General features: G+C 43.1%; 1 protein-coding gene across 1 annotated transcript; it reads right to left on the bottom strand.

The window, feature by feature from the left end:
* Positions 1-51191: 51191 nt before the first annotated feature.
* TMEM64 (transmembrane protein 64) lies at positions 51192-70755 on the bottom strand. Its single transcript, XM_081874559.1, has 3 exons — positions 69139-70755; positions 54460-54615; positions 51192-53693 (listed from the first exon to the last, which is right to left on the bottom strand). Exons 1-3 carry the CDS (start codon positions 69913-69915, stop codon positions 53502-53504), a joined length of 1125 nt encoding a protein of 374 aa, XP_081730685.1. The 5' UTR covers positions 69916-70755; the 3' UTR covers positions 51192-53501.
* Positions 70756-72089: the final 1334 nt, after the last annotated feature.

The raw sequence follows: 72089 nt of genomic DNA, 5'->3' as shown, positions 1-72089 counted from the left end.
CTACAGGTCGCAGGATTCTTTGATGGAAGCCATGATTGTTAAAAGTGGCATAATGCTGATGTAAATGTTTAGTGCAGATGGGGCCGTAGTGTTACAGTTGTGGGGAACCTCTTTCATCCTTCCAGATGTTGAGGGACTTCTATCAGCCCCAGTCAGCATGGCTAAAGGCCAGGGGTGGTAGGAGTATAACATCTGGAGGACCACACATTCCCCTCCACTGTTGTATTGTGGCTGATTACATTTGCCTTCAGAGGAGTCTGCTCGTAGTGTCTCTGCATGCATCCTTGATTCTCCAGTGGCAATGCAGAATGCAGGAAGTACTTTGAAACAGTGGTGCTGTCAAGGGAAGACTTAGGGGCAGACGTCCAGGGCCCCACTCAACAGAGTGACCAAGAAAGCTTATGAATACATCAGGTTTACCACTCATTTCTAAGAAAGTGAAGTAATAAACCTCATAATTCGTAGCACCTTAAAGTCCAGAAGGTGTTTTCTGGGATTTAAGAGTGACTACTCAATCAGACCATTGATCCATCAGTTTTCAGAAGTTTAGAAAATGCTGTAATTAACAGCAGAATAAAAGGGATATTTGATAGCTTTTCAGTGTTTAACATTTTTTGTTTACAGTCTTTTTTTCTAAAATCAAGCTAATGCTCGTTTTCTTCCGCAATTTGGAAAGGTTAATTGCATTGTTGAGCAATATTTTAATGCATTCTAATTTGTCTCATCTGGATTCAGTCTCTTAATACTTTTGCATAACTCTGCATTCATTAATGCCGTTAAGGTGAAACCTGTTCCCCCAAATACTAATTTGTGGACACTTTCGACATTTTAATGTTAGACCTCATTCTTATCCAAATGCCAACCTCTTGAGAAATCTTTGTATCAAAGGCCACATATTTGTGAAAACAAGCCGTTAAAAACCCCATTACAGCTTTGAAATGCATTCATAAAGCCCCGCTTCCCTTTCAAGGAAGCTTTCTTTGATGCTAGCTTGTTAAAATATGGAAGGCTTCACACAACCATTTAAAAAGAAACATGTTGTAACTCTGCGCAGTTCAAGCCCAGTTCCCAGAGCCATTTTCCGGGTTAGAGAGGTCACTAAACAGAATTTACTTAATTCTAGATGCTATCATGGAAACATTGATGTTCCAGGGATGTAGTCATCTCATCAACAGAAATATGGAGAGGACATTAATTATCTATATAAGTGCTATGTTTCTCCCCTAAAAATTGGGAGAGATGAATAAAGGAGACATGGAGGCACAGCAAACAAAGACCATATGATGTTCTGTTGTGTTGTTGCTGTTATTGTGTTTCTGTATATTATATTAGAAGCCACCCAGAGTGCCTGGGGCAACCCAGTCAGGTAGGCAGAGCACAGAAATTATTGTTGTTATCATCATCATCATCATCATCAGACTCACTGGCTAGTGTTGCTCTCCAGGAAGGCACTGTAGTCTATGATGGAGCACACATGATGTGCAAGCAGAAGGCACCAGGTTGAAATCATAACATCTCTTGTTGAAAGAATCTGGGAGCAGGTGATGGGAAAGATGTCTGGAGAGTTGTTACTAGTCAACAGGGACACTACTGGGACAAATGAGGAAGCTGTTCTGCTTGGTATAAGGTAGCTTCCTATGGGCCATCTCTTACCCAACACTGGACGTTGGGTTGGATCCAGAGTTATGCATGTGTAATGAGACTGAAAGAAACTTGCTTGTCCACCCCTTCCTCTCCATGGCACCACCCTCCCAAAATGCTTCACCAAGCATCCCAGGATCCTCTTAGTGGGATAGGCACTGGGGGCTAAAGGGATCCCCAAAATTAGGTGGGAGAACTTTCCACAAGTAGGAGTTCCACTGATCAAACATGCCTCTGCCGGTGTTGCAAATATCTCTCCCTTCTCCATTAGCATCCCTGTGCCACAGCTCATTCCATTCAGGGTCCCCCAACACTCGACAGAGCGTTCTGGGGGCCTTGGGATATGCCATTGAATGGGTGGGCTGAGACATCCACTTCTGTTAACCAGATAAATCATGGTTACTTCCTAATCGAAGCCAATGGTCTTCCACTCTCCAGTCACCTCCTCCAACCCCACCTGTTGTGGTGCATATCTAAGATTTCCCAGTGTCCTTCCCCATCCCCTTATCATTGAAGAGCCTCTGGAGAAGCAACTGAGAGCAAATCAGATGCTGAGCTAGCACCAACTCCATCTCCAAGGAGATAGAGACTCCAGTGCCATTACAAACAAACCTTGCAGTTCCAACCTACTCAAAGGAGTGCCTGTTTGCTTCCCTACTCCTGGGTCTCTGTTGCTTCCTATGGATGAGCTAGGCCCAACTTGCTCTCCAAAAGGAAGATGCAGGGGACATGTTGCTTGTTGTGTCAACGTCTTAGCTTCTGCTTAACCTCTTATGTACCTGACATGCCTTGTCACCTATGATTTGCCTGAGTACCGATCTGATTTACATGTTAAACCCTTCATCAGAAGCCAAGCCCAGAGTTTGAGTTCTTCACTCCGCAGTGAGATCCAGGACAATAAGCGGAGGAAACAATGGAATGAGATTATTGCTGGCCATTCTATTCCCCCTCCCCAACTTTCTCTTCTTCTTAATAGCAGCTAAGATTCCAGAAATCTCTTCAATTAATTTTAAAACCCATTTTCATTGGAATGCTAATGACATTTGAGAAATCCCACGGGACTCGCTGTTTTTTTGTGATTGACGTTATCACTTGGTTTCTTGTTCTCTTTGTAAGCAGAAAATCCCAAAGCTTTCATGCCAAATGCCTGCTGAAATCCCAGAGACTTACGATGCTATTCTCCCAGGGCATAAAAAAATAGATCGCTCTTCCATTGTTCTATAATCTGATTGACATACCCACAGTGAAAGGATTACTCTTCTTCTCCTTTTTTAACCAAAGCAGCAATTCCCTATTTCTTTTGTCAAATTCTAAAAATTTCCATTGAATGGCATCACACAAACCTGTAGCAAACATGAAATTATGGTGAAAAGCAGCAATGAAACTTGGAAGCTATTTAGAGCCATGGATGCGGCTGAAATGAATTCCTATGATTGCATTATATTTTCATAAACAGGTGTCTTAACAATTCTGAAACACCTTCATCTCTTTTAATGGACAGCTTGTGGGATAAATATTCAAACACCAGCGTTTTTATTTGTGTTAAGTAATACATGCATATTTCTAACAGCAGTCTGAAATGCCAATTAATGATTATTGTTTACTTTATAATGACATTTCCACTCCCCTATATGCCTTATGGTACAAGTGCAATATGGTTTATCTGAAACTAGTATTTCAGGGAAGGAAGGTAAGTGGAGCCATTGGTGCCAAGTATATTGTCTGCAATACTTTCCTGCCAAAAACTTGAAACATCCTTGAAATGACATCATAATATCCTGATAAGGCAGAGATACCTATCCCCCAATCAAATTTCTCTAGGCCTCCCAAACCCCACCAATTTTTCAACTACAGTAAAGAGGAGCAAAATAAAGTATACACAGCACTGGGGTGCCTGAACCTGAGCAGCCTGGAAAAAATGCAGATCATCCCTTCCCAGTCATCACATCAGTCATTTCATGGGGGGGGGATTATCAGCTAATCTGCATGGATCAGCTAAGGAGAGTTTGGGGGAATGGACGAAAAGGAATGGTGGGAGGAACCAGTTGGGGAATCCCCAAGGGATGAAGGCTCAGAGCCTGGGGTTGGTAATGGGATGAAGATGACTGGTCAGAGGGAGAAAACTGGGAGGAGGGAGTGTTCGACACTGAAGAGGTAACAGGTAATATGTAATATGCTGTTGTGCCCAGTGCTGTCACTGGGCCTGAAGACAGCCAATGTAAAACTAAGGAACCCATCAGTTGAATGGAAAACTGGTGAGGGGTGGTGGGGTATTGCTTTGTTTGTTATAATATTATTATTTTTCTGTTTTTACACTGTAAACCACCCTGAGATTCTCAGATGAAGGGCAGTATACAAATTTAACAAATAAATAAAATAAAAAGGATAAATTGTTGTTGTAGTTGTTGTTTAGTCGTTCAGTCGTGTCCGACTCTTTATAACCCCATGGACCAGAGCACGCCAGGCACTCCAGTCTTCCACTGCCTCCCGCAGTTTGGGCAAACTCATGCTGGTAGCTTCGAGGACACTGTCCAACCATCTTGTCCTCTGTCGTCCCCTTCTCCTTGTGCCCTCAATCTTTCCAAAACCAGGGTCTTTTCCAGGGAGTCTTCTCTTCTCATGAGGTGGCCAAAGTACTGGAGCCTCAGCTTCAGGATCTGGCCTTCCAGTGAGCACTCAGGGCTGATTTCCTTAAGAATGGATAGGTTTGATCTTCTTGCAGTCCATGGGACTCTCAAGAGTCTCCTCCAGCACCATAATTCAAAAGCATCAATTCTTCGGCCATCAGCCTTTTTTTATGGTCCAGCTCTCACTTCCATACATCACTACTAGGAAATAAAATAGCTTTAACTATACGGGCCTTTGTTGTTGTGATAGGAATTTTATGGTCTTAGATATATGGCAATGTTCATAACCGCACATACATAGATCAACACAGGAAGGCCAACCTGGAACCATGTTGATTCCTAAAATGTTTTCTCTGCAAGGTCAAACTGGAAAAGTCTCCCCATTGTCTCTTTCCTCACAAATCCTGTCTTAAGGACACATTTAAGATATGAATAAGCTGTGAGCCTGTGACCTGGCCCAGGAAATAAGTATTTTACCACTACAAAAGAATGGCCAGGCTCCCCAGGAAATCCAATCAAGTAACTTGCCAGACAGGAGATAAACTGGACAGGAGAAAAACAACATGCAAATGTTCTGTTTCAGACCGCCTTTTCTGGGATGTATCTGAGGGGTGGTCTTAGGTTACACCCCTTCTGTGATGAATGCATAATGTTTCTGGGGGTGGTCTTGATCTAGAGGATGGGAATTTCAAAAGTCTTTAAAAGCCCTTGCACAGCAATTTTGGGGGTCCTCTTCCTCTCCTGCGTGTGAGGGGAGCACCCTGTTGCAACAGATTAATAAAGATCAAGCTTACTAGCTGCTTTGCTTCTCAATATTCTCTGGTTGGCCTCTGTTTTTCTCCTACCAATAGGGAACCTATGTAAGGACTCTATATGGGCTCTTGGATACCCCATAAGGGAAAAGGGCATATTTGTTATTTACAACAGAGCCAAGGTGATAGAATAAATAATATTTGTGCAGGGATGATGGAAGAAAATAAGGAAAATTCAGTACACAGAAAAGTAGGGTGGGAGGCTAGGAGGGCATTGCCCCACAGGCACCATATCACACTATGGCTTTGTTTCTGACTATTATCTTGAGGCATTTGCTTTGTGAGACATATCTGTAGAATACATGTTTGTGATGTGGGATGAATTGATGAGCAGGGGGCATTGGGAAGAAAAAGGGCTTTTTTCTGCAAAGTGCTGCCCCAGGCTGTTGTCTACTCTTTTAAAATGTTACTTCATTCTTATCCACCCCATGCTGAGATTTGGGGTGGTAAGCAATGCATTTAAAACAGCCATCCAGTAATAAAAACCAATGGCATAAAATATGCATTAAAGATATCCCAATTGGAAAGACCAGCCAGACCTCCGGAAATGCACATGTAACTGAACTGAATGCATAATCTTCCCCTATTATCCTCCCTGCCATCTTTCTCCTCTGCCCTTTTCACACACACCCCCTCCCCTGTCTTCAATAGCAGATTGTAACCTCCATGGGGCATGGGCCTATCTCTTTGTTACTTAGCAAAGTGCTATATGCGTTGATGATGCTGCTATATAAGAATGAATGAAAATAAGAGCGTGGGGCTTGTTCATGCCTGGAATATGGAACGTTTATCTCGCTTTTCAGAACAAGGAAAAAAGAGAGAGAGAGAACCCACACAATTTGATTCTGAATCACAGCCTACACAGGATCTGCAAGCTTGCAGTGTCCTATTTAAACAATAAAGGTGCTTTTTAAAGGTAGTTGCCTTATCTCTGCTGGTACAGATGGCCATGGTAACCTCTTTGTCTGTTCTGTGCTTTAAGTCTTTATTTAGCAGCGATGAAGAGTTACAGATCTGAACTTTGAACCACCTGGAGAGAGTTGGTTTAATGGTTAACAGAATGAGAACATCCTGCTAACATCACATTGCACTGCTGCTTTTTATTTAGCTTTTCATCTCTATCCCCTACCCTTCTGCTACAGTGCCTGCTACAGAGGCAGGCACAGACAGGGAACAGTCACATTTTATCCTCACACCAGCCCTGTGGAGTAGGTTAGGCAAAAAGGCATTATTTCCCTCCCCCAAGGTTACCCAGTGAAGCAGTGGTAACCAGGATGGTGCCCTCCAGTTGGTATTAGATTGCTGCATTTCAGGGGGTTGGACTAGATGACCCTCAAGGTCCCTTCCAACTCCACGATTCTGTAATTCTAACCCTCATCATTGCCCCATTGCCCATGCCGGTTCGGGCTAATCGGAGCTGTAGCCCAAACTTCAATGGCACCTACACTTAAGCAAGTGCATATTGGACTGTAGGCGTGGTCAATTCATCAGGCAGGACGTTTAGCAATTAAAATATTTCCATCAAATGAAAAGGGTTCCAAATTAGTTAGGCAGCCGATTTTAAATATATTAATATTAGTACAAGTCTTTATAATAATAATAAAAAAAACCTGCAGGTAGCAAATGCCAGGGGTGGACAGCGTCGTGCTCTCCAGATGTTGAGGACTACAACTCCCATCATCCCTGAATAAGTATTAATTATTCTGGCTGGGGTTGATGGGAGTTGTAGTCCACAACACTTGGAGACCACTGAGATACTGCTGGCAAAGGCCATCTCAGAAAATGCATTCCCTCTGATGTGTTAGAGAAAAACAAGAAACACAAGAAAAAAATATTCTGAACGAAACAGAGGATGTATGATTTTTGTGGTTCATGCTGTGGCCACAGACAAGATATGTGATTTGACAGTGAGTTTGAGGTAGCCCAGTGCAAAAATCCTGAGAATCCATGTGGATCCATGCTTTGTAACCATGTTTTTGTGCCATTGCGGCCCCACAAAACAGTGGATGCGTGGTTTTTTTTGGTGCAGGCTGTAGCCATGGACATGCTATGTGATCTGATGGAGAACTTGGGGTGACCCAATGCAAAAATCCTGAGGATCCATGTGCTTTTACCTCCCCCCTCCCAGGCAGCCTCCATTATCACTAGAGTCCCTTATCTCCACACCCGATTGCTTGCTGATCAGCTGCTCAGCGGCTTTGTTTCAACACCCCCTTCCCTCTTTCTAAAAAAAAAAAATCACGATCTGCTTTTTGCCCCTGGGCAATTCGGCTCCAGGGACCATGCATTCCCTCCATAAGACGCACAGACATTTTCCCTTACTTTTTAGGAGGAAAAAAGTGTGTCTTATGGAGCGAAAAATATGGCAAATGTCTAGCATCACCCTAATGAGTTTGGATTGATTGTAAATAATCCAACCCTTCTTTCTCTTTGAAATCAGCAAACTGTCCTTTGCCAACGAGTTCAGGACACCTGCATTTGGGCTTCATCCTGTCCTAGAGGTCCCTTTGTGGCCCGTGAGGAATTGATTTGTCTGAAGGTCAAGAATCAACGTTTGAGAAAGTACAAGGAAAACCATTTCCATGCGCCTGCCAAAGCAAATCAATTGTTTCCTTTCTACTTAAACTAAGATAGATTTGTTTTTGTGGATCTGCCTAGACTTTACCGTGGCATTTATCTTGTGAAAGGATACCATTTGTAGCTAAAGTGATGTACTCCACTTTCAGCTACATCTGCAATTACTCTGCTGGTGCTGAAGCAGCTTCTGTGTCAGGAAAGGGTGACCCCCAAAACACAGCAACGTTTTTGTTGTTGCTTTTCCTTCCTTTGGCTGTAACGATTTCTGTCAGACACACCTTCAAGCCTGCCTCCTTTAATTACTAGAGACTGGCTGTTAGGTTCAGGGTAATTATGGCTGGGTAGAAAGCATCTCATGCAGTCATTTCAGTTCCTGGTCAGTAACCATAGCAATGCCAAGAAATAAAGCACAATTAAGTGATGGTCATGCCAAGACAGGAGAGAAAGTGCATCCTTTGCTGTTATTAACAGGAGGTTTGAGGTACTTGCTTAACTTAGTGTCTGGAGGCGGTTGGAGGATGGATGGCAGATAACAGATCAAAGTTGAATCCTGACAAGACAGAAGAATTGAAGGACCAGGTGCACAGCCTAGGAGTCATTTTGGACTCATAGCTGTCCATGGAGGCGCAGGTCAATTCTGTATCCAGGGCAGCTGACCACCAGCTCCAGCTGGTACGTAAGCTGAGACCCTACCTGCCCGCAGACTGTCTCGCCAGAATGGTTATCTCCCACTTGGACTACTGCAATGCGCTCTACATGGGGCTACCTTTGAAGGTGACCCAGAAACTACAATTAATCCAGAATGCAGCAGCTAGACTGATGACTGGCAGTGTCCGCCGAGACCATATCACACTGGTCCTGAATGACCTACATTTGCTCCCAGTACGTTTATGAGCACAATTCAAAGTGCTGGTGCTGACCTTTAAAGCCCTAAATGGCCTCGGCCCAGTATATCTGAAGGAGCATCTCCACCCCCATCGTTCAGCCCAGACACAGAAGTCCACTGCCATGGGCCTTCTGGAGATTCCCTCACTGAAAGAAGTGAGGTTACAGGGAACGGGGAGGCTGGTGCAGTGAGCACCAGAAGCATTTGTGACGTTAACATATGAGTGTGGTGGAGGTGAAATAGTTAAACAAGTTACCCAATCAGAACCCAGGGGGTGGAGTCAGAGGGGCTATAAAACCAGCTCTGGGAGGGGCGAAAGGAGAGTTCATTGGGAGTTGGGTGGTTGGTTGGAGTGGGAGTGGATTGCGATAGAGTCTGTGGGGAGGTTGAGTTAGTGTAGCGAAATAAGTTGAGTCAGGAACAGTTAGGATCTAGAAAGACAAGTAAATATCTGAGAGGTGGTTTAGTGAGCGAGAGCAGGTAGTGGAAGTTATAGGTCTGGATAGGCACCCTCTGGTTGTAATTGACCGATACCGTTTATGAAACCACACACTTGTTAAACTGCAATAAATAAACAGAAGTTTATGCTCCAATTTAAACCTGACTGGACTCAGTATTGTACCAGGTAGGGCCTGGGTGGTGGCAGCAAGAAATAAAGTGGTGGCACAGGGATCAATAGACGGTAAAACGTCCGGGGACCCTGTGTGATCGCCACAGCACCCACACCACAATGCCAGCCCTGCTGCATCACCCCTCTCCCTCTCAGTTACCAGCAGTGACCTCTGTGTTGGGAAGCAAGGCAAGCAATGCTCACCTGCCCCATTATGCAGCTGCTCCTGCTTTAGCTATCACACAGTGGGACTTACGGTACTTTTAGCCAAAGCTTATTTCTGGAAACTATCTTGGATGTCAAGGTTCAGCCGTGGAACAAATGATATAATAACAGTTGAACACCTAACTGGGATAGTTTGGTAGTAGAGTATGAGACTCTTAGTCTCAGAGCCGTGGGTCTGAGCCCCACATTGGGCAAAAGATTCCTGCATTGCAGTAGGTTGGACTAGATGACGCCCTTGGTCCCTTCCAACTCGATGGTTCTATGATTCTAAGCTTCCCCTGTACAAACCTCAAGAGCAAGGGACTTCACTGTCAGGGTGTGGCTTCCATGATTTGAGTCATGGTCCCTCACCATGTCCATCAAACCACAGCCCTGTATATTGTTCTGGTCATTGTTGTGAGAAGGAATTTATTCCTGGGTGTCTCAGAACTGGGAAGTTTGCAAAGTTTCTGGCTTCCTTCTTAAGCTTCCTACATTTGTCCTTTGGTTTCTTTTTACATTTTCGAATGACAATTCCTACTAGAGGAGCAAATGACTGGGGTTATTTCCTCAGCCCTTTCTCAGCTGGAGACTTGTTAAAATTAGAGACCTTTGTGTAAGCTGCTTCCTTTCATGTCTTCGTAGGGCAGCTCAGCTGATTCCTAATTGGTTGCCACCATCAGGGTAACTGCTGCCCATCTCTTTGAACTTGTATATGACCATGTCAGGCCTCGGGAGATGTTCGCTTTTCTATCACATTTCATACGAAAACATTCAGTAGACACTTTTCTACGCATCTCAGATAATGATGCTTGTATAGAAGATCTATAAGAACACATGAGCCAAAGGCCCATCTATCTAGTCTAGCATCCTGTTCAAATCATGGCTAACCAGATGTATATGGGAAGCCTACGAGCTGGATATGAGTGTGGAGAGAAATATTGGTGGGTCTCCCCCACCCCCATATTCACCCCCCACCTTCCCAGAATTTGCTAAAGTGCCAGCCCTCCTTCCTACCTAGTGAATGGTACAACAAGAGAGGGGCATTTTGACTCAGCTGTCACCAGAAATTACGGTTGGCATCCAAATATATTGCTGAATGAGAGCTTGAACAGAAGAGGATTAATGGAGCCAGAAGTGCCGCTCAATAGCCCTGACAAAATTGTGAAGTACATCTTTTGTTTGGAAAAACGACAGGTGATCTGTTTCCATGGGAGCTAATTGGTACACAATCTTCCTTGAGTCTTCTGAATGGGCAGCAACAGACCTTCCCTCCACCTCACCCCAAGTTAAAAATGATATAATCTAGGTGCCTGTGTCGAAGGAGACAATAAAATCTGCAGTTTTCAAGCAGGATGGAGACAGACCATGAAAAATTCAGAGAGCACTGAATTTTGGGGCTTTGGAAAGTAACAGTAGTTTGGGGACGTTGGCTTCTTTTGGAAAATCTTATGTCAGCAATGGCTGGGTGCTAGATCGTGCCTCCACTTATGTGCAACCTCTATATTAGTTAACGTAGAGTTACCAGGGACAGTCCCCAGATTTGCAAATCTGTCCCCGAGAAATGTGGCAGCGGCAGCCTCAGCAGCCCGGAGCCAGCCTGGTATCGCAGTTGGCTCTGGCTGGCTTCAGGAGCTGCTTGCTGCTTGCTGTCGCCGCCACTGCCAAAGGGGAACAAGGGACATCCAGCGGTACAGATCCCCTGCCCCCTTCTCCCTTTGTTTTGACAGATCGGGGGAGGCTCGGGAGTCGCAGGTGAGTGGCCGTTGCCCAGGAGGGGTGCAAGGCATGCAGTTTCTCTGCCAGGCAAGATGCAAAGCCCTTCTTTCGCACCCTGTGAAACATAAATGCGCAGAGTATGAAAAAAGGGCTTTGCACCTTTATACAATATGCATGTGTGCTTGAGCCCAGGGTCTTTTGCCTCACCATCTCCACTACTGACTCCCTGTTGTTACTCAGCTTCTAAAAAAAAAAAAATAGTGTCCCCGGATTCATTGAAAAATATCTGGTAACCATAAGTTAAGCTCACATACTACAAAATGCCATAAATCTTCAGTGGCATCCCCTAGTTTCAGAAGAAACCTAATCTAGGTAAAAACTGTGCCCCTGGAACTTCACTGCCTGGATAAATGGGATGTGCCACATGGAGACACTGAAGCAAACTAACTCTGCAAAACAAAATAAAAAAATTCATTCCAGTAGCACCTTAAAGACCAACTGAGTTATTTCTAGGTATGAGCTTTCGTGTGCATGCACACTTCTTCAGATACACAGTGTGCATGCACACGAAAGCTCATACCTAGAAATAACTCAGTTGGTCTTTAAGGTGCTACTGGAAGGAATTTTTTTATTTTGTTTTGACCATGGCAGACCAACACGGCTACCTATCTGTAACTGTAACTCTGCAAAAGACACTCATAATGGCTAGGATTCAGTCTCTTCCCCCATTTTGTTGACATCCTCTTTACTTCTTCAGTTTTGCTCCCACTTTCCTTGAATGGATTCTCCCTTCCTCTCCCATTAAATATGCAGAAGCTTTGCTATAGTGCCAGGCCAAGGGAAAGGTCTTAGCCACTTAGCAGTGGTCAGGTGACTCCCTGAAGACAGTTACGCCACAGAAACCACCCTGGAGTAAACCACTCCCCATCGCTCCCTCCAACTTCTATAGAGCACACCACAGGGTTCCTCGCACATTACTGATAGCAACCACAAAGAAGGCTTCCTGTAATTCACTGCTCTTTCAATGTCTCCTTCCAAAGATCTTCTGCTGAGTGTTTATTGGCATGGTGCATCATGGTAACATTCAGCCACTTCAAACAGAAAAACACAACAGTGAGAGGCAGGTGGACAAGGAGCTGATGAATGTCTACATGAAGCTCTTGCCCCAGGCTAGGCCCTCCAAAAGCCCTGAATGCATCTTAAAAAAAAAGCAAAGGTGACCAACAGATGTGGGTCCAAGGTGGTGGGGAATGTTGGTACATTCGAAATCCAGTAACTTCATGCAGAGGTGGCCCTTCCCATTTTGCCACCTGAGACAAAACAGGAAGTTGTCTGAGGCAGGCAGAGGGACAGACATTATAGGAGATACAATAGCCAGTGTCAGCACTGGGCAACCTTAGGGAGATGCCCACCAGAGGGGTCAACAGAAGAGGAGTCCCACCAGCAGGCACTGTGTCCAGGACCTTCTCAAATCTGGAACCAGCCCCAGTTGAATCTTCTTATGGTTCCTTGCTCTGGTCCTGTCTCTTTTCAATCAAAAGGCATTGTGATTAGTGAAAATACAGCCCGTCATAGTTTCTCAGCCTAACCTACCTCACAGGATTGTTGTGAGGATAAAACTGGATGGGGAACCATGCATGTGAACTTGAACTCCTTGTAATAAAGGGAGAATATACCTAAATCCTTTGGGGTCGTTCTTTTGCTTGTGTCATGAAATGCTTTTCTACCCTTCCTTGAGAAAAAAATAATCTCCACAGCTTGTTCTGATGACACAATAGGCTGCTGTGAATCCTGAACTTGGGGTGATCATCCTTTATACAAAACCAACATTTTGCTGTCCTCTTTTCAGAAACACGTTGCCATTTCTTTAAAGAAAATAAAAAAACAGAGGTGCTTTTTTTATTATTCATGCCCCAGAGAAATTGAAATTGAAATTAATTTATTACGGTCATAGACCAGAAGAAAAACAAAAAACAACGGTAGTTTACAAGGGGAGTAATAGTGTCAATTTAAAAAATTATACATAAAAGCAATGCACATATGCACACACACACACACACACACACACACACACACACACACACTACAATATATGTATAGACTTAAAAAAGAGTGGGCTTGTCCGGGGGTCAAGTCTTTTACTTTTTTACAGCTAATGCCCTCCGCTTGATCGCAGCCGCAGAAAATTTGGCCACTTTCAGTGTTACTTCTGGGTTTTTATCTCCTAGTAGGATTTTCAGCCGCTGAGATTCAGATCGACCTGGAAATTTCTGAACGATAGGGGTAATAAACAATGACCTGATATCCCCATAGAGGTCGCAGTGTAGCAACACATGTGAAGCCGTTTCCACCTCTTTCAGACCACATGGGCAGACTCGTTCAGCATAGGGTTTGCCCACGTATCTGCCCATTAGTAAGGCAGATGGCAGTACATCAAATCTGGTAAGGGTAAACGCCCGCCTGTATTTTGCGATTTGTAAATCCAGCAAATATGGTGTTAGATTGAACCCTTTTCCATAATCTTGGATAGCTGGATATTTATCTATCTTGCTCATATGGTCCTGAAGCTCTACATCTCCTATTCGCTGGCTCACCATCCTTTTAGCCTTTTCAAAACCTGAGGCTATAAGTTCTTGTGGGGAAAGCCCCAGGCCCTTCAATTTTTCATAGAGCAACAATCTCCATTTAGACTGGAACGGGTCTAATAGAGTCAAAGGAGCCACTCCCACTGGGAAAAATATGAGTTTTAGCCAGAAGTGAATCTTCAGGATCCATATCCTGGCATTGATAGGGAGTTGACCTACCTCCAGCCTAATGGCTGTGTTGGAAACACAGGTAGGTAACCCTAGTAGGGAGCGGTAAAATTTAGTTTGTACAGATTCCAGAGACTTGAGTTTTTGACAATTAAATATCTGGGTGCCATACATCAGTTGTGGAAGTATTTTTGCGACAAAGACCTGGGAGGCAGCAGGAACATATTGACCTCCTTTTCTATAAAAGAAACTTATGATAGCTCTGGAAGATCTTTGCGCATTTGCAATGGAATTCTTAATCTGATGGCACCAGGATCCCTTCTCATCAAAGATTATTCCAAGATATCTAAAGGATGTTACTTGCTCAATAGGTTGGTTATTAATTTTCCATTTATGTCGGAGTTTTCTCTTGGAGAACACCATAGTTTTTGATTTAGTGTAATTTATTATTAGGTGTTCAGCTTCGCAATATTCTGTAAGAGCTCGTAAAAGTTTTCTTAGTCCCACACAAGAGAAGGAAATAAGTGCCGCATCATCTGCGTACAAAAGGACTGGGATTGGTATATTATTTAGGTTTGGGGGATGAGTACTTGCATCCTCCATCTTTCTAACTAAGGAGTTTATGTAGAAATTAAATAGAATAGGGGCAAGAACACAGCCTTGCTTGACACCATGGAAACTTTGGATTTCCTTTGATAGGTTCCCATAACGGTCACATCTAACACGGATCCGAGTATTTTCATGTAGTCTACGGATGAGAAGCAAAAGACGTCTATCGATGTTTGTGCATGCCCCAGAGAAATTGTCACATCCTCCCAAATTAACATCAATTAAATAATATTTCTTTTGTGCTTCCTCTAACCTCCAAGTCATTTGGAATAATATAATAACAACTGAAGTAAATGATATGTATTTTAAATCTTCTAAGTGTGCTTGCTTTTTCCTTTCGTACAACCATTTCCTATCTGAAATTGCCGTGAGGGTGCCTGAAGTGTCACTGCTGAACACATCAAAAGCTTTGTGAGCTCTTTAGAAGGAGACCTTCTTCTTTTCTCATTGTGCATCAAGAATCACATAGCTTCACTTCAGTTGTATAAAAACCCGGAAGCCATTTTATATAGATCTAAGAAACCATGACCTACTTGTAGCTCTTTCATTGCTCAACACCCTTTTCCCGTTTCAGTGCTTCAACTCAACATTTTCCTCCATTACTTTTTAATTACTAACGTCCATTCCTAGGGAACAAGGTTCATTAACTCTATCTACTTGAAAGAAAGACAGCTAACAAGATGAGGTAAAAATAATAAATTTCGGCTTTATCAGCCTCAGCACTGTGTTTACTCTGAACTGAGGAGGCTTCTGTTTTTCCTGAAGTATATCCATACAAAATGGCAACTACACAGGGGTCCTGGTGGATACTTCCATGAAATAAACTGACACACTTTGCCTTGACCCATTGATCAGGGAGGTTTTGTATGGGAAGCGTTCTAGATGGTAAAGGTAAAGGTAAAGGGACCCCTGACCATTTGGTCCAGTCGTGGCCGACTCTGGGGTTGCGGCGCTTATCTCACTTTATTGGCCGAGGGAGCCGGCGTACAGCTTCTGGGTCATGTGGCACGGAAACTCTGTTTACCTTCCCACCGGAGCGGTACCTATTTATTTGCACTTTGAGGTGCTTTCGAACTGCTAGGTTGGCAGGAGCAGGGACCGAGCAACGGGAGCTCACCCCGTCGCAGGGATTTAAACCGCCGACCTTCTGATCGGCAAGTCCTAGGCTCTGTGGTTTAACCCACAGCGCCATCTCCTATCAGCCATCAGCCACAGTGAACATGGCCCACAGTGTTCCACAATCAGAGGCTACCACTGAGAAGGCCCTACTTCAAATCCCAGACATCTGGCTTCAATGAGCAGTGATATGGCTAAAAGGGTCTCTCCCTGGTGGATCTCAGGGAATGGGCAATGCAGGACAGGACAAAGGGACCTGCTTCTTCTTCAGATAATTGGGTCCCAGGCTGTTTAAGCCTTTATCATCCAGTACCAGAGATCTAGATTATATCGAGCATAGTTTGTGGAGGATTGAGGGGTGGTGAGAAGGGGATACTCCCTAACCCTTTCCCTGATCATTTTTTCCTATTCAGAACATTTCAGCCTAGTTCTACATCAATAAGCAATCACCTCACAATTAGCTACCCTGGAGATACATCACTTGAATATCTCGAGCTATTAGCACTCCTTTGTCAAGCCCAAGACTACACAAACCCACAATGATGGTCCTGTTCATAGAACTCTGATATGAAACCCGTAACAATTTCCTAAGCTACACATTTGATAAAGGCTCTGACCAATGTAAGAAATAGAAAAAGACACAGACAACATAAAGGAAACACATTACGACAAAGGGCTTTACCTTTCATTAATATGGAGGGCAGATTCATGTGCACAGTGGAAACAGATGTGGAGAAGATCAAGCAATGCATTAAAAATATTGCAAACATAACCACTGGAACATAACCACATAGTATGGATTTCATATACAATGTGTTTCTTGGCTGAAAGTTGGCCATACAGTGGTACCTCGGGTTAAGAACTTAATTCGTTCTGGAGGTCCATTCTTTTTTTTTTTTTTTTTAGATATTTATTACATTTTCAAATATTACACAAAAAAGAACAATAAAAACAAACAACAAACAAAAAACAAGTATAATTTCAGTCCCTTATTTTCATATACCTTACTTCCCCGACCTCCTCATACCTCCCCTTTCTGTATTCCAATTTCTGAATTATCAGTTCAACAAATCCTCTCCCTTATTCTCAAATTAATTTTCACCTTTCTTTTCTTTTTTCTTAATCAATACCGCTGAAAACCACTTAACTTCCGAACCCACGTCATTCTAGTATTCATTAATTTTGCAATGTTTCCTAAGATAGTCCTTAAATTTCTTCCATTGTTCTTCCGCCGTCTCTTTTCCCTGGTCCCGGATTCTGCCAGTCATCTCTGCTAGTCCCATGTAGTCTATCATCTTCATCTGCCATTCTTCCAAGGTGGGTAGATCTTGTGTCTTCCAATACTTTGCGATGAGTATTCTTGCTGCTGTTGTGGCATACATAAAAAATGTTCTATCCTTCTTTAACACCAATTGGCCGACTATACCCAGGAGAAAGGCTTCTGGTTTCTTCAGGAAGGTATACTTAAATACCTTTTTCAATTCATTATATATCATCTCCCAGAAAGCCTTAATCTTTGGGCACGTCCACCAAAGGTGAAAGAATGTACCTTCACATTCCTTACATTTCCAGCATTTATTATTGGGCAAGTGATAGGTTTTTGCCAGCTTGACTGGGGTCATGTACCACCTATATATCATTTTCATAATATTCTCTCTCAAGGCATTACATGCCGTAAATTTCATGCCAGTGGTCCACAACCTTTCCCAGTCAGCAAACATAATGTTATGACCAATATCTTGTGCCCACTTAATCATGGCTGACTTAACCGTTTCATCCTGTGTATTCCATTTCAACAGCAAGTTATACATTTTTGACAAATTCTTGGTATTGGATTCTAACAGTTCTGTTTCTAATTTTGATTTTTCCACCTGGAAGCCAATTTTCCTGTCCAACTTATAAGCCTCCATTATTTGGTAATAGTGAAGCCAATCTCGCACCCTGTCTTTTAGTTTCTCAAAACTCTGCAGTTTCAATTTATCCCCTTCTTGTTCCAGAATTTCCCAGTATTTCGGCCATTTGGACTCCATATTAAGCTTTTTCACAGCCTTTGCCTCCATTGGCGACAACCACCTTGGAGTTTTATTTTCCAAAAGATCTTTATATTTAGTCCAGACATTGTACAATGCTTTCCTAATAATATGATTTTTAAAGGCTTTATGAACTTTTACCTTGTCATACCACAAATATGCATGCCACCCAAAACAATTATTAAAACCCTCCAAATCCAAAATGTCTGTGTCTTCAAGAAGCAGCCAGTCTTTCAGCCAGCAGAAAGCTGCTGATTCATAATAGAGTTTAAAGTCTGGCAGGGCAAATCCCCCCCTTTCCTTTACATCAGTTAAAATCTTAAATTTTATTTGGGTTTCTTGCCCTGCCAGACAAATTTGGAAATTTCTTTCTGCCACCTCTTGAAACAATCCATCTTATCAACAATTTGCAATGTTTGAAACAAAAACAACATTCTCGGCAATACATTCATCTTTATAACTGCGATTCGACCCATCAAGGAAAGCTTCAAATTTGACCAAATTTCTAGATCTTTTTTCACTTCCAACCAACATTTTTCATAATTATCTTTAAATAGATTCAAATTTTTTGCTGTCATATTAATCCCCAGATATTTCACTTTCTTGACCACAGCCAAACCTGTTTCATTCTGGAACCTCTCTCTTTCAGTCAATGTCAAAAAAATTTCTAGGACCTTAGTTTTTGACTTATTCAATTTAAATCCTGCCACTTGACCAAACTCTTGTATTATTTCTAAAACCCTTTTAGTACTAGATTCCGGCTCTTGTAATGTAAGTACCAGATCATCTGCAAAAGCTCTCAATTTGTACTGTTTAGCTCCGACCTGTACCCCTTTAACCAGCTGGTCCCTTCTAATCATGTTCAGCAAAACCTCCAGGACCGATATAAAAAGTAATGGAGAGATTGGGCACCCCTGACGTGTCCCTTTTTCAATCTTAAATTCTTCTGTGACCACATTATTTACAATTAACTTTGCTTTTTGTTCAGAGTATATTGCACCTATACCGTTTTCCAACCCTTGGCCTACCCCCATCCCCCGGAGATTTTTCCTCATAAAGCTCCAAGAAATATTGTCAAAGGCTTTCTCCACATCCACAAATATCAGAACTGCTTTAGTGTTTATATTCACTTCTAACATTTCCAAAATGTTAATTATGTTCCTTACGTTGTCTGACATATGTCTTCTTGGGAGAAAGCCAGCTTGGTCCCTGTGAATCTCCTCCATCAAGACTTTTTTCAGTCTCTTAGCCAAAATGTCAGCAAAAATTTTGTAATCCACATTTAGCAAAGAAATAGGCCGATAGTTCTTAAGTTGAGTCTTTTTAGTCTCTGTCTTCGGTATAAGTGTAATAAAAACTTCTTTCCACGATTCTGGTGCCCTTTTCCCCTCCAAAATTTCATTGCAGACTTCCTTCAATGGTTGTACTAACCACTCCTTCAAAGATTTATAGTATCTGGAAGTCAGTCCATCCGGTCCCGGAGATTTGCCTAGTTGCATATTTTGAATGGCACCTTCTATTTCCTGTTCAGTTATTTTCTGATTCAATACTATTTTACTCTCATTAGAGATTTTTTGTAATCCATTTATCTCCAAAAATTTGTCCATGTCCGTTTCTTTCTGCGGCCCTTGTGAATATAATTGGAAGCAATTTCTGATCTCAGTTGGATTGTGAATGTTCTTTCCTTCCACTTCTAAGTTTGTCACCATATTCAATTTTTGTCTTTTCCTCAATTGCCAAGCCAAAAGTTTCCCACATTTATCTGCGGATTCAAAAGTCTTTTGTCTCATTTGTTTAATTTTCCATTCTATTTCTTGATTCATCAATTCCATATACTGTGTTTGATATAACTTAATTTCTTTCAAGATCTCATGAGACTTTGGTTTAGATCTTAATTTCTTTTCTCCTTCTTTTATCTTCTGTAAAATCTTATCTTTCTTCTCATTTTGGCTTCTCTTTTTTATTGAATTTTGTTGGATCAAGAACCCTCGCATAACGGCTTTACTTGCGTCCCAGATTACTCTTTTTTCAACATTAGTCTTCATATTTATTTCAAAATATTCTCTCAAGGTTTTCTGGGCCTTTTTGTACACTTCTTCATCTCTAAATAAGGTGTCATTCATCCTCCATCTGAAGGAACCAGTTGTTATTTGCTTCATCTCCATCCTTACAGCATTATGGTCGGAGCAGGTTTTTGGGCAGATTTCCACTTTTTTTATCTTAGGAGCCATTCTTCTAGTAACCCAAATTTGGTCAATTCTAGTCCAGGTCATTTTAGCTTCAGAGAAAAAGGTTCCCTCTCTTTCAAGAGGATTTTTTTGTTCTCCAAATGTCAACCAAGTCCATATTGTCAGTCATTTCAAAAAAGGTTTTGGGTAATCTTCCATCTTTTGTCACCACCTGTCTTTGTGACTTATCCATATTTGTAGGTGCCACTCCATTCATATCTCCCATCAAAATTAAATTATAATCCAGATAATCCAACAAAGTCTCATGCAACTTCTTAAAGAATTCAGATTTCCCCTCATTCGGTGCATAAATTCCTACAATCAAAAATTTCTCTCCTTGAACTTGTATTTCAATTGCCAAAAATCTTCCCTGTTCATCTTTAAACATTAATTTCGGTGACAATCTTTCCTTTGCATATATCACCACTCCTCTTTTTTTAACTCTATCAGAAGAGATAAATTCTTGTCCCAATCTTTTATTAATAAGTATTTTCCTGTGTAATCTCGTCACATGTGTCTCTTGTAAGCAAATCAAGTCCAATTGCTCTTTCTTTAGTATGTGAAAAACAGATTTTCTCTTTCGGGGTATATTTAAACCATTACAATTCCAATTTAGAAGTTGCAGCGCCATGGTGAGATTATTTACTTTTGCCTCCTACTGCTCCGAGTAGTTGTTCTTCTTCTGTCGGTGGTTGCAGTCCAAATGATAGATTTGCTATATCCAGTATTCCTTTTGGTGGTGAAGTTAGCTCTTCTCCAGATTCCGCCTCTTTCTGAAGGTCCTCCTTGTGATCTCTCAGGAATTTGTCTTTGTCACTTACTGTCCTTATTTTAATTTTCCTTCCTGTATATTTAAAGGAAAGGCCTTGTGGGAATTCCCTCCTAAAAGGTATGCTATTTCTTCTCAGTAAGCCCGCCAGATCTCTATAGTATGCTCTTACATCCAAAATGTATTTTGGTATATCTTTGAAGATCTCCACATAAGAATCTTCGATTTGCAGTGTTTTTTGGTAATGCAGATTCAAGATTTTGTCTCTTTCTTCTTTGGATCTTAAAGTTATCAAACAATCGCTTGCCTTGTTCCTTCTTTGCCTTGTACCAAGTCTAAATGCACTTACTATCCTAATTTCTTCCTTCTCAAGTCCCTGTTGCCAAAATTCTGAAAATTCTTTTGTGAGAAAGTCCACCAAGTTGCCTTTTTCACTTTCCGGTACTGCTCTAATTCTTAATTTTTTCTCTTTCCTTTGCAAATCTATCATAGACAATGTCAAGTCATGCTCTTCCAGTTTTTTAAAAACCCGTGGGATTTTTTTCCTGAGTGACAATCGCAATTTCCTTGGCCTCTTCTGCAATCTTCCGAGTTGTAGCCGATTCTTCCACTATTTTTTGAATAATCTCTGTATTAGAATTCACCTTCCTTCCAAGTTCATTTATGCTTGTAGTATTTAAATCAATTTTATTTGAGACCTCGGCTACCTTCTTGTTAGTTTCTACAATTTGTTTATTGGTTTCAAGAAGTTGTTTGGTTGTCTCTGCCCCTTGCTTGGTTAAATGTTCCAAAGATTCATTAATTTTTCCAAGAGCCTTTGCCAATGCATCTTCCGATGACATAATTCTTTGTTTTGTCTGTGGGGCAGCAGCTGCTCCTGGAGCTCCGGATGTAGAGGCCCTTCTTTGTGTTGGAAAGTCTATTTTGTATTGTCTACCAGATCTTAAGCTTTTTTGCAGTGACTCTGTCTTCTCTTTACCATCCATAACACTCTCAAAACACTCTCATGCCGAGCCAAGGTCACTCACACAAATGTTAGATTGTTTAGCATAGGAATTTTTCAGTGGCTCAGCAACTATTAGTTCAATTGTTATTGTTACAATGAAGTCTCCTCTAGAGGGCGAAGTCTCTGGTTTCCTTTACCAATTTTGAAACAAAATATTGTTTCCCAAAAGTCCAGAACATCAATTTTACTCAACGATATTTAGATGCAACACTGTCCATAAATAATCCAGGGGGACACTGTATCCCTTTCAGAAGGTTCAATTTAGCAGTCTATTCAAAGGTTACTTTTTAACTTAATGTGCAGACAGCCTGCAGCCAGTTCCCCTGTCAAGGCAGTCCATCCCAGGGTGTTAAAACAGCGGTAAAAAATTCCAACTCCTTAATTTGTGCAGGCAAATAAGATACACAATTTCCTCCCCTCCGTTCCTGTCCACGGGAGAAGGACTATTTTTTTGACTATGGATCTGTTATTGTCCAGAAATAAACTCTCTTACTGTTACAGCTTAAAAAGTCTCTTTGTTTTAAGCAATCTACAGATCGGAAAGGCAGACTTCCTCTTTGTACCTTTCCCGCTTCGGTGCCGAATTTCATCAAGTTGCTCCAAATTTACTTCAAATTTAGCCCTTTATATTCTTTCAATTTAATCCTTTAATCATTGATCCTACTCACGGGTAGTTGCTTTTGTTGGCTCCAAATTTCTTGGAAAAAGTCAGCGCTCTCCGCTAATGGCGACGCGGCTTCGCTCCACAGGCTCAGCACCGCGCCGCTCTCCCGCTGCTGTTCCGGAGCCTTTAAAGCGGCTCCTTCTCAGTTTTGGGGTGGCGCAAATGGTGCCCGCCGAGTCTCCTTGTTCTCAGGTTTCCGCACCTGAGATTTGTGAGGGTCCCCGTTTCGCCGTAACGGCAGGACCCGAACCTACAGAGCAGATTCCCTCTGGAGCTCAGAGGGGAATCCGCCATTAAGCGCTGGCGCTAACCCGGAAGGTCCATTCTTAACCTGAAACTGTTCTTATCCTGAAGCACTACTTTAGCTAATTGGGCCTCCTGCTGCCGCCACACCACTGCTGTGCTATTTCTGTTCTCATCCTGAAGCAAAGTTCTTAACTCGAGGTACTACTTCTGAGTTAGCAGAGTCTGTAACCTGAAGCGCCTATAACCTGAAGCGTTTGTAACCTGAGGTACCACTGTATAGCAGGATCTGTTGTTGAGGATCCTTTAGCCTTCTGTTTTAGCCATGACCAACAGAGTTTTTAAAATCTAGGCAAGAACTGTAATTGAGGACACCTTCACAAGAGTGTTCTCACAGCACATCGTTAAACTTTGCAATTCATACAGAACCATAGCTGTCAACATTTCCCTTTTTTTAAAGGAAATTCCCTTATTCTGAATAGGATTCCTCGCAAGAAAAGGGAAAAGTTGACAACTATGTACAGAATGAGGCTATTTGTGGCTTAGAGTCGTAATGTCTATGCTTTACCTCCACCGATGAACGCCAGTTGAAGAGAATTACAAGTGAGAAGAGTCCTGTTCTACTCGGGTCCTCCTTACGGGCTTCCCACAGGTGCCTGCTTGACCATTGTGAGAACAAGATGCTGGACTAGATGGGCCATTGGCCTGATCCAGGAAGCTCTTCTTATGTTCTTAGTGTCCCACAGCCAGGGTGTGCGTCCACTAAAAAGGGCCTGGCAGCCCTCATCCTCTGCCTTACTGTCAGGGGCTTGACTGAGGAGGAATGGTGGGGACCGTCCCCCACCTCTTCCTGCACCTTCCTGAGAAGAGGAAGACAGTATAAATTTAAAACAGTGGTTTGCAGAAGGTCATAGTTCAGAGGCTGCAGAGGGGAGAAGCTGGGAAATATTGGGAGTGCAGCAGGAAGAAGAAATACCAGTGGAAAGACAGCTAACAGTGTCTCTAGAAAGTATTCCTGACCCTGGACCAAGCGTACCTTGAGAGTAGTAGAACAGAAAGCTCAGAGGCAGAAAGCACAGACCAGCCAGCGCAGGGATGACGTAGAATAGGAGAGCAACGCCATTATCTAAGAGAGTCTGCATTCCTTCATCTCTCTTTGTGAATATTGAATAAACAACTTGGTAAGAACTCTTGTTTATCTGCTTCTTGGCACCCCACCAAGGATTCCCTGAAGTCTGACACTTACCAGGGAAGGTGGAGTGTCATGCAGAGACAGTGGCGTAGCGTGGGTTGTCAGCACCCGGGGCAAGGCAAGTAATTTGCGCCCCCTAACCCGTGGATTTGCGCCCCCTAACCTGTGGATTTGCCCTAACCCCAGATGTTGCGCCCGGTGCGGCCGGCCCCCCCTGCACCCCCCACGCTACGCCACTGTGCAGAGAAACGTCCAGGAAAGATCTTAGACCAGGGATGGAAAACCTCAGGTCTGGCTGAAATGTGTCCTGGAACTCTGATAATGCTTCTGATAATGTCTAAATGGAAGATAGAGAGGGGTTTGTTTGTTTGTTTGTTTGTTTGTTTGTTTGTTTGTTTGTGTATATACATGTAGAAACTAGCCAACTAGCCACTCTGTCCACTTTTGCCCCACCCTGGCAGGTGACCTTTGGAAGGTGACTCAGAAGGTAATGTGGCTCTCTGGCTGAGAAGAAACTCTTCACTGTTCAGGTGTTCAGCAGCCTAACCATACCTTCTTCTTCTTTGTCCAAGTAGCAGGTAAATGCTTAGCCACCCTTTTCTCCTTAGCAACTGCCTCTTTCATACTCCCCAGAGCAAAAGCTGCTTTGTTCCCTTTCCATGGCAGGATAGAGTTGTCACCTTTCTTTATCACCAACTTTGCCTGTAACGACAGGATAAAGAGGACGTCCACAAGGAAATGCCACATCTGTGAGGAACAGCTTGTGTGCATTTAGACAGAAGGTGAAGGATTAGCCACAGCGAAGGTCGGAGATTAAGGATTTGCCGGCAGGAAGACAATTAAATAATATTCATTTTGCCTGGAATGCTAGAAAATCCAAGGAGGATTTGCAGCAGTGCCAAAATGACGAATGCTTCCGTTTATCCCATACGAAGGGAAATGCTTCTGATCTGCTGCCTACCAAGAAGCGCATTTCCAGGCAATGTATCAAAACTTTGAATTAATGTGACATTCCTGACGTATTTATAGTTGTTAGCTCCTATCACTCTCACGAAAGGCCCAGTGTTTTGGCGGGGATTACACGGTTATTGTCAATGACACGCTGGATTATTTTGTTCCTAAAATAATGGAGCTGAACTTCATTCTTTACCCCTCCCTTATTCTTACATATTCCCCTCTTCCTTGGAGATTCTGCAAAGCTGGCGTTTCAGTGTAGCTAAAGATTCTCTTTCACATAAACCTAGTCAAGGGTTGAGGTAGTCAAGGAGAATGTTGTTTGTGAGGCGTGTGCATTCTCCCAGTCCCTAAAAACAGATCAGCCCTTTCCTGGAGGAATTAGCTTTTTCTTGTCAAGAATCCCCTTCCCTGGCAGTTACTCTGGTGCTGTAAGAAGCCAAAAGGAAACAGCCTACAACAGCCTTTGATAACCTAGATTACTTTCATTCACACACACACACACACAGAGAGAGAGAGAGAGAGAGAGAGAGGGAGGAATTCTTTTTTTAACATCTTTATTGGAAATTCAAAAAGTACATAATTATAAACATAATTATATAAACATGGTGAGACGTAAATAAAAGAGAGAAAAAGAAGAGAAACAAAACCCATGTAGAAGGGAGGGACTCAAAACTATATTTTACAAAGTTGTTATTGTATTTCACCAGATCTTAACCAATTACAGTGTTTGTAAGAATGGATTTCAAATATCATTGAATTTGTCCATGGCAAGTCTGTGTTTAGATGCAAGTTGTTCGTAAGTTGTGAGTTTGCATAAGTCTTCAATCAAATCGTAGAAGGGAGCCGCATTTCTATTTTTCCAATTCATCAGTATCAGTCTTTTTGCTGTGGTAAGGGCATGGAGAGTCCACTCATATTGTCCTTTTGTAAGATTCCATGTGCTGGGTATATAATCCAAGAGGATATTTTGCTCTGTGAGGTTGTTCTGTACAGTTCTGTTAATAGTTTCAGTTACCTTCTGCCAAAAATCTTTCAATACAGTGGTACCTTGGGTTAAGAACTTAGTTCGTTCTGGAGGTCTGTTCTTAACCTGAAGCACCACTTTAGCTAATGGGGCCTCCTGCTGCCACCACACCACCGCCATGCGATTTCTGTTCTCATCCTGAAGCAAAGTTCTTAACCCAAGGTACTATTTCTGTAACCTGAAGTGTCTATAACCAGAGGTACCACTGTATAGGACAATGAAAAAACATATGTTTTAGAGAAGTATTATCCATCTTACATCTCCAACAGTTAGATACCTTAGATAGCTCTTTTATAAACAACTGTAATGGGGTCCAGTATATTCTAATTTTGTTGTTGTTGTTGTTGTTGTTGTTGTTGTTGTTGTTGTGTTGTTGGTGTTGTTGTATGAGCCTCAATTTAAGGTCCCTTGTTATATACCCTTGTTATATCAGTTAAAACAGTTTCCCACTGGATTACTTTCATTTATTAGTTTGACAATGACAAGTGGTGAAGAAAGTACTAAACTTCTAGGCCCCTCAGTTCTGCTCTATCCTGCCCCCACCCCGGCCACTCTGAAGTAAAACCCAATAGTACTCAAGAGCAAGGTCAGTACAAAGTGGTTTTAAATGATATTATAATGCAGATAGATTTGTTACATTCTGTTCTCCCTTCCTCCCACCACAGAACTCAGGGGAGACTCCCATCCAGGCACTGACCAGATTCAAGCCTGCACCATATACCCATAGACCATGTGCTTCAGGGGAGCACCTATAGCCTGAGAAGCTCAGTAGTGGAGCCCATGTTCTGCATGCATAAGGTCCCAGCTTCAGTCCATGCAGGGCATCTCCAGGGAAGGCTGGAGAAGACCCCAGTCTGAAGTCCTGGAGAACCCATGCCAGTCAGTGTTGACAATGCTGAGCTAGATGGAACAATGGTCTGACTCAATATAAGATGGCTTCCTACGTCCCGATGGAAAACCAATGGGCAAATATGACTGGAAACCCTTAAGAAGAAGAGGGTCAACAGAAAGGAGCAGAGTTACTGTTTAGGTATGTTGTGCTTATTGGTCAGGTGTGAGCAGAGCCCTTACATGGGGTACGTCCTCTAAAGGTTTCATGAGAAGCCCATCTATGAGTAGGAGCCACCTCTCACATGCACACTGGAGACAAATATTCACACTCAGAGTCACCATAGATTGCTAAAGCTATTACGTATAAATCACACAGCCAGGTTTCGGCAGCCATTGCCACCTCCCTTTCACACACATTCCATCCTTTCAGACAGTTGTCAAAGAGCATCCTCAGCCCCTTGGTACTCTTGTCATCCAGGATGCCCAATTTGCCAGCAGTGTTTTGCTGTTGGCTACTCTGCTGCTGCTGCTCAGGAACTTAAAGCTCCAGTCCCCTTCTGTGCTTTTTAGCTGCTGCGCGGCTACATTTCCCCTCCTCTAATTTGAATTCACTGTTCATATGACAATGAAGCCTGGCCGCTGTCGTCCATTCACTCAGAACTTCCAAACTGGATTACTGAAATGTGCTCTTTGAGGAGCTGCTCTTCAGACTGACCCAGAATGTGGCAGCACAACTGCTCTCTGGGGCAGAATATCTCATATTCTTACCTTACCTTACCTTACCTTACCTTACCTTACCTTACCTTACCTTACCTTACCTTCAGTCCTATTTTCTAGATCTTCACTGGCTCCCAGTACATTTCCAAGCACAATTGAAAGTGTTGGTGCTGACCTTTAAAGCCCTAAATGGCCCCGGCCCTGTATACCTGAAGGAGCATCTCCACCCCCATAGTTCAGTCTGGACACTGAGGTCCTCCTCTGAGGGTCTTCTGCTGGTTCCCTCACTACGAGAAGCGAAGTTATAGGGAACCAGGTAGAGGGTCTTCTTGGTAGTGGTGCCCTACCTGTGGAACGCCCTCCCATCAGATGTCAAGGAGATATAGAACTATATCTTTAGAAGAAGGCAGCCCTGTATCGGGAAGTTTTTAATGTTTGATGTTTTACTAGGTTTCAGTATATGTTGTGAGCTGCCCGGAGTGGCTGGGGAAACCCAGCCAGATGACTGGGTGCAATTATTATTATTATTATTATTATTATTATTATTATTATTATTAAAAAGAGGTGGTGGAACTCACCACAAACACCTCCCTCATTCTCTTAAATGGCAATGGCACCCGCCTGGGACGTACCAGAACTGAGTTCCTGTGAGTTCCTGCTGGAAAAAGCCCTGATTATATTACATTATGGAACATGGGAGGCTGCCTTCTACTGAGAGACCATTGGTCCATCTACCTCAGTATTGCCTACACTGACTGGCAGCAGCTCTCCAGGGTTTCATGCAGGGGACGTTTCCAGACCCATGTGGAGATGCAAGGGAATGGGACCTTCTGCATGCATGCTTTACCACTGAGCTATGCCTCTTCCCATATTGCTATGGAAAGACTTGCACTAACTTCCAGTTTCATAGAATCATAGAGTTGGAAGGTTGGAACTCCAGTCCAACCTGTATATGAGGCTGTCCCATCTGGGGATCGAACTTGCAACCTTGGTGTTATCAGCGCCAAACTCTAACCAACTGAGCTATCTTATTTTCATTCAAGGGGTACTATACAGCTTGGGACCAGGATGCCTAAAAGATCTCATCCTTTATATACCCAGTCGGCCATTGCTCTCTGCAAGAGCGGGCATGCTGCAGATAGCATCTTATCAGGATATCCAGATTCTGAAGTAGACCTACCTGATCCACATCTTGCAGACTTAACGTACGGATCACAACATAGGCATTATATGAGGCTGCAGTCATCGAGCGCTGAGAAGCTGAGAAGGCTAAAAAATCTAGCACTGCTGCTAACAATGAGACCATCAGTATGTTGTCGTGCTTATCAGCTTCACAGCTCATTGCAGATGAGTTCCCCTTGTGATGATGGGTGACCCTGACACAACTTTAGAGCAGCACCTTTTTCCTGGCTTTCTCTGTTCCATTGGGCCTCTGGTTCCCCACAGACACCCTCATCGCTTAATATTTGAAATGTGAAGGGAACGCTTTATTATGCTGTCTTATCTAGGGAGCAACAGACATTAAGAATGTGAATAGATGGCTTGCATTCAATTAGCAGAAGGCACTATTTACAAAGGAAGGGCATCTTCTGGTATACCCACCGCAGAGAAAAAACTTATTCGTGCCTGTTTGAGATAAAGACCTGGTATTCCAGCAACTTATCAGAATACATGACAACGAGTTATGCATATGTATGACTGAATAAAGGAGGGAGCGCCGAAGTCACATTGGGAGTAGGGTTCTTTCCTTTGCTGGTGGCACAATCCTATGCATGGTCTACTCAAAGGAGGCCCAGTGGAATAAAGGGAAACTTGCTCCCAGGTAATTGTATATAGCAGGGATTTGTAATGGGGCTGTAGGACTCCAACTCCCATCAGCCCCAACAGTGAGCCGAGTGATCTGGGATTATGGGAGCCGTGTTATTGGGTTCATCATTCTCAGCCAGCATGCCCAATAGTTGTAGTCCAGCAACATGTGGAGGGCACCATGTTGACTATCTCTGGTGTGCAGAATCACATCCTTAAGCTGCAGTCTCATCTACAGTTCCTTTTTGAGCAAGCAACACAGCAGACTTTACTTTCAAGTAAGCATGCCTCAGTCTGGTACTTCCCATCTACCAAGGCTCTGCTGTATGGTGGTGGAGACCACATTCTTTTGACTAGACAGAGAAAGGAGGGACAGACCTGGGCTGCATCTACACAGCTATTTAAAAAAAAACAACGCTCTGGAAAAAAAACCATTCTGAAGCTCACAATGGAAAAATTCATAGAGTTCCGATTTCAGCTCTATAGTGCCATCTGGTGTCATGGTGTTATAACACATTTATAACATTTTAGTTTTAATATTGTAGCTGAGTCCCAAAGCTTTTCTGAACTCTGGCAGAAAGTAAGGGACACACACACACCCCACAACACACACAGTTCTTTGTGCCCTCATGTTATGTACTAAGCTTGGATTCTAGAACAATAGGCAAGTGGGATCCTAGAATGCAACAACTGATTGGCTTGCAGGAAAAGACCAATCAGGCTCCAGGAGGAAGTTAATCAGCCTATTAGGCTGGTAGGATCGTAGAATGCAACAACTGATTGGCCTGCAGGAAAAAACCAATCAGGTTCTAGGAGGGAAGCAGAATCAGCCAATCAGACAGGACTCATTGTGTAAATAATGTATATAAAAGCCTGAGGTTTGGGGGGGGGGCAATTCAATCACTGTTTTACAAGCTGCAATAAAGAGCATGAAATCACTACAGGACTCCGATGACATGGGTGAAGGAAATGGTCATCCACTTAATCCACACCAAACAACTGGCACTGAATGAATGACCCCCCAGTGCTCTATGGTATGCAGAGAACTTGAAAAGTTGCCAGGCATCAAGTGCAAAATGAGAGATTGCCCCTCCATCTGCTTCTGTCTGAGCCACACCCACACCCTGGTTTTCCTGCTACAATGGTTTTGGGGTGAGCATCTCTCACTTCATGCCACGAGCTGTGCAGGGGATATGAAGAGCTCTATCACAGATGCAAATATTAAGAAGCCTAGTTTGGCATTAAACAATCATTAGTAATAAAGATTATAAGGATGTTGCATTTCAGTGCTCTCAGTTCCTACAGCAAGAAGGCATTGTGCCTGCAAGTTGTAGAGGTTAAAGTGGCAGAAGAGGACTTCAGGGACCAGGTTCAAATACCTCCTCCTCAGCCATGAAGCTCATTGTTGTTGTTGTTTAGTCGTTTAGTCATGTCCGACTCTTCGTGACCCCATGGACCAGAGCACGCCAGGCACTCCAGTCTTCCACTGTCTCCCGCAGTTTGGTCAGACTCATGCTGGTAGCTTCGAGAACACTGTCCAACCATCTTGTCCTCTGTCGTCCCCTTCTCCTTGTGCCCGCCATCTTTCCCAACATCAGGGTCTTTTCCAGGGAGTCTTCTCTTCTCATGAGGTGGCCAAAATATTGGAGCCTCAGCTTCACGATCTGTCCTTCCAGTGAGCACTCAGGGCTGATTTCCTTAAGAAGCTCATTAGGTTACCTTGGGCCAGTCAACATCTCTCAGCCTTAATAATAATAATAATAATAATAATAATAATAATAATACCCTGCCCATCTGACTGGGTTGCCCCAGCCACTCTATGCAGCTTCCAACAGATGTAAAAACTGTTATGAGGATCAAATTGGGGAGAGAATTGTGTACATTGATGTGAGCTCCTTGGAAGAAAGGCGATATTTTAAAAAGTAGTACAGTGGTACCTCGAGTTACAGGCGCTTCAGGTTACATATGCTTCAGGTTACAGACTCTGCTAACCCATAAATAGTACCTCAGTTAAGAACTTTGCTTCAGGATGAGAACAGAAATCGTACTCCGGCGGTAGCAGGAGGCCCCATTAGCTAAAGTGGTGTTAAGAACAGTTTCAGGTTAAGAATGGACCTCTGGAACAAATTAAGTTCTTAACCCGAGGTACCACTGTAATAAAATAAATGATTCCTATACCCCGTAATATTCACAGTGCCAGGAGTATGTATGGCTATTCTAACCACGCAAGTGCCTCTTTTCCTTCCTGATCCATCTCACAATGTAATTTTTCCAGTTGTCTTTCTTTGAATCATTTCTCCATTGCACCAAGATATATTGTCCCTGCTCCTGCATTGCAGGGGGTTGGGCTAAATGATCCTTGTGGTCCCTCCCAACTCTACAATTCTGTTATTTTATTTTTACTATTATTCCTTTCCATTGGCCTACAGTAGCTGATCTGAATAAAAGAAAATGTAACTTCTTCTAATGTGTTTTCTGCATTCAGCTGAGCTTTGAAACCTTCACTGAAGGTCAATACAGGAGATATAGATAGACGTTTTTAAGGCAGTAAGTAAATTATTGTTCCTGAGCACATTGTTCTGAACATTGATGTGATTGACAAAGAGAGAGGGATATTCTGCAGCAAATACTTTACCTTTAATAGCTTATAACTTCGCAGGCACTATAAATACTGAAACCGAAGAGGAAATGTTTTTATTAAAAATGTCACAAGCCTGCCATCCTCTGGTACCCAGTGATAGTGCAAGTTAAGTGCAGAGGTGGTAGCCAACTTTATAAAAGGTGCTGTTGGCAGGAACTGAAATTACACAGTTTGAAAGGATAATTACATTTAATACTTGCAGAGCATGACGGTAAGTGTGAGAAAAAGCTCCTCAGGTAAAATAAACTAACAACAGTATACTTTACAGAGACTTCTGCTCTGTTTCCTGGTCAATGCTCCATCATAAAATGATTCTGAGTTTTGGACTTATCTATTACTCCCCAATTTTAATCAGTGTTTTGACTTACACTGAGTTCCATGCTTGCTTGAAGGTTCGTTCACACTTCACTTTCTAACATGATAATAATTAGGGCTGTGCAACCACTTTGGACTAATCCCATATTCCAAAATAAATCTGGCCGCTTCAGACAGATTTGGGCCTGGTTCAAAGCAGGTCAAGGGACCTCTGTATCATTCCAAAGCAAATGGACTCAGACTGATCTGGAGCTTTCTGAGAAAGACAGACAGCCTGTCTCCAAAGTGTTGCAAAACAAGTAAATACCAAATAGGAAAATGCCATGGGAGGTAGAGGGAGAGAACTTAGCATTACAATGAGGCATCTAGAATTGCCAGAATTAAGCATTCAACAGACTGTATAGTCCTCTAAAAAAAATTAAAGCAAGCTTTAAAAGTGACTATCAAAAAAACAATGTCGCCAAGGTGACTAGCTACCATGTGCGCGAATTTCATGCACCTATGTAGAAAATAAAATAAAAGTTACATCTGTTTTAGTTTCTCACTGCAAGTCAATGGGAGGATTTCTGAATTTGGATTTGGGTTTGACTTGGGTCAGATCAAACTGAATTGAGGTAGAGGGAACACTTTAGTAGGGGGGACACCTTGCCCTGCCCTATCAATAATCATAGAGATGGTTTCTATCTCATTAAGTTCATGGTGAATATTTCTTGTAGATATGATCCTTTGTGGTGACAGCTAGCATTTACCACATCAAGGTGAAAGAACTGAGAGCAGAATTTATGGCATTACTTATTTAAAGGGAGTAAGTATATTTTCAGACTTAAGTGCTACAGGCAGTAGTGGATGGTCTTCATCGGGAATTGTAGGGCGGAAAGCAGGGAAGAGGAAGCAGACAGGCAATGTCATGCCCTGGATTGGTGGTCAGAGGGGACCTAGCTGAGGTCAGACCAAGGCCGATGGGACAGAGCCCCCTTCGCCCTACTGGACTATGCTTTGAAGGTTGAGATCCCCTAACACCCATCCTATGCACTTTGACTTGAAAATAAATCCCACTGAGACCAACAGAGCGGAATCCCCAGTATATGTGCATAGGGTGGCAGGCTTAGCAACTCAAGACTACAGAAAGAAAGAAAAATACTTAATGGTGTAGACACAACTGGAAAGAGTTCTTAAAATAAACAGTAATGATTTTGTGGGCATTATGGAATACAGTGGTACCTCAGTTTACATACGCTTCAGGTTACAGACTCCGTTAACCCAGAAATAGTACCTCGGGTTAATAACTTTGTTTCAGGATGAGAACAGAAATCGTGTTCCGGCGGTGCGGCAGCCCCATTAGCTAAAGTGGTGCTTCAGGTTAAGAACAGTTTCAGGTTAAGAATGGACCTCCGGAACGAATTAAGTACTTAACCCGAGGTACCACTGTAGAAGCAAAGCTGTCATGGGCACCCGATGGTCAATGCTCACAACAGAAATGGAATCACTATGTAGGGGAGGAATATTCCCTGATTTGGTTCAGTGAAGGAAATTCAATTTCTCCCAAAGAGAACTGATTTGTTAGGGAAAGAAGGTAAAAAACAACTAACCACTGCCCTCTTGTCTTTCATTCTTTCCTTCTTCCACTCTTTCACAAGCTAAAAACAACAAACTGGGGTAACCTTAGCAGCCTTTAGCCCTAAATGGGAACATATTCTGAGAATAAAGGTTTTTCTGTAGCATTAATAGAATCCCAAGATACCATAGTTAAACTGCTGCTGCTTGGTAACAGAGTGAAGTGTTAGCTCAGGCATGACAGCGCCGTGCTGTCACTCACTTTAAAAGGTTTCTTAACAACTCCGAGACTGGATCTTGAGATGCATACTGCCAGACTTGGCCAGTCTCTGAGAGCAAGACTCCAGACTTCAGTTCAAAAGAAGATATTAGGGCTTTTGATAGTTAGCAGGAGGTTAAGGGCAGTATGTGCTTAGAAATTAATAAATTCTGTTTTAAATTAGGGCCAGTTCTCAACATTCTCCCTTCATACTGTGTAGGCTTCACACACTACACTGCAGGCAACCATTTTTATCCCAAGGGATACCAGTTGCAGGCAGGGCCAGAGGTGTAAGTGAGCAGAGCGTGGACCTGAATTTTTCCTTCACACAGTAGGCTAGTTATAGACACAGTCATGTGTCCCTCTCTGTCCTCCTTCCAGGCAAGCAGGAGAAGCCTGGAGGGTTACATTTTACTCCGTGCCTGACTCCTGAGGTTCCCCACCCCTGCTGTAGACTATGGTGAGACACAAATGTGATGTTGGCTTATATATGTCACTCCATGGGGGAATATCTTCAGGAGAAGGAAAGGCTAAGGCATAAACCCTACGCTGATCCGGAGTGGAGTCCTTAAAATGGCTGGCGGGTGCCTTGTACACCTCCTTCCGGCAACTCCTGCAGCCAAGCTGGTATCAAACGCATTGCTCTGCTTTCCTTTGGACCACATTAGTGAGGCCGGGAAGAGGATATTGTCATATGGGCAGCCCAGGACCTCCATAGACATTGCCCAAGCTTGTGCCCCTGGGAAGTGCTGCTGGCACAGTGGTTTGACTTCATCCCCGGAGGTGCATTCCCTTGTCTCATGCTAACACAGATAGTGTGTTGGTCCCGTGGGTTAACCGTGAGGCGAGGTCCGAGTCCAGTCCAAGGTCGATGGTGCAGTACGGAGGCAGTCCGTCAAAGCTGAAGCTGGGTCCAAGGCAGGGAGTCGGGTGAGGTCAGGGTGCAGGCAGGAACTGGCTACCAACAATGTTGCTCCCGCAAGTTGGGCCTGGGGCTGGCTGGCTTTTATCTGCCCCGAGGCATAGGGCGGCCCCAGGCCCCAGGTGCCTCACCTCTCCTGGCCTGGAGGTGAGCACTCCTCCTGCTGGAACTTAGTTCCCTCCGCCTCTCTGCCCTGAGCCTCTGCAGTTCAGGAGAGGCTGGAGGGTTACCGGACCCAGAGGCAACCTCAGCTTCATCTGACGGGGCTGAGAGTGGAGCACCTGCAGGCAATGGGTCCTCCATCACCTCAGGAGCCAGAGCAGACCCAGCTGGTGCCTGCACCTGAGGATCCAGCACAGGTGAGGACCCTTCAGGCTCAAGCTCCAGCCCCGGCCCAGCTGATTCTGGAGGCGGGGAATCCTGTGCAGGCTGGGATTCCTCAGGTTCAGCCTCCGAGTCCGAATCCAAGGCCATCACAGGTAGAAAGTTGCTTGCGATGGAGGGATACCCTGAACAAACACAATGTCTGCCACCTAAAATAGATGAATAGATTGCAGAGGCAGTGTAGATGCGCACATGGGCTCTATGTGGTGGGGATACATTATTTATTTTATTTATTTATTTTGTGAAACTTATAGGCCACTTGATTGTAGGGGGGGGGGAACCCCACAAAAACTTGTTTAGTGTTTCCTATGAAAGCCACCAGGTTGTTGTTTTTTTCCTATGTGCGTTCTGGGGTCAGTGATAAAAGCTTAAATAAACAAAAAACAAAAAAACTCGCACCACTGCTTCAAGACTCTGCCCTGCCACATGGCTCCTCAAAGTGATCTCATGACTCCCAGTAATGCAATGAATTCATCAGATTCTGGCAGGGAGCTCTTTCCGAAGCACTTAGAACTCAGCAGAGTTGTACATCAGCATAAATCCTCTCCATTGTGTTCCAAAGTGGAAACCGCAGCAGCCAAGCTGAGCCATGCCTTGGCAAAAAGGCTGGTGGTATATTGAAAAAAGAGGGAGGAACTGCCAGTTCTTCTGGTTCTTTGCTTTCTGTTTTCTTCTCCTTATATCTAGATGGTGAGAGTTGTTGGAGGTTGTCTTGTGTGCTGATTTTAGAGTGTATTTTTCGCTCTATAAGATGCACCAGACCACAAGACGCACCTAGTTTTTGGAGGAGGAAAACAAGAAAAAAAATATTCTGAATCACAGAAGCCAGAACAGCAAGAGGGATTGCTGCGCAGTGAAAGCAGCAATCCCTCTTGCTATTCTGGCTTCTGTGATAGCTGTGCAGCCTGCATTCGCTCCATAAGACGCACACACATTTTCCCTTAATTTTTAAGAGGGAAAAGTGAGTCTTATAGAGCAAAAAATACAGTATATTGATTCGTGGATTAAAGTGTACTCAGTCTCTCCTTTTTTGGGTGAATGCCCTGGCCCTAATATTTCACATCTTCCTCCCATACCAGCAAGTTTTGCAGGCTACGTTCTTATGATCGTAAGACGGAAAGTTCACCTGAAAGTTCACAAGCCCCAATACAGATCTGGTAGATCACCTAGATCAGTGGATCGCACGCTGTGTTGTGACATGGATTATTCATAGGGACATTCCTGGGAGGGGGGGAATGGCTACCCCCTGGGAATGATGTTAAGTTGTGTGGAATGCCATCCTTTATGAGATCTGTCTTCAAGATATATCTAAGGAAAATATATCTTGGGTAAAGATTCTGACGAAAGTGTCAAGGGCTGGGCAGAGAAGGAGTGTTGGAAATCGCCTCCCCATCCTGACCCTTCCAGGGAGGAGGAAGAGGAAGACGCTATAGATTTGCAACAAGGGTTTGCAGGAGGTCACAGCTCAGAGGCAGATGAGGGGGAAAGTCGGGAAATAATAGGAGAGGAGGAGCAGGCAGAGCTGGAGCAGCAGCTGGCTGACATGTTATCACTAGAAAGCATTCCAGACCTACCATCTCCCAGAACCCAGCAAGCCTTAAAAGTAGGAGAGCAAAGAGCTCAGAGACAGAGGGAACTTAGAGTCACCCATAGAGGAGCTGATGATGATGGCAAATGAGGAAGTGGGAAAGAAGGGGGTTGAAGATTCACACAGGACAACACCATTATCCAAGAGGCTGGGTTCCATAGCCTCTCTCTGTAAAGTATGAAATAAAAAAGGACTGTAAGAAACTTTTCCTTGTGTTTATACTTTCCTGGGCAACCAGCCGGGAGCCGCTGACAACATCCTGACAGAAAGACACCTGGGATGTAATGCAGACTGTGCCATTTGTTTGTAGTTAGCTCAGAGTGATGTAATGGAGGGGGAGGTATCATTCTCTTCTGTTAGGCTTGGCATAGCCAAGCCATACCACTAGCAAATTCCAATTCAGGTGCCTGATCTGGCTGCGAAAGTAAATGTTTGTGGCCCCTGAAGTCCCTGCTGGTTTTAGCAATGGCAGCAAAAAAAAGTCAGAGGGGGGACGAAACCACCATGGTGGTGCTGAAATGGACAGAACCCAGCACCCTGATGGGATGCAAAACATCAGACTGATCACCTGATGATCAGAGAAGGGGTGACAGACTCCCCCCACCAGCTGAACTGCTTGGATCAACTGAAAAGAGGGGGGCCGCCAGCCTCTGTGTGTGCGTGTGCAGTAGTATGGGGTACTTAAACCTACCACAGACATGCGCACGCACACAAACAAACATACACATACCACCCGAAGGTTTTTCAAGGGCAAATGCAGCTCCCAGGGTGACCCACTCATAGGAACCAACTCCTAGGGGCCAAGGTCACTTCAGCCCCCCTCCCCAATAAAATATTTGAGAACGCCGCTCCCCCCGCCCCCGGACATTGCTATTCAAATGGTGTGTGCTGCATCTTGTGATCAATTATGGGGAGTGGGGCTTACCTGCCCCCTCCCCAATATTTTATTCAAGTTGGCACCCCTGGACCCACCCACTTCAAGATCTCAGTTTGTACTGTCACAGAAAACAGATATCCATATGCACCATGCATTTAAAGCATTTTCTTTTCCCTCAAAGAATCATGAGAAATGTTTCTTTTCCCCTGAGAATTATAGCTGTGTGAGGGGAAGACTCCAGTTTCCAGAATCCCTGGGTGGGGGTGGGGGTTGGAGGGAAATGTGCTTTAAGTGTATGGTGTGTGGGCAGCCTAAATCTGCCCCACACCCCAAGGCTGAGTTTGGGTGGGCAGAAGAGAGGGCAAGGCTGGTGGGTTCTCTACGCCTCATTTTCCTCCTGAGCATTACTCACTGGAACAAACAAGAGTGCTATTCTTAGAGAAGTCAATTAGCTGTCAGTGACAATGCCATGCTGAGTGTTGTCTCTACACATTTCCCCACCCCTGCCATGAGTTCTGTTCTTTCCTCCCCAGAGTATAAAACAGATCTAAAAAGCAAGCCTTGAAATCATGTTTACACCCGCTTCAAATCCTGAGATGCTGACAAATCTAATTGACTGCTCCCCCTGCCCCCCGAAATGGCAACTGAGCTTTCAAATCAAGCGGCGAAGTCAGTTGCAAAGGATAACAAAATGCCAGAGTAATTTTTCTAGACAGCCTTCTTCGCTCCCAATTCACTGCTTATTTTTAAAGGCCTCTCTCCTACCCCACTGAAGTCAGCCTTTCAAAAACAGACCTGGGGGCTAGTCCCATATGGAATAGGCAGGGGATATATCATAGACAAGCACAGATGAAATCAGAAGGTGGGGGAGGGGGAGGTTAACATGATGAAGAAAATGAATACAGATACATTATTCTCTGGGTGAATTTCCGGCACCCAGCCATTGCTGTTCTGTTGTAAGATGCCTGTGGAATAGCAACTCTGCTTCCAGACTTGTGGAACCCCGATAGTCAGGTGAGCAGTACCCTTTCCCCCAGCCCTAAAAGGGTAGGGAGTCAGAAAGGCAGGATCTATTTATTTACAACAACTAACTATGGTGAAAACACCATTTCCAATAGGTTATGTATGTATCCATGGTCAGTGGACTAGGGGGACTAGGCTAGTCCCCTAAATGTTCCTGGTCAATTAGAGTATTAAAGTATTAAAGCCTGGTGCCTCCGTCCCAAGCCTGGGAAGCTTCTGCAATGCTCATGCATGCGACATCACCCCCCCCCCCCAATTGTCCTTGCAAGCTGACGCTTCTGACCATAACTTTTTATGAAAAATTTCACCACACACCATTGTGGCGCTGTGGTCTAAACCACTGAGCCTCTTGGGCTTGCCGATCAGAAGGTCGGCGATTCGAATCTCTGTGATGGGATGAGCTCCTGTTGCTCTGTCCCAGTTGCTGCCAACCTAGCAGTTCGAAAGCACACCAGTGCAAGTACATAAATAGGTACCACTGCAGTGGAAGGTAAACAGTGTTTCCGTGCGCTCTGGTTTCCATCACGGTGTTCTGTTGCACCAGAAGAGGTTTAGTCATGCTGGCCACAAGACCCAGAAAGCTGTCTGCGGACGAACACCGGCCCCCTCAGCCTGAAAGCGAGATGAGCGCCACAACCCCATAGTCGCCTTTGAATAGACTTAACCATCCTGGGGTCCTTTACCTTTACCTTTTTATACGTTTGTGAAAGATGTTTTCATTGACCAGACTGCCTTACTGAAACTTGCGGCACTGTTTTACACCTTGTTAGAATTCCTCATTATGTGATTCCTGAGCAGCAGCCAAATAACTGAATACTTTGGTTGCAGATTGTCTGCAGCTGTTAACCATAATTCCCAGGCTGATTGTGAGTCTTGTGTCTGGAATCCCAACATTATTTTGCAATGTTATATATTAAAAACTAGCACAGAAAGATACAAGTATTAATTGGCCTGCTTCCTTTTGTAGTTCTCCCTTCTTAGTCTTTGTGCAGGAGTCAGCTATTAGCAAACACCTGGTATCTCAGAAGCATGCCTTCTCAGATCAAACCACCAAGCCAGGAGACAAATAAGACATTGTTGCATCATTAATGTGAGCAGATATGAAGCTTGGTCTCCTACCATTTGAAAAGCTGAATGTTTATCGGTACAAAGTGCCACAGTAATTTATTGCCTGTTTCCTCTGCCCTAGTTCTTTCTTCTCAACATGCCTCATGTCTTCCATCTCATTGGTTTGCTTACAAAACTGCCTGAGAACATTGTTCCCTGTGCTTCTCACAGCAGAAAATGATGAAATGCAATTAAAAACATAATGTCATCAAATAACACATCATCACCATCACATTTACATCCCTGCTTCCTCCCAAAGGAGTCCCGGGCAGCAAACAGCAAGTGATAAAACAATAACAACATATTTAAAAACAATTCCAGTGCAGATGCAGATTTCGGAACCACTTTCCAGCTGGAAAAAAAACTTGCAGGATTAAGAAGAATAAAAGCAGGTAATAAGCAGTTCAGAATACTTTAAAAAAAAATAAAATGAGTTTTTTAAAAGGCCTGGGAGAATTAAAAAGCCTTCCCCTGGTGCTTCAATGACAATAAAGATTGTGCCAGCTAAGCTCTTCGTAGATTCCACAAACAGGGTACCAACACCGAGCGAAACCCTTTTCATATTCTAGGACGTGCTGAAGCAAATGCTGTCATAATTTTTGCAAAAAATGTAACAACCACACACAAAAACAGTACAATATTGTCAGGTTTTCCTGTGGGGAAATTGAATATTCAGAGAGGAGAGGGTGCAACTTCTCTCTCTCTCTCTCTCTCTCTCTCTCTCTCTCTCTCTCTTTCTTTCTTTCTTTCTTTCTTTCTTTCGTATATGAGGTGGCCAAGGGTTTTCCCTCTTTATGTTACTTTAAAAATAAGGGTTACAGTGGTGCCAGGCCCACTGTAGAGAAAAGTGTTGCAGGAAGGAGGCTGGATAAGATAAGACGAACTATTTCATGCCATGTACCACCATACATGCATCGATCCCGCCTCCCACCATGCCTTAGTGGCATGTTCAGACCCAGAGACCTCCGCCCCAAATAAATTCACACTTGACTCAAACTTTAGTTTTGGGTTTTTTGGCAGAATTTAGGCCACAACTTTATTGATTACAGAAGGTGAGTGGTTGCATAGGCTCTGGTTCAACTAGCTCCCTGCACCCTTGCAGGCAGCGCTGACCCAGGGCACCAGCATAGGTCAGCCAAGGGTGAACACCTGGGTAGGCAAAAAGCCGGGAACAGACTATGTTTACCACCCAGATGCCCCCCTGGACTCAGGCACGGCCACAACCCCCTCTCAGGGGTTGACCAAACCAGTTGAGTCCCTGGATTCCTTTAACGGAATACCCTTCACATAGGGATGGAGAGACTGCTCTCCCATCCCTATCACCTGAACCAGTGCCTATCCGCAACCTTACAAGTTGTGACGATTTGCTACGGGGCAGGCAAAACCCAAATGGCAACAGCCAATCAGCCAAGTGAGGAAATTCCTGCCGTGCCCCTGTCCTAACAACAGATGACACAGGACGGCATAGCAAGGTCAATCGCACAATGCCCTAAAAATAGGGAGAGGTGGGCGGGTCTTCAGAATGCACGAGCCGAAAGAGGAAGCTCTGGGTCACGCGCATGGGTATATATAAATCCCTCAATCCATTTAGACTGCGCCCCACTGGCCAGATTGAACCCAACATCGAGGGATCTACCATTCAGGTGTTGCGGCTAACCAATTGAACCCACCCACAACACAGGAGGTCAGTCCCCAGGTCTCACCACAACACGTGCCCTCTTTTAGGGAGGACACAATCTGCCACGTTTATGCCCTTGTGCCTGCGCGTGGAATGAAGAGTAGATCTTGGTCTTTGCCTCAAGCAAACATTCCAACTGCAATAAGGGAGCTGTTGCTTTCAATTACATATCTGAGCTGGGGTGTGTGACCTACCCCTGATACTGGAATCGGCAGACCGATTCCCAAACGCACGGACCGCAGTCCTTCTGAACCCATCGGTTGAATTCATTTCCTACGGGACAACGGAAGCTAATTTCAGAAATTTGTTTAGCCTGTAAGAGAGTAAGACAGACTGGGTAACATGGCTAAAAATTATACTCCAAAACTGGAATTCAAACATATACGTAAGGGAATATGAACATAGGTCTGTTTTTCCGTTAAAATTAGCAAGAGTTTTGTATAAGACTTGCTCCCTATCTACCTGTACACATAGAAATTATTACACTGGGGTGATAGGCTTTTAAAAACATTGTTTTAGAATCATAGAATCATAGAGTTGGAAGAGACCACAAGGGCCATTGAGTCCAACCCCCTGCCAAGCAGGAAACACCATCAGAGCACTCCTGACATATGGTTGTCAAGTCTATGCTTAAAGACCTCCAAAGAAGGAGACTCCACCACACTCCTTGGCAGCAAATTCCACTGTCGAACAGCTCTTACTGTCAGGAAGTTCTTCCTAATGTTTAGGTGGAATCTTCTTTCTTGTAGTTTGGATCCATTGCTCCATGTCTGCTTCTCTGGAGCAGCAGAAAACAACCTTTCTCCCTCCTCTATGTGACATCCTTTTATATATTTGAACATGGCTATCATATCACCCCTTAACCTCCTCTTCTCCAGGCTAAACATGCCCAGCTCCCTTAGCCGTTCCTCATAAGGCATCGTTTCCAGGCCTTTGACCATTTTGGTTGCCCTCCTCTGGACACGTTCCAGTTTGTCAGTGTCCTTCTTGAACTGTGGTGCCCAGAACTGGACACAGTACTCCAGGTGAGGTCTGACCAGAGCAGAATACAGTGGCACTATTACTTCCCTTGATCTAGATGCTATACTCCTATTGATGCAGCCAAGAATTGCATTGGCTTTTTTAGCTGACGTGTCACACTGTTGGCTCATGTCAAGTTTGTGGTCAACCAAGACTCCTAGATCCTTTTCACATGTCCTGCTCTCAAGCCAGGTGTCACCCATCTTGTATTTGTGCCTTTCATTTTTTTTGCCCAAGTGCAATACTTTACATTTCTCCCTGTTAAAATTCATCTTGTTTGTTTTGGCCCAGTTCTCTAATCTGTCAAGGTCATTTTGAAGTGTGATCCTGTCCTCTGGGGTGTTAGCCACCCCTCCCAGTTTGGTGTCATCTGCAAATTTGATCAGGATGCCCTTGAGTCAATCATCCAAGTCATTGATAAAGATGTTGAACAAGACCGGGCCCAAGACAGAACCCTGTGGCACCCCACTAGTCACTCTTCTCCAGGATGAAGAGGAACCATTGATGAGCACCCTTTGGGTTCGGTCAGACAGCCAGTTACAAATCCACTAAGTGGTAGCATAGTCAAGTCCGCATTTTACCAGCTTCTTTACAAGAATATCATGGGGCACCTTGTCAAATGCCTTGCTGAAATCAAGGTAGGTTACATCCACTGCGTTCCTTTCATCATTATTCACTGAATAACCCGTTGGAACAAAATTGAAGATTTAGTTTTCTCCCACTAAATAAGTCTGCACTGGAGCTCATGTGAGACATAGGAAGAAATCAAGCCACTGACCTTATTCCACTTCCTGATTTCTAAAAGCTGAGGGCTTTAAGATTTGGTTGAGCAAAATTAAATTACGCTCACTAGAGTGGTTATATTTAGCACGTCATTTAAATAGTTTGCAGCTTAAGCTGCCGCTTACAACTTCAGAGCATCTGTGTTGTTATTTTATTTTTTTAAAAAAAACTACGTACAGCCAGCTAAATAGGGAGCCACAGCTTAATATGCTGTCAAAATAGCACAGCTCTTTTGGAAGAGACACGTGACACAGAACCCATGGCTAACTTTCGGATACAAGAGTATATTGTTTTGCACACATTTCCTCTGTTTGAAGGCTGTTTGACAAGTACTGTTTCGTTTCCGTTTCAAAAATTATGTTAAAAAGCTAAATAGGGCAGGGCTTTCTCAGCTTAGATAAAATAAAATTTAGGGCTGCAAACCTAACCTCACTTGCCTGGGAGTAAGCTCCACTGAATTCAATAGGCCTTACTTCTGAGCAGACATATATTTAGGGTTGCTCTGAAAGGCTAAGCTACTGCTCTTAGGTACGGAGGTAGATTTAGGGCAACGTGACCGGTTCTGCCACACTGGGCACTGATCCTAAGGAGTGCCACAACTATGATATAGCAAATTGAGCTGAGTGGAAGCCAGTAGGCGCGAGAGCTCCGAATTTTGGCATCACACAGGGTGCTGCTGAAATTTGAAAGGCCGAAGTCCACCCCTTTCAGACATACCTTCCTTGAGGTCCCCTGCCCCTACTATTTTTTTAAAAAATGAATTTTTCTTTTTGTTTTGAGGAGAATTGCCTCTTTGGGGGATGTTCCCTCTCTTTTTGTCTGTTTGTTTTGCAGTGTGTTTTGTCTGTTGTTGGAAGGGGGGCTTCCTAGAAGGCACAGAAGAGTGACATTTTCCAGGAACATCCCTGACTTAGAGCTGTCCCAGTTTCTGATTTGATCCTAGAATGTCCCACTTTTCCTTAGTATGTCCCTATTTTCACTGGAGAAATGTTGGTATGGAGTTATCCAATCCCCGAACCGTCTGAAGGCAATCCTGCATAGGGAAGTTTTTAAATGTTTTATTATGTATCTGTATATGTTGGAAGCCAGCCAGAGTGGCCGGGGCAACCCAGTAAGATGTGAGGGTTATAAATAGTAAAATTATCATTATGGAATGGGGCGTCCCGATTTTCATCTGAGAAATGTGGGAGGGTATGGCACTACAGTGGCGCTATGGGTAAAACCTCAGTGCCTAGGACTTGCCGATCGCATGGTCAGCGGTTCGAATCCCCGCGGCGGGGTGAGCTCCCGTCTTTCGGTCCCAGCTCCTGCCCACCTAGCAGTTCGAAAGCACTCCTAAGTGCAAATAAATAAATAGGTACCACTTTATAGCGGGAAGGTAAACGGCGTTTCCATGTGCTGTGCTGGTGCTGGCTCGCCAGAGCAGCTTCGTCACACTGGCCATGTGACCCGGAAGTGTCTCCGGAGAGCACTGGCCCCCGGCCTCTTAAGTGAGATGAGCGCACAACCCTAGAGTCGGACACGACTGGCCCGTACGGGCAGGGGTACCTTTACCTTTTATGGCACTACCAGTTTTTCTTCTGTGAAATGCCCATCGCAGTATCTTTGATTTCCACATGTGTGCTCACCCTGTGCTATAGAAATTCTCTTTTGAAAAGAAGTAAAAGACTGCACTGTAGGGTTGCACGCCTGTATATATGTTGTGGGAGTAAGGCCCACTGAATTCAGTAGGATACTTCAGAGGAAATATGCTTCAGATTTTTAACTACACAGTTGTGGCGGGCATGATCGATGTTGTACATTGTGAGTGATGCTGGGAGAGCAAATAAGGAACACTGCCCGCATAAACACACATGCTAGAACTCAGACATATTCCAGTACAGCTGAACGAGGGTAGATGCAAAGAGTCAAAAGGAAGTGGCAACTTATGATCACAGTATGTGGATAGATGCTAGTTCAGAAGGCATTTTTGAAGGCAAGGAATATGGAGCTTTTAATGCACATGAGCCAATGACAAGTCCAACAGAGTCCCAATACTGAGAGGGCATGTACCCTGTCATGAAATGAATAGTAAAATGTGGCTGTCCACTGTTGGAAGCAGAGAACTGAAGTAGATGAACTCTGATACAGCAGAACCAATTCTTAATTCCTGTGAAAGCAACTAATTTGTGTACAAAGGAAGTGTGAATAAAGTTCTAACAGTGATCACAAGCAGTGTTTCCCCTCTCTGATGTCAGGAGAGGATATCAAACGCTTTTAATCTTTAAAGACTTTGAACATAACGAAGAACTTGAAGGCAATTTCATTGCATCCCTTGATTATCCAGCGATGACTTTCACATGTCAAAGAATCATTACAGATCAAGCATTTTAGATGGAGGTTGTTATGTGTCACTGGCATCACCTCAAAAAGCAGAAAAACGTTTTGATCTGAAGCTGAACGACACAGATGCATCTGTTACTCATCTCTTAGGATCAAGGATCTGGAGAAACTGCGGCTCTCTAAATGTTGCCAGACTACAAATCCCATCACCCCTGACCGTTTAGCCATGCTGCCTGGGGCTGATGGGAGTTTGAGTTCAATAACATCGGGGGGCGGGCACTGGCTCCCCAGTTCAGTCTTAAATATAGGGATGCTTAAGCAGGTTATAGAGATTCAATACAAAAAAATTCTGCTGGGTCAAAGTGAAAACTTGATTGTGTACATGTGTTTATTAACAGGAGCTTCCTAATGAGTCCCAAAGGTGGAGGCTTTTTAGCCTAAGAGGCCCTGATTACTTTCAGCAATTGGCATAGTTTACAAAGTAAACTTTCAAAGGAGGGCTCTCACATCCAATCATTCTGCCACTTGGTGCCAAAATAAACTTCTAAGTGGTATAAAAACCAGCTATGCAAACATTAAAATCTAAACATCAATGATAATTAAAAAAATACACAAGAAAACAAATCCCATTAAAACAATACAGCTATTAAAGCAGGAGACTCAGGCCGAGAGCTCAAGGAAGTACTTGTGTAAACAGATGCATCTTCAAAAGCCATCAGAATGCCAATACAGACCAGGAGTCTCATCTTTCAGCAGGGAGTGCATCTCATAATACCAGAGCTACACGGAATGGCATGCTCCTGAGGTGTAGCTGTTGTTCTCTGAGCTGAGCAACCATCTGTGCAGCGTTTTGAAAACACTGCACTCCCCACTCCAAGTCACTGCATGGCTCAAGGTTGGCTCCAAGGATCTCTATCTGGTTATTTGTACACAAGACCAAATCAAAAGGTAGGCCAGCAACAAGGAAGTGTTGACTACACAGATGGCCACTTGGAACAACAAAAACCAACAGATAAGCAACCTGCCTTTCTTCTTTGTAATCTCTGCACAGACACGTATATGGGAGAATAGCAAAATGACCAATTTGGAGGTGGGTACAGGGAAGGTGGGTACAGGGAGGTGGGTTTTCCTCTCATTTAGCACAAGCTGCATGGGAGGAACCCATAGCACCATTGTGGAAATCAAGCAACGAGACCCCCTTAAAGAGTGTTTGCAAAGACTGGTTTTAGTCACTGGTAGCTCAGTTGGTAGAGAATGAGACTCTTAATCTCAGGGTTGTGGGTTCGAGCTCCACGTTGGGCAAGATTCCTGCACTTCAGGGGGCTCTACAATTCTATGATTCTCTGAAAGAAAATGAGATTTGGCTTTGTTGTCAAGATCCCCAGGATGTGAAGGCTCAAAGGAGACCTATGAATCCTTAAAGGAACTTGAAGGACTGATCTGAACAAGGTTCAACCCACAAAAAAAACTTCCAGGAAGGTCAACCAATGTAATGAAGAGATTATATTGACAGTACCTCCAGCATGACTGCCCGACACCAATATCGTGGCAGGATACGCATAGCGGACATGCAATTCCTAATAATATACACCTGAAAGCAAACTGTTTGACCACTTGCTACACAAATCATTGAAAGTGTGTGCACATATACATATGTTAAGTGTGAGCAAAAGATTTAGATGAATCCTGAATCAAGAACTGAAATGGAGCCGCCTCAGACAGATTCAGGGCTTGTCCAGGTCAGTTTCCTGAAGGAATTGCATGTCGACTTAAATTTCCTCTAGCAATGTTGTGGGAATAGAAAGATTAAATCCATAAAATATCCGAACTGGCAGCGTTCTAGGCACCACCAATGCCACTGTGGCATTTTGATGCATTCCCCAATCTCCTGTGCCAGGTGGTCGTCGTCAAAATCAGATGAGGCCAGAAAGTGCCAGTGCCCTTGAAGGCTACTACAAGAGCACCATTGGACAGGGGCATCAGTACAGAGGCAGGGGCATCGACTCAAAAAAAATTCAGGCCCAATTCCAGAGAGAGCCACACATGGCCTAGTCTTGACATTCTTTGCTCAAGGAAGCTCAAACAGTGTGGGTGGAAACTGATGATATGAACCTGTGGGGTGCAGGAAAACACCAGTCATATCTGTCAGGCACAGAAAACCTTCCTCACACATCAAACATAGCATCTGCAGAAATTTCCCATTAAAAAAAAAAGATAATAGTGAAGGATTTTTTTCCTAAAAATAATGAAAGGAAATGCTTTGTGTCTCATTTCGCCTGTATCCTTTTGGTTGGTTGGTTTAAAGATGAAGTGTTTTTTTTAATGGAGATGAAAACAGATTAAAGCCAAGGTGAAAAAGTCTTTCAAGGATCACGAGAAATATTCTGAAGCTCTAAAGGAAGTTTCCTATCATGCTATACAGGCGGTGGTAGAAAAGAAAATGAGGAAAAAGCCTTGAGCCACATATAGATCCAGAGTTTTCATAGAGTTCCCCTTCTCGGGGCAGAGGCTGCAGGCTCTTCTGAGCTTTTGAAGTTTCTGAAATGCTGCCCTCTAAGGCATATGACTGCACAGAGATCACACAGAACAGTGTGAGAAACAGTCGCTAAAACTTTCTACATTCAGAAGCCCTTCCGAGAGGGTAATACTGTATTTTTCACTCTAAAAGACGCACCAGACCACAAGAGGCACCTAGTTTTTGGAGGAGGAAAACAAGAAAAAAAATATTCTGAATCTCAGAAGCCAGAACAGCAAGAGGGATCGCTGCGCAGTGAAAGCAGCAATCCCTCTTGCTGTTCCAGCTTCTGGGATAGCTGCGCGGCCTGCATTCACTCCATAAGACGCACACACATTTCCCCTTTCTTTTTAGGAGGGAAAAACTGAGTGTTCTAGAGCAAAAAATACAGTAATTGCCCCGGGCAACACTGGCAAATGGTACTAAATTTCAAGTTCTGTGATTATTAGGGCCTTTTCATTCAAGGCATTTGACAAAAGTCAGTGAAAATAAAACCCAAGGATGAGAGCAAATGCAGCGTGCCCACATACGACACGCCATACTCGGCCATTGACCACGCCATCTATCTTGTTGTTTGAACTGCATATAAACACTTCATAACTCTCTCTCCTCTCTGCACCCCCAGCTAAGCAAATAGGTTGGCTGCTAGCCTTGCAGGAGGGTGGGGTGATGGAGCTATCACCCCAGCCAACAGTAGCAACTAATTCTTACCGACCCCAAGAAAGCTATTTTAGGCATTCAAGTACAACTCCTCTCGCCACCTTCTTGTACGTCTGTCTAGCGCCTGTGTGGTGATAGGAGCTCATTTGTGGAGTTATCCACAAAGCTAATTTTTGTATTCCCGATTAATTCCCCAAATCAAGGACAGGATATTAACTTATAATTGGAAGATTATGGGGGGGGGGATCGGTATAGCTACCTAATTTACAGAGTAGCGAGAGCCGAAATTGAGTGTGGTTTGAAAGGAAAGAAGTCAGGTAGGTTTATAGGCAGCAATTCAGCAATTCCCTCTGTGCCTGAAAGATTTTGTGGCCATCCTTTAGGTGAGCTATGCAAAATAGATCAATAGAGCAGAGACACATCAGGTATTCAGAGTCTTGCCGGCTGCCTTCAGACTGAAAGATCAAGAGCAGCCTGCCATGCAAGTTTTCCCAGCCCAGTCTTTCACCCTCTGCTTCTCATTTTCTAAATCCGCCACTGTCAGTATAGCTCTAGATATTAACAATGCAGAATTCAAACAGCTCAGAAACTTCATGCCACAGATCTCCTTTATACAGGAAAATAAAATGTTGGGCTGGGAGTAGACATGTAAAATTTCTGGGGAAACAAGAAAGCTTCAGAAAAATGGGGGGGGGGTGCAAACTTTTTTTCAGTCTTTACATATCAATTTATTTATTTCATAAAATTTCATTAGCCACTCAACTGCAAAGAAAGAAAGAAAATTCTCAGAGTGGTTTGTTACTTCAGGAAAATGCATTATGTATACCTTGGTTCAACACAGAATTATCATATCTAAAAGTAGTTCAGACAGTAATTGCGAATTGCCTTTATTTTCAAAGTTGTTGTCACAAATGGAGCTACAAGTTGTTGAACTACTGTATAAGGAGCCTAGCAACTTTTTGGTTTTGCTGGTTTATGACAAAAATAAAAACAGAAACCAGCAACATTATGGTAAAACAAACTATTATTTATACTGAAAAGTATGTCTCCTCTTGTTTTCCATACACCTTGCCTTCCTACCTTAAATATTTCATTCATCATTCTAAAAGAAAATATTTCATAATCCTTTATTTTTCAGGAAAAAACCAAAAAGGCTTCAAGCAAAAAACCGGGGGAGGGTTCCTGTAATTTTTCTAGCCTTCGCACATCATGTTGCAAGGTACAGTAACTCTGAATCAGCTGCTTATATGGAAACAAGTAACATTGCTGTCCTCAGACGTATTTCAGTTTTACAGGAAACAGCAAGAATGAACTTCATAATCTTCAGGTACTTATCATAATCGATCAGATCGGATCTCTTTGGAACTGGACAGTCTGAAGATCCATGCTACAAACCAAACAGTTGTCTATTGCACACTATACTGTTTAAAAAACATCTGACAATATTTTTAGCTTGCAGTGTTTGCACTGAAAACATCTGCAAAGGCTTGATCTTAGGCGATGCTTTGTGCTCCAACGACAAAAGTCACGTTCGGTGCATCATATGTAAAACACATTCACAATTTTAGAACTGACACAGACCAGGCCCCTGCTTTATGTGTGACAATACAGGTTAGTGCCACTGGTTCTGTCAAGCCCCTAGGTATTTTCCACAAGGCTTATTTGGCTCTAGGACAGGGCTGGGGAATTTCTCCCTCACTGTCACATGGGACGGGGGGGGCACATACATGTACTGAGAACACACCCATTCTCTCACTCAACTGCACTGACGCCCCTAAAACCAACACACACGCCAGGTCTTGATGAGATTATAAGACTTGGCATGAAAGAGATGTTAAAATATTCCAAGAAAGCAACTGGCTTGATGCAAAAAGGTTTATAACATTCCAGAAATTCCAGACATCACACAATTTTTTTCTTAACGTGCACGGAAAGTATTTGGATAACACGCAGAACTTTGATGCGGCCATTAAAACAGAATAGGATGCAGCAGAAGTGGTATTCACGCCAAGTTTTCGCCTCTATTTTAAGCAGCTTATGGACTTCTGATAGGCATATGGTTGGCCACAAAGAACAGGATGCTTGACTAGAAATACCTTCCTGTGTTCTAAGTCTATATAAAATCCTCCATGTACTAACATACAAAGGGAGCCAATGCCTATAGCTTAACCCACATTGAGCAGGAGCAGACAAGAGGCCTTCTACCAGTGATGGCTGCCTGCTTCAAAGTAACACTTCAGTTTTATAATACATAGGTGGCTCTATCAAATGAGCCAAGCCACATGCTACAGTAGAAGACTTAAAGCTCACATCTACACAAGCAGAATAAAGAATTTATTGTATAAAATGATTGGCAAGATACAAAAAGAAAAGAAAAATCTTTTATGCATATTTTCTATTAACTTGTACACAAGGTATTACGCCAAAAGCAGAAACTTTAAGGAGATTATTGTTTTAAAATGTTTACACAGTGAAGTTAATTTGGTTGCAAAACATAATGGAACTAAAAGCATTTGAGAATGCAGCTTTGCAAAGTCTTCTTTATTGTTGTCATCAAAGGAGTCCACAAAATACATGTATTGGTAAAGTCTTAAGTGGGATGACATCCAGGTTACTTTGCTTACTGGAGTTACTTTTCAAATAAAAACCCTTGGTAACAAAGGGATCAGCAATCTTTTACTGTCAAACTGTGCCCTTAAATAGTAACCAAACTGTCAGTTTTCAAAAGGGACAAACTAATGCAGGTGTAGGAGAATAACGCTAAATTCCTCCCCCCCCCCAAAAAAAAACAGTTGCTTGCAAGTAGTTCCAGAAATGTCAATGGATACAAGAAAGGAAATGTTGCTAAGATGTATGACCACCATTTCAAGGTGACTGGGGACATATTGGAACTGTGCAATTACTGTACCAAAAAAAAGTATGGTATATTCTCAATAGCAAACTATTCCGGACTAACTATAACCCTGAAAGCAATTTGCCACAACCAAACACAGAAGCTAATGGACATATGGTTTTAGACTGTGGCCCTTGTTTTCTACAGATGGTAGTTTACACATAACTGGCAAAAAAACAACAACCCAAAACTGATTGCATCCAGGTGACACACATACAAAAAAGAAAGGGAGGGGCAATAAGTTAACACAAAATTGTAACAGCCCAAATTGTACTTTATTGTTGACAAGAAACTAATTAAGACAAAAAAATAAGGTTATTTGAGTTCAAAGTAGTTTTGTGCTGGTTCCAACTTCTATGAAGCATTTTTGAGAGTATACAAATATGTATCTGTAAAGAATTATGGAACTGACACACACAAGATTATTTCAGTCTGTTCAAACCCACGAAGAAGAGACTTGGCGATCCTTCTGTGGAGAGTCCATCATATCATATGAAATATATTCTTTTAAAAACATTTACGGATTCCTGAGCCTTGAAAGACATTTCTGCCCTTTTCTAGTCATTTATTTTTTTTTAAGATGGAAAACCTGTTTTTCCTAATTTTTGCAAATGTTTCACACATGCAAAGAAGAAGGGGCACATGCAATCTTCACAGCATTTCACTGGTACAAGTACCAATGTACTGCACAAAACATACCAGAAGAGCATCATCTGATGACCGGAGGAAAGTATTAGGGAGGAACTGTGTTGATTTTTAAAGCTTTTATTAAAGAAAAACCAAAAGGTCTTCCCCATAAAATAAAGGCCACGTTATTTCTTAGTACCATAGTATTTTCAGAGAGATTCAGTTCCTCCTGCTTTGCAAGTCTTATGGTGCGAAGCCGATTTACACCCCCCCAAACTCTAACTAGCTAGAAATGCGTTTGTAATGGAAGAGCCCTTTTCGTCACTAACGAGGATGATAAAACCAGGTCAAAGACTTGTATTTCACCTACAAGTTCTCCCTCAGACTGCTATTGGCCACAATCATATTAAGTTCTTTGTAGTTTTTCTTTTACTTTGCATATTACACAGTGTAACTCAAAACGTTATATAAGAGCACTTCAGTCCCACAATGTAGGATTTAAACTTACGTGAAAAATTATGAATGGCTCCACAATATTTCAGTGGCTTACAAAAATACATTCAACCAAATATTTATATAATGTGTTCTCCCCTTGGCCCCACAAGAAATAAAAAAAAAGCAAGGTAAGGGAGCCAAATAGTCCCCAAATAGCAAAAATGCTCCCGCACTTTCCTTTTTTTAGCAGGTCCCCAAAAGAACTGTGGAGAAAGCCTGTAACCTGTCGCAGACAGGAAATGACTGGATACTGGGAGGGAGAGAACTGTCCTTTTCAGAAAGTACTAGAGTTTTGCCTTCCCAGCCCTAAGAAGCAGAACCTTCCCTTTGCTGGATTGCCCTCTTGCTCGTGAGAGAAGAACATACTGCTTTCTGGAAATACTTTGAAAGCTAAGCACATTCAAGAGTACTGTACATGGAGTTGCATACTTTACACTCATTCGCCAGCATTGAAGATCTACTGTATATTATTAGTCAGCCTTATAAATAACGCTAAGCAGAAAAGAAAAAAATATTTGCTTCAAGGGTATTTTTTCTCCGTTTGAAAAAGGAAACACAAAACAAACCTAAAGTGCAGACTACAGGCCATGACACGTATAATAATGACGAAAGGTGCAGCCAGACTTACATCTATATTTACAGTCACTTAGCCACCTTACAAAAAGCTGCCCATTTTGCAATCTAAAAACCACCAAGGTTGTTTGAGATCCTCCACTGTTTGGGATTTAAGTCTTTTAGAGATGTCTAGGCAATATGTTAGGTTGTCCAGATTCACAAAGAAATTTAATATAATACTTCAGGAGGAGGGGGGCGGGACTCATACAATGTTGATTCCTCCTCCAGAAAATGCAAGCGTCCTCTTGCTGCAAAAGGATGAGTTGCTGTTGCTTGGTAGACTGCTTTTAACAAGTGATGTCTTCATTTCCATTTCACATGCAACTATGGCTGCATTCAATTCCACTTGAGCCCGGTGGACAACATAAAACATGAGGCCTATACTTATTACAATCTGTGAATGAAACAGAAGTGATAGTGCTTTTAAAAAATATTTTCAACAACAGTAATAAGCACAAGGAAAAGATTCAAAGTGTGGGAGAAAGGTGAACTTTTAAATAGGCTTTATAGGTCACGCTAGCAGTGACTGCGTTAAAAAGAATGTCACATTCACATATGTGTAGTGCAGAGAAAGTGGAGGCAAGGAGTTTTTCTCCTCCTCTCATATCATATGACCCGAGGCTATTCAATGAAGCTAAATGTGGGGAGAGTCAGAACAGACAAAAGAAAGAACTTATTCACACAACATACAGTGGAGCCTCTACTCACGACCACAATCTGTTCTGGAGACCCGTCCTTATGGCAAAACGGGTCACTGGGAGAGGCGCCATTGCGCGCAGGCGCAAACAGCGATTGCCTGCTCCTGCTCCTGCGCAAACAGCAGCAAACCCACCAGTTACTTCTGGGTTTGCCACAGTTGCAACTTGGAACGTCTGCGAGTGGAGGTGGTTGTAAGTAGAGATTCTACTGTATACTCAAACTACAAAACTCGCCCCCAAAAGACTGTGTGATGGGACACCAACTTGGATGGCTTTCAAAGAGAATTGCACTACAGTATAATATAAATAAAAGGAGCCTTATGATCCAAGCCAATATTAACCATGCAGATTACCTGGGAGTGAATACCATTTAACATAGTGGGGCTTACTTTCATTAAAAACATACCGCAATGAGACAAAGGCTATAAAAATGAATTGAGTAAGGGCTAAAAAATAGCTTACCTGTAAACTAAAAATGAAGTAGCCACTAACACTTTGTTCTGCAATGACATCCTCCATAGTGCGCAAGGTGGTGCCCAGATAGGAGTTTAAGAGTTGAGTTGGAAGCAATCCAATGGAAGAAGCCATCAGATAGTTTGGTAATGAAAGATCCGTTATCTAAATAAAAAAGAAGGCATAAAATGTAACCTGAAAAAAGGAATTCTCTTTATTAGTTACATGTTCTAAATCTCCCAAAGACACCATCACCAGCCCCAAGGCTAATAGGAACCACTTACTGCAATAGACCTAAGAGTACAACCATAGTGTTCATATTTGAACATCAAGTAATTAAAATTTATTTTGAAGTACAAAATCCATGACAACATCTATGAAGCTACATGTCTACTGGGAAAATATTTTTACATATTTTAATTGGCTTAAGGATTTCAAAAATTCTTTATGAATGCTAAAAGTAAAAGTTAAAATAATATTACAATCATTTTGGATTACTAGATGCATAACTTATTTCAGGAAAAGGTCCAAATCAGGAAGTAAATAAGTAGCAACATGGAAAATTCCACTGAATACATTTATGAAAATAGACCTATTAGTTCTTCCAGTTAAATCACTTTTCCAACTTTTTTGTATAGCTTTTGACTATACAATTCAAGTAGGATATGCCATTTACTACAATTCCTGCAAATGCAGAACTCTGCAGTTCATACCAGATTCCTTTCATTTTGTTTTTAAGGGTGTTTCCTCAGATCTAGATTCGGAAATAAATTGGAAACTTTTTCTCAAAACATTGTAGTGTTCTTAAGAAGCCATTTATGACTATATTTCTGCATCACAGTCCAGAGTGATGCTCCTGTTCTATATTTCATTTGAACCTCTTTCTACAGACATCACACTGCTTGCCCCAAATTTTTGTACAACAAAAATGAAAGTTTTACAATAAAGTAGACAAGATGAGGATTATGGAAAATAACCATAATCTTTTTTAATTTTGAGTTATTGTGATATACAGTCATACCTCGGGTTGAAGTTGCTTCAGGTTGAGCGCTTTCGGGTTGCGCTCTGCAATGACCCGGAAGTAACGGAACGCATTACTTCCGGGTTTCGCCACTCACGCAGACGGTCAAAATGACGTCACGTGAAAGCGCGGAAGCAGCGAATCACGACCCGCGCACGCACAGACGCGGGTTGTGTTTACTTCAGGATGCGAACGGGCCTCCAGAACAGATCCTGTTCGTATCCAGAGGTACCACTGTAATGACAGAGGGTGCTCCACTAATATTGAGGAGACATAAGGATTAAAAAAGGTGGGAAGGGATGATGTATATTGCCTTGAACCCCTTAGTGAAATAGTGGATAAACAACAAATAACTTTCAAACAGAATTGGAGATTATGACAGGTTTTTGCTATTTTTGTTGGCATCTGGCTGTCTTGAGAGACAATGGAGTGCACCTCCAGAGGTGAAGTCAAACCCTGCATTAGCAGCACTGAAGTAACTTCCCTGGGGCACAAGCCTGGGCACTGTGTATGGAGGTGCTGGGCCTCCCCCCTCTCAGCCTGGCTGATGTGGTCCAACGGAAAACAGAACAGTATGTTTAATACCAGCTTGGCTGCAGGAGTTGCCAGAAGGGGGCATACAACGCACCATCCAACCGCTTTAGGGACTCCATTCCAGATTTCTGCAGGGTTTATTCCTTAGCCTTTTCTTCTCCCACAGATATCCTGCAAGCAACTGTTATCCTTCCCAGGTTGACAAGCCCCATATGCCCCTCATTTCCCTACAGCATGTGCAGAAATCACCTTCTTGACTGTTGGACCCACTACTGGTCTCATCTGCTCAATCTGCCAGAGCCTGTCTTTGCATGCAGAAGTCCCTAACTCACCAAGGGTTTGAGACCCATCAGCTACCCTCACCTGGCTTAGCCAGCCAGTTGAAGCCATTCCCAGGGTGTGGCTCCTTTGATATATAGCCAAGTATATCCTTGCTATAAATTCAGTATGACAAACACATTATATTTTAAAATAGGAATGTATTTATAAGTTACCTTTGGTAATACATTCCAAGTAGGAGCTTGCCCGCAGGAGGACAAAGAAACATTCTAGTACTCATACTAGAGGCCTGTGATGATACATACTGCCAACAATGTTAAGGCTCTGAGAGTAATCTAGTACCGTATTTTTCTCCCTATAGGACACACTTTTTCCCCTCTAAAAATGAAGGGGAAATGTGTGTGCATCCTATGGGGCGAATGCAGGCTCCTTGGCCTCAGCGATAGCTTTCGCTGAAGCCAGGAGAGTCTGCTCTTTGAGGCTGGCGGTGGGGGAAAGCAGCGCTTCCCCCTATCACCAGTCCCAGAGGATTGGGGGGCAGCGGGAATATATTTTTCCTTGATTTCCCCCCCCTGAAAACTAGGTGTGCCCTTTGGGCCGGTGCGCCCTATAGGGCGAAAAATACGGTATGTCATGTTTAATAGCCCAACTGCTGGTAGGCTTTTTCCATATATTTAGAAATACAGTTTCTAATTTGTAGTTTAGTTTTATTTGTTTTAAGGGACACGGGTGGCGCTGTGGTCTAAACCACAGAGCCTAGGGCTCACTGATCAGAAGGTTGGCGGTTCGAATCCCTGTGACGGGGTGAGCTCCCGTTGTTCAGTCCCAGCTCTTGCCCACCTGGCAGTTCAAAAGCACGTCAAAGTGCAAGTAGATAAATAGGTACCGCTCTGGCAGGAAGGTAAACAGTGTTTCTGTGAGCTGCTCTGGATTGCCAGGAGTGGCTTAGTCATTCTGGCCACGTTACCCGGAAGCTGTCTGCGGACAAAGACCAGCTCCCTCAGCCTATAGAGCCCAGACTTGTCTGTGACTGGACCTAACAGTCAGGCGTACCTTTACCTTTTCTATTTATTTTATAGACTTGTCAGCCACCTAACAACAGTGTTTTCCAAGGGAGCATAAAATATCTGATCAAACCACTTAAACATACAAATGTTATTTGAATAGTAGAACAATGCAACAATGAGTAGAAACAATAAAAATTACACTGTTCTATTTCTGCCAATCATTCCAACACAGGGACTGAAAAAGAGGGCCACAAGGAACTACCTAATCCATCTCTACCAATGCAACTCCTCACCCCTACAGTGGTAGCTTTAAAACAGGCTTCCTCAAACTCAACCCTCCAGATGTTTTTGGCCTACAACTCCCATGATCCCTAGCTAGCAGGACCAGTGGTCAGGGATGATGGGAATTGTAGTCTCAAAACATCTGAAAGGCCAAGTTTGAGGAAGCCTGCTTTAAAAGGTCAATACCAGCAATTTAAATTGTTCCTAGAAGCCAATAGGTAGCCAGTAAAGCTGATGAAGAATTGGCCTGTTCATCACTTGTCAACATTAGGGGTGCTGCATTCTCCAACAGCTGAAGCTTCAGGGAAACTTGATGCAGCTGACAAACCAGACCCTCTATTGGCCCACCCACAGGCGACTTTGACAGGTGAGCAAAGCCACCCACCGGTCAATCATCTGTCATCATATGACATCAGGTGATTCAAATTTTAAACCCTGGCTGCAAAAGAAGAATCAGGAATGTACTCTAAATGCCCTCCCAATTTTTCTTTTCCACTTGAATCTGGCACCAATTTTTAAAGTGCCAAACTGAAGCAGTCACTGGAATGAAAGAATCAGAAGTGTACCTATAGTGCGCCCCCAATTTTCGTTTTGGAATTAGGCACAAAGACATCACCACTACAGCACCTGATGTCATATGAATGTCAGGTGATGGAACAGTTGGACATGGTAGGCTTTTTTCAAATCCACTTCACAGGCCTATTTAGGTACGGGGGCCTGAAGTACAACATGGCTGGTCTAAAACATGTTCCTAAGTCAAGCAATACAAAGACCCAAAGCTTCTAAAGTTTTAACGAAAACAGTCCTTCTCAGCAGACACTTTAAGACACGTTAAAATGATATTCTATTCATTTTAGCATTATGTACCATTACATTATGTAGCATTAGAACAATGATTAAAAAAAAAAAATCACAACATAGCCTGTAGCCACTATTTTAGTGTTGGTATTTTAACAATATCTCTTCAAAATGAAGCGGTGACATGAGTAATCAAATACATTTTAGCACTCCAATAAGGTGATCAGCTGAAACATTTGAGTAGTGAACAAATTACTTCACAATTTTAGGCAATTTATTACAGTACTTCTAAATCCAAGAAAGTATTTGCACCAGAAGCATGAATTCAACTTAGGCAGAAGTTTTACAGCAAATTTTATTGACAGGTATGTGAATAAACTTACCAGCGTTATATATCCAAAAGGCAATTTCTGATAACTTTTGTAATTCTGTTGAAATCTGGGACATTACGAAAGCTTACACATGGGAGACCTACTTTATTCCCAGGAGGATGCAACTAGTACTTTCTCTGCCTTTTAAATATTAAATTAGAAACCAGATATACTAAGTAGGGCACTCATTAAATTTGACCGTACTCTGAAACAATCACAAGGATTAGATGAACACCTCTCGACAGTAAACTTGTTCAGCCTGTAATGTACCCAGGCTACTGGTAAGATGTTATCTGTACAGATCATGATCTTTGCTTCTTCTTTCATCCTAAAATGGCTCAGGACTAAGTATTATACAGTAGGAAAGAGGCATGTCTAGTGAACTCATTAGCAAGATAAAATTAAATCCAATCTAAAGTCACCATACCTTTTTCAAATATAGAAAATAAACACTATTTTATGCTTAAATAAAATTAGGGCACATATATTTGATAAAACAATTTGCATATCTATTTTTATGTCAGAACCTTTTTTAAAAACTGTAATGTAAGGGGAAAGAGAGAAACCTGGAAGAACTCAATTTACAAGATTGTTTTTAAAATCTTTATAGGCATTTTAACCAGGATTCACATGGTGGGAGGAGGGATAGGAATGGGTCAGCGGACTCCACCCCGGCTCATAAAAACATAGACACCCAAATCCTTACAGAAAGTTTGGTGGAAATGTTACAGCTCAGTGGCAGAGCACATGCTTTATATTCAGCAATCTCCAGCACCTCCAAGTAAGGCCAGGAAAGACTCCTGTCCTGGAAAGCTCTGCCAGTCAGTGTTGAAGCAACAGTCCGACTCGATAGAAGGCAGATGTTCAAACAAACTTGTGCGCAACAGGAGCAGAGTCTGTCACTGAGATGCTACTCCAACCTCAAGCTATCTGAAAGACCCCCATTCCCTCATATGAACCTGCCCAGGCTCTTAGCTCTGGACATGGGAAAGGGCCTTCTTGGTGACTGCTCCAAGATCTCAGAACTCCCTTCCCAGACAAGGTAGACAGGCTCACTCCTTCCTGTCCTTCCACCGGAAGGTGAAGCTGTTTCTATTCCAACAGGCTTTTATTGTTGCCTGTGTTTTTAATGGATCTATCTTAAATTATTTTAATTATTGTCTTTTTTGTTTTTTAGCTTTTTCTATTTTATCTATGCAAAGCCGCCTTGAGTCCTGGACACATGTGTACACACACTTACTAGCAAATAAAAGAACCCCAAAGGACACAGCAAGCAATGCCCTTAACATCATGTGCAATTTAGACCTCGGATCCAGATAAGATTTTCATCTCAACACCTGGGGGGGGGGGAATGCAGAACATCTAAGTTTGGAGACCACACACAAGTTTGGAGATCCACTAAGAAGCAAACCACAAATTCTGCACAGTTGAAGGAAGTTACTTTCTTGGTTGAGAGACAAAGGGATAATCAGATATTTGTTCTTTTTTATTTATTTCTCACACTGCTTTGCAGGTAGAGAAGACTGGTTATCTATTTTGATTTAAGTTACCAAGAAAAATAAAAAAGACCGATTAGAATAATTAGTTCTATTAAGTTCCTCATTTTGAAATTCATACCCTTCCTAAATATATGTGTACTAATGGGCCACTTTAACAATTAAAACATGGTTTTTATCTATCTTTATGTAATCTAGGAGCATAATTCAAAACCTTTAGCACCACAGATTTATGAAACATAATTATGTCTTTTTGGCTTTTACTGTAGACATGCAAGACCACTTACTTGAAGGCTAAGGTTGTAGTCCTTTGATCAGTTATAAGGAAGTAAGTCCCACTGAACAAAGTGAGGCTTACTTCTACATAACTGTGACTAAGATCAGACGGTAGCAAGTGCCTAGAATTTTGCAGATCAGATGCAGGTGGCAACCATTTCACGCGGGGGTCCCGTTCTGGCCGCACAGCACATCGGCCACCTCCGTTCCACCTTCTTCTGGGTCCAAAAGGACCTGCGTGTTGGCAATTGCATATCAATTGGCTGTGCCTAAAATGGTTGCTGGCTGTAGTAGCTACATCAGAAAATTTATTCCTCTATGATATGAAAAACAAATGCCTAGGCTTTTTGCCTGGTAGCATCATAAATATTTATAATATAAGAAGTGAACACGTAGGTGGAAAATATAATTACCTGGGACCAAGGGACACACATAGTAATAAATGTTGTGCCTTTCAACATGTTTGTATTAAAATTCAGATTTCTTTTTTTATTAAAGACAGGGTTACCATAATTTTTAATTGATTTTACCTCCTCACCACTCTCCTCTCTACCTCATGCATTCTGGGGATAGGGAATTCTGTCTCTCTTCATTTCAACAATGCTATCATCTTCCCTGAGCTCCTTAGAAGAAGGATTAGGATAGAGCCCAAAATAAGTTACTACCAAATGTTACATACAGTTGGTATTAAGAAAGTCTGTCTTCAAGGTAGGAGGAAGTAGTTGTAGTCTTTCTTCAAGGTAGGTTTTGAAGAAGGAAGACAATAGCTACTTGATTTGACCAAGACTTGCCTCCATCATGGGCTGAGTGAGGTCCAGCTGCTGAGCCTTAGTTCCTTTGCCTCAGTGATCCTCAGTGGGATTGCTACCTGGCAACAGCAGGGAAGACCACGGATGAAGAAAGGAAATGCTTCCAAAATAACCTAGCATCATATGGATGCTATACTATTTCTCTTCCTAAAACTATCATTGAATGCAATCATATCATAAAAATATTTTGTAAGCTGCTTTGAGAACTTCTTGGATCTATCAAACAGAATATAAGTATTATAACCAGACAAGCAAACAGCCTCAGTCATGAAACACCTTTTGAATCAGCTCAAAATTACACAGAAATATTTGCCTATTGTGCCCAGTGAAAGTGTGTGAATGTCCTTAAACTTCAACTGATGAAGGGCAGGGGGGCAATGATTTAAAAAAGGTAACAGCCATCTGTTTTTCAGTCTATCAGATCCTTCTCATATTGCTTAAATCTGAAACACATTATGCAAATAGTTCTTCACCCCACATAAAGTCAACAATATTTATGGAACTTATAATAAGTGATGGAGATGTCAATCATCAGGTGTCAGCTTCATGCAGTTGTGAAGGAAATGCCTTCCAGTTGTTGAAGTTTAGAAGAAAGTGACTGATGTAATATATCAAATGGCCAGGTGTAAACTGAAATTAGATCCATTTGTGATACTGTTATTTAAATGCAAATAAATAAATTCAAAACCTTGGGTTTTGTTTTGTTTTTTTTGCTTTTTCATCTGAAAAATGCATTAATTGACAACCTGTTATTAGCCCTAAAGTTGTAATTGACAGATATTAAAAAGGGGATACTCTTCAAGATTAAAATGGATGAGGAAGGCTCTGAATACAACCAAAATGAATGATTTGGTGAGTCTGACATACATAACTCTTAAAAGGTTAATAAAATAGAATGAACCCTTTTGCTCAGTGTTGAAATGTCTACTATAACATTCTCTTGCAGAAATGAGTACAGTGGTACCTCGGTTTTCGAACGTAATCCATCCCAGAAGACTGTTCAGGTTCTGAAATGTTCAAAAACTCAACAACCAACAGCTAGGCCTCAGGAGCTTGCACTCAGCAGAAGCTGCGTGGCATGTTCGACTTCTGAGGTGTGTTTGAAAACCGAAGCATTTACTTCTAGGTTTACGGCATTCGAAAACCAAAATGTTCATCAACGGAGACGTTCAAAAACCGAGGTACCACTGTATTTTCTCTGGATACTCTTATGTAAGATTTTGTACAATTTTTCCTCTCATATTTGTGTTTTTGCTTATATATTTCAGAAAGAGAGAAAATATACATCTCAGGAATAAGGCATGCTTTTACAAAAGTAGTTCATCTGAGCTGCTAACTACTTCACTGTCAAATACTATTTATCTTTCTGGAAATGCTGTCACTCTAAGAGTCAAGGACTACCTTTGACCTGACACGTTGGATAAATGTTATCCTAGTCATCAGTGCAATGTTTTCCTGGTTGCAACTAAACACAGTAGCTTCTAACTGTGGGGGAAAAGAGAATATAATGCAAATACACACCCACTCATGATCAAGCTAATAAATATGCAACATCACCCAATACGCCTGTACTTGCACCTACATTCAGGACCATTTGCTTTTGTTTGTTTGTTTAAAGTCACTGATCTTTACCCATGCTGTTGAGTGCATGGGCCAGAAGATGACACATGGTCCTGAAAGCAACTTAACTGCATTGGCATGGCCCTGAGCGTTTATTAACTTGATCATGTAAAGCTGAAAATTTAGATCACATTTTCTGCTTTCCTTTCCATTTTTATTTTTCAATTATAGTTTCTTTGTAAAGATAGCATTGTTTAAATTTTATGAAAAATGTTAATACCCACATTTCAAGTGCAAGCATATTCTTGTCTACAATACGTTCCACTGAGCTAAATGAGGCTTACTTCCATGTTAAGTGGTTGCAGGATTTTAGCTTTATTGTCTGATGATCTGTTACCAAGCAGACTGATTTAACACTTGCTTTTTATGTCAAAGGAAGAAATGGAGAAGAAAAGGCCAACTTTTGATGTCAAGCATTATAAATAGGACACAGTAAGTGACATGTTGTACTGATTGTGCACTGCCTACCATTCAAAATAGCCAAATCATAGGGGGTTGGGTCCAGAAGACATAATCTTTTCTCGCATCACATCAACTGACCAACCTACATGGGAGAGGGTTGCGTGTTGTTGTTTTTACTGCTTTACAACTACCTGAGCTTTGCAATAAAATCATCATCATCATCAAACCTTTTACTCTACTAACCAAATAAGGAGGCTACTGCCACTGACCACATGAAGAAATTCACCTTCGTGTGTGCAGTGTGATTCTCTGCACTTGGATTTAGAAGGAAGTCCCAATCATTTCAATAGGATTTAGTCCCAAATAAACATTCATACGACCGAAACATTGGGCTTACATGAAAGTAAGTCCTAGTGAACAGAGCAGAACTCGCATCTAAGTAAACATACAGTGGACTGTGTAGTTAGCCTTCAAATAAGTAATATTGCTTAGTGTTACCGATATTTGTACATAGAGATGCCAACAAATCTCACAACTGCACTATCCTTCCTGCCTCTCCAGCAAATATAATTCTGTAGCACTAATGGCAAGATAGCTGCATGAGGCTTCAGAATATACTCCTAGTCCCAGCTAGTATAAAGGTTCTTATTTAGTTGCAAACCAGTATCTTAAATTATATAATCAACTAATGTGGATGTTTGATCAGGAAGAGCACAAATCATGTGATACTCTTGATTTAAGTGATTTCAATTTGTCTGTTTTTGTGGTGATTTAAATCAATTCACCCTGCTATTTGTAGCAAAATCTCTTGTCCTGCCGTTTACCAGCAACAGCATACAATTTTTCATTCCAATGAGATTTTTATCTGTGTAGGAAAAGCTTCATGCATCAAGCATCCATTAATATACAGTCCTGCACACTGCATTGCAGAACAGATAAACTAAAGGCACTCAAAAAGGAATTGCTCTCTCAAGATGCTTCCCTTTCACAACCATGAACCTAGTTTATAATTGCAATCCTAATTTACCTAAAAGGGAGGGATTATGTCCCAGTGAACATACTGGAACTTACTGTACTTTACTGTACACAAGTTTAGGACTGGGCAGCATGGATATCTAAGTTTCCTAACAGACTCCAATTACCTTTATTCCAATAGATCATTATTTACTAATTTCCTGTACTGGAGTACTTCCACACAGTAAAGTTCCTCTTAAAAGGAATACTTAGAATCACATACAAGCAATTTCTGCAAGCTTCCAAAAGTAACAGAAGTAATGGGAGTACCACCATGTTTTCAAGCTAAATGAAATCATCTGATATTATAATTAATCTCAGAATCTACTCTCTTGTAACAGTTTAGCATGACCTGATGGTTGCAGTTAGGATATTCCAGAATTATTCAAGGGCTTGATGTATACACCCCACTGAACAAATTCACACATGTCATATCAGTTTATACTCATAAAGGACTTGGATGTAAGAATGTAAGAATTCTATGAAACTAGCCTATAAATTGAAGTGTATGGGGTACTAGGGGAGGGGTAGTACCTCTGGTAGTACTCTGGTAATACCTATGGTTTTCCCAGTAGTGATGTATGGAAGTGAGAGCTGGACCATAAAGAAGGCTGATCGCCGAAGAATTGATGCTTTTGAATTCTGGTGCTGGAGGAGACTCTTGAGAGTCCCATGGACTGCAAGAAGATCAAACCTCTCCATCCTTAAGGAAATCAGCCCTGAGTGCTCACTGGAAGGACAGATCCTGAAGCTGAGGCTCCAATACTTTGGCCACCTCATGAGAAGAGAAAACACCCTGGAAAAGACACTGATGCTGGGAAAGATGGAGGGCACAAGGAGAAGGGGACGACATAGGACGAGATGGTTGGATAGTGTTCTCGAAGCTACCAGCATGAGTTTGACCAAACTGTGGGAGGCAGTGGAAGACAGAAGTGCCTGGCGTGCTCTGGTCCACGGGGTCATGAAGAGTCAGACACGACTAAATGACTAAACAACAACAAAAAGTAACAATGGTGGGGGAAATGCTGTGCTCCTTCTTGAGGTAGCTTTTCCACCTTTCATTCCCACTCTGCCACTCTGCACTCAGCTTATCGGAGCCACAGGTGAGAGCTATCAGCATGCGACAGCAGCCACACCCCAGCTAAACCAGGTGAGGGTAGCCAATGGGTCTCAATCTCTTGGTGAGTTAGGGACTCCCCATGTACAAAGTCAGCCTCCGGTGGTTGAGTGGATGAGACCAACAGTGGGTCCAGTGGTCAAGAAGGCGGTTACTGCATGTGCTGTCGAGGAAAATGAGGGGCAAACTGGGCTTGTCAACCCGGGAAAGAAAAGGGAAAAGGAAAACTCTGATCCTAAACCTCTGCTGCCATTGCAATTCGTGAGAAAGGTACAGTGAAGTCCCTAAGCCTCATATGCCTCCTTTCAGCAACTCCTGCAGCCAAGCTGGCGCCAAACATATTTTGTTTTCCTTTGTACCAAACCAGCAAGGCTGAGAGGGAAGTCTTGTTGTCTGGGCAGCCCAGGACCTCCATACCTCCATACACACTGCCCAGGCTTGTGCCCCAGAGAGGTCACTAATAGCACTAGGTGTTAATACAGCAAAAACAATGTGGGAGGCAGCTGTTACAAGTTACTGGTCTCTGCAGCCACAGCAGGTGCTATGATTCTCCAGCGATTTGACTTCACCCCCAGAGGTGTACTCCAATGTCTCTCGAGACAGACGGGTGCTAATAATGACAAGTCTTTAGGTTACTTTTTCTCTGACTACTTAAAAGTTCCTTGGTTCCCTGAAATTCCCATGCAGAATGCCATTAAGAAAGCAACTGTAAGTGCTAGGACCAGACTCCTAACACGTTGCACCATTTATGTTATATCCTTATTTTGTGAAAAGCTGCCACAACTAGGACAGCATATCCCGAAAACAATAAGAAGTTGAAAAACCATCATAAAAGATAGACCATGAAGGTATAATGAAATATTACACATACCAAAAGTATATGAAATATTACACATATCAAAGAGTATCAATTTCACACAGGTGCTAAAACAATGAAAAAAGTAACAGAAAGGAGTGAGTTCCAGATGTCATACTAAATTACAGAATCCAGATGTCCCTATGTATCTAGCATACTGAAATATTATTTTCCAGAAATGAGTTACAGATGTGATTTAATGTCTTCCATGGTTCATCCATTTGTAGTATTACTAGATTTCATTATAGCAATTTTCAAAAGGGTGGGCTTGTTAGTCCGCTGAAGCAAAAAGCAAAGAGTGGTTCTTTAAAGACCAGTAAACTGATTATGGCAAAAGCTTTTGTGGAGCAGAACCCATGTCACCAGATGGATGCACCAAAGGTCATGCCATAATAAAAGCCTTTAAGGTGCCACAAGACTCTTTGTTGAATTTCATTATCATCTCTTAGGAGTACCACTATGATATTGCTATCAAAGAATGCACACAGTCTCATACTCTTTTATGATCTACTGTTATTGAGTTACACTTTGGGGCGCTTGCTCCAAAAAGGATCGCTGGCTCAAATTAAAATGTTGCAGGTGCACTAATGCACAGTACGCTTTAAGGAGCAACACACAGGCACCTTTAGGCAATCTTCTGGTACTGTGAAAGCCACTTATCTGTAAACAGCTCCCACAGGGTTGGGAGAGTGTTTAAGTGACTGAACTGCACAGACGTGAACCAATTCCTTGGAGACACCAATACGATCAGCATCTGCCCACATGGTTCAGTCCTTTAAATGTTGTAGTCATTTCACAAGAGCTGTTTACTCAGAATCAGCTGTCAAAGAGCTGGGAGACTATCTAAGAGGGGATCACAGAATAAGGATAAACACAAACTGAAGAACACATAAGCTCAGCATCATAGCAGTAATCCCAAAGCAAGTAACTGAAGATGCAATTCTAAGCATACTTACTAAAAAGTCAACTCTCAAGGTTTACTAAACCTCTAAAAAGTACTAAAAAATAAACTCAGTTACCAGATTGTCAACTCCAACTTTTTTTTTTAAGTTTGCATACCTCAACTCTACACAGTATTACCTGGAAGTAAACCCCAATGAACTCAGTGGGGCTTACATCTGAGTAGGCATGAATAAGACTGCATTGGTAAGGCACTTGAATGTGATAAATGTAGAATCATAGAATTGTAGAGTTGGAAGGAACCACGAGGGTCATATAGTCCAACATCCTGCCTTAAAGGAATATTTTGGCCAACATGGGATTTGAACCCACAACCCTGAGATTGTCTCTCCTGCTCTACCCACTGAGCTATCCCTAATTCAAACTGTTGGTGTTTCAAAACACTTGCTTTTCCCCTTTATCACTAATAATATCACTGAAGAGTCACTCTAGTAAGCTGGATTTTTTCAAAGATATGTTTACACTCTGGGGGAAGCATAGCACTACTGCTGATCTACATAGTTGTATGTTCTTTCTGCATGTTATTGGGGGGGGGAATTATAATAAGAGCAAACTACGGTATGGTTAAGATTTCCCAGCCGCCCCCCCCAAAAAACCCCCTATTATGATCACCTATTTACACATAGTAAGGTACACGTAAGTTTTTAATCAAGTCACATGATTAAAATATTTATAACATTCAAGCAAGGGTTAGCTGCAAGTTCTCTCCTATAGCTTTAAAATTGTACAAAGTTAGACACATGCTTTTTCCAAGAGTCCCAACTCAACAGTACCTACACCTTTCTTATAGGAAAATGTAAAGTTAACCCTCCCTATTTTAAATATCAAAAGGATTGTTGACACAAGTTTGAAAAACAGTAATGCTTTGGTACCACATAAATTTGAAGAACAGAATTGGCCCCTATAATTTTATTGAACCTTTATTTCCTTCTAAAGGAGTTTTCTTTTGATGTTAGAAGGAAATGGGAGTTTTTTCTGATGCAGGAGTATTCTCCTTAAGAATTATTTTGGAATTCCATGTAAGGAATTTTTGAAGTTATGTGGAAATTTAAAAGCCATGAAGACTTTTCAGAAAAGCTGAAAGAGGCAGCTGGAATTTACTATCCTACTCAGACCAAAGTACAAGTTGCACTCAAATGTGCGTAATGGTTGATTGTAGCCCAAGAGACCTAATAAAACACTGCTGCCTGTGGGACTAATCAACAGTGGAGGCAGCAGCAGGTAAGGATGCTTCAACCTTTTCCTGCTAATTTCCCCACTCTTAATAGAACAATCCTATGCATGTTTTCCAAGTTTCATTGTGTTCAATGAGTTTAGGATTGCACCATAATAGCTTTCCCTATGTGTTTTAAAAGTTACGCTTTTATAATCCTGCAAGAAGAGGGGGAAAGATGTCATTTGATGCAGGCAAAGATTTAAGAATTCTTTTGCCTCTGCACCTCTGCTTCAGATCAGATCTACAAGAGAATGTTGGATTACCATTACATACCAAGTAATATTTGGCCCTTATTTATCTTTCCTGGATAATCAGCACAGACTTATGGTTCCCTTATATTAAGTGCTTCCATGGCAAACTTCAAAACCACTCCCATGGAGAAAAACAAAAATCTTTCAAACAGTTCTGAATGTCCAAGCCTATCTCCACAAGCAATGCTTTTCAATATCATTTGCATTCTCCCCATTGACAAGTCGAACGCAAAACCTAGATTCAGCAGAATATATGTTCTATTCCCAAATGGCTCTCCAATGCTTTCTATTCTGTATTAATGCCCTTAACAAGCCAGGCATCTGAGAGCAAAGGGCATCCCTTCGGGCACCCCCGAGCTTCTTGCAAAGAGCTACTCACCGAGAAGACGGCGTTTTGGAGCCCGAAGGGTATCGGGGTGAGCCTGGCCAGAGCCACCACCTTGAGGCCACTTCCTCCCTCCACCACGCGGATGACAGCGGCGAGCTTCTCGCTGCCCTGGATCCTGGCCAGCACCCATTCCGCCAGCAGCTTCCTGCAGACCACATGGGAGATGAAGGTGCCGATGAGGACCCCCAGCACCATGAGGCCCATGCCCAGCACGAAGCCGTAGAGGTAGCCGGCGGCCACGTTGAGCAGGATGTAGCCCCAGCCGCACGGGAAGGACACCACGATGAAGCCCACGGTGAAGAGCAGCACGCCGGCCAGGCTGTCCAGGCTCTCGGCCCACAGCATCAGGTCCCGCAGGTACTGGCGCACCAGGGCGAGCGAGGCGAAGCACAGCGCCGCCAAGAAGCACGCGCTCAGGCAGCTCTTGCACCAGCAGGTGCCCAGCAGGCAGCCCGAGCAGCGCCACGTCCTGCCCTCGGACAAGCCGGGACCCACTTCGGGCAGCTGGCACAGCAGGATCTCCACCGACGGCTCCACGGAAGGGTGGTGGGGCGGCGGCGGCGGCGGGTAATGGTGCAGCCCGTTCTGCTCTCCCCAAAACAGCCCCTCGGAGGCTCCTCCGCGGCCCGGCGCCTCGCCCGGCTCCGCCGCCGTCGCCGCCCCCTGCCGGGGCAGCCAGCGGTTCAGGTCCTGCCGGGCTCCCTGGGCGAAGGCGTGCTTGGCCGCCCGCGAGAGCAGCTGCAGCGCCGTCGCGCCCAAGCTCCACATCGCCCGGGCGGCGGCTGCTTCGGCGGTGTCTACGGCGACCAGAGCGGCCGGCTGCTTCGCCTTCTTCCCGGCTTGGCAGGCGGCGGCGGCCGCTCGCACATCTCCGGCGCCGCCACCGCCGAGGAGAAGCAAGGCTTGCGAGGCAGGCGGGAGAGCTTTTAAACGGGGAACGGGCGGGCTCGGCAGCTGCGGCCTTGGCGGAGCAGGCGTCCCAGGGAGCGGCAGCAGGGCTCCATTTCCCGCCGGCTCTCTTCAAGGCCGCGCCACCCGGTCGCCTTCTTCGTGGAAGCACCGCCCCGACCTGAACTCCAGCCGCCGCGGCGGCGGGGGGGGATCCTCGGCGCGGAGGCGGCCGCCCGCGTGAGGGAGGAGGAGACGGCGCCGCCGCCGCCGGACGATGTGGCAGCGGGAGAGAAGAGGCCGGTGGGCGGCGCTGGGCGAGGGGGAGGTGCGCGGGCCTCCGCCTCACGCAGATACGTTATCTGCGCACATTAAAGGAAACCCCTCACGAATATGTCCCCCTCAGAGAGAACAAACCAACGCCCCCCCGACAAAAAACAACCGTTGAACGGAGGCTTCGCTTTCCACGCAGAGCGTCGCCCTCACGAATCGTCACCTCATCCTCCCTCACGGTCCTAAACGAGTTTCACGCGCAGAACACGGGTGCTGCCACGCAAACGCGTGAAAGGGCGTCCTCGTCACGAGTGGAGCCAACTCTTACAGCCCCTTTGGTGCCCGCCCCTCGCAATAAAATATTTGAGGGAGCCGATCCCCCCCCCCACCAAAGAAAAATTGATAGGCATTGTCATTCAAATAGTGTGCGTGCAGCACGCCTTGTGATCGATTATGAAGGCATGTTCCCCCTCCCAATATTTTATTCAAGTTGGCGCCCACACAAATCATGCTTTTTTTACATGCACTGCCCTCTCCCATGTACACAGCTGTGCGTGAGCCTCTGCATACCTGGGAATTTCACGCAGAATGTCCAGGATACTTGCTTCACACATGATATATACATTATTGCATGCAGGCTTATGCAGGTGTTTACATATTGTGTACATGGGCTGTGCACACATGGCACAGAGTCAATCCCAGCCCCCTGTCACTTAGTGACCCCCTAGCACCTGTCACATGGTGGCCCACTGAGATACCATGCAGGGTTAGGCCTGCTGAAGCCCATAGATTTCAGGGGATTCTATTGCAAGGAAGAAACTGAGCCCCAGGTTTTGAATGGTGGGCACCAAACTCCCCCAATCAGCCATGGGAGGTATTGGTGCCAAGCGTGGAGAGTTTAACTCTCCTGCAAAAGCTGCTCAAATGTCAGTTGAACTGTACTTTTTGCGTGTTGTGACATTTGTTTCCACTGTTTACTTCTCTTTTTGTTCTCTTCACACACGTGTATGCTGCATCTGATGAAGTGGACTTTTGCCCACAAAAGTTAAAAAAACAGCACAATCCTAGACGGGGGGGGGGGGCTTTTGACTCAGGGCCTCAAGCTCAAAGGTGGCCTCCTATTTAGACGTTTGTTAATGTTTTGATGTCTGGTAAGTTTCACAACTTGTTTCTCAGCTTGGAGCTGTCCATTTAAGCAAAGAAGATAATTTCTTTGTTAACTGTTACAGCTGTTGTCATATTTGTGGGAATGTTCTGGGGTGCAGGAGAGGATATATTGACTAATTATATCCTTATCCAACTTGTGCTAACAAGTTCCCAAAATATCAGCAGAGTTTATAGACATTCCCCTTTAAGTTCGCAACGGTAACGCTTGCACAGGTTCGCTAGAACCTCTATAATAATTACTCTGGTAATTTCCCCTTTTGTTCCCTCTTAAAATACAAGACACGACACAGTCTTTATAAAAGTATAAAAGAGTTTACTCACGTTCCGTTCACAATATGATCCCAGAAGGTAGGCAGGCTTAAAAAGGTTACATGCAGTTAGAATCTATCTTGTAGCAAGATAGTACTGTCCTCTCTTGGCTGGGAGCCAAGAGGGCATGTTGCTCCTTCAGAAGATGAAGATGGCAGAGAGGCAAGAGGCAAGAGAGCAAGAGAGGGAGTGGCTGCCTGCCCTGTGCTTTTATCATTACCTGCACAGGTGAGGCCACACCCACCTCTGGTCACATGCGGAGGAAGTCCGTCCCCAGGAAGTTTACCTGCTTGCTGGACAGACAT

This window comes from Podarcis erhardii (genome assembly GCF_964252035.2).
Source record: "Podarcis erhardii genome assembly, chromosome: 8".
Lineage (NCBI taxonomy): Eukaryota > Metazoa > Chordata > Lepidosauria > Squamata > Lacertidae > Podarcis > Podarcis erhardii.
The sequence above is the reverse complement of the archived record's forward strand: the minus strand, read 5'-3'. Positions and strand labels throughout refer to the sequence as shown.

Coding starts and splice junctions, on each gene's coding strand:
- TMEM64 (XM_081874559.1), bottom strand. CDS start 69,915: ATGTGGAGCTTGGGCGCGACGGCGCTGCAGCTGCTCTCGCGGGCGGCC. Junction 54,616..69,138: donor TCCAAAACGCCGTCTTCTCG/GTGAGTAGCTCT, acceptor TTTTTTATTTAG/ATAACGGATCTTTCATTACC. Junction 53,694..54,459: donor ACTTCATTTTTAGTTTACAG/GTAAGCTATTTT, acceptor TTTCATTCACAG/ATTGTAATAAGTATAGGCCT.